The following is a 72,089-nucleotide window of genomic DNA, read 5'->3' as shown; positions in this document are numbered from 1 at the left end:
TCAGTAAGACCAGGCCGAATTACTAAGATTTCAGAAGTACCAGGTTGATATACAGGTCTTTTCAGAATAAATAGATCTTGCAGTTACCTTGCTGCCTTCTTGTCTCCCTGCCACAGTCTGCACATAGGCATACTTCCCGAGTGAATCTGGCACCACCAGCGCCTAACAGCCGCACAACAGCTGATGGGCTTTTCCCCGCCGGGCTTAACGCCGCGAGGGTGACTCACGGCTGAATAAAAGGTCCGGATAAGTCACGTGATCCGTCACGTGATGCAGCGTGGCTCCGCCTCCTCCAGGAAGCAGAAGGAGCCACAGCAAGAGCTATCTGCAGCTTGCAATGCTGTGAATAGCAGGGTAGAGTTCAAACTGCAAAACGAAGCTCCAAGGTAATGCAAACACACCGCTCAGCTGACTCACGGCTGAATAAAAGGTCCGGATAAGTCACGTGATCCGTCACGTGATGCAGCGTGGCTCTGCCTCCTCCAGGAAGCAGAAGGGGCCACAGCAAGAGCTATCTGCAGCTCGCAATGCTGTGAATAGCAGGGTAGAGTTCAAACTGCAAAACGAAGCTCCAAGGTAATGCAAATACACCGCTCAGCTGACTCACGGCTGAATAAAAGGTCCGGATAAGTCACGTGATCCGTCACGTGATCCAGCGTGGCTCCGCCTCCTCCAGGAAGCAGAAGGGGCCACAGCAAGAGCTTTCTGCAGCTCGCAATGCTGTGAATAGCAGGGTAGAGTTCAAACTGCAAAACGAAGCTCCAAGGTAATGCAAACACACCGCTCAGCTGACTCACGGCTGAATAAAAGGTCTGGATAAGTCACGTGATCCGTCACGTGATGCAGCGTGGCTCCGCCTCCTCCAGGAAGCAGAAGGGGCCACAGCAAGAGCTATCTGCAGCTCGCAATGCTGTGAATAGCAGGGTAGAGTTCAAACTGTAAAACAAAGCTCCAAGGTAATGCAAACACACTGCTCAGCTGACTCACGGCTGAATAAAAGGTCCGGATAAGTCACGTGATCCGTCACGTGATGCAGCGTGGCTCCGCCTCCTCCAGGAAGCAGAAGGGGCCACAGCAAGAGCTATCTGCAGCTCGCAATGCTGTGAATAGCAGGGTAGAGTTCAAACTGCAAAACGAAGCTCCAAGGTAATGCAAACACACCGCTCAGCTGACTCACGGCTGAATAAAAGGTCCGGATAAGTCACGTGATCCGTCACGTGATGCAGCGTGGCTCCGCCTCCTCCAGGAAGCAGAAGGGGCCACAGCAAGAGCTATCTGCAGCTCGCAATGCTGTGAATAGCAGGGTAGAGTTCAAACTGCAAAACGAAGCTCCAAGGTAATGCAAACACACCGCTCAGCTGACTCACGGCTGAATAAAAGGTCCGGATAAGTCATGTGATCCGTCACGTGATGCAGCATGGCTCCGCCTCCTCCAGGAAGCAGAAGGGGCCACAGCAAGAGCTATCTGCAGCTCGCAATGCTGTGAATAGCAGGGTAGAGTTCAAACTGCAAAACGAAGCTCCAAGGTAATGCAAACACACCGCTCAGCTGACTCACGGCTGAATAAAAGGTCCCGATAAGTCACGTGATCCGTCACGTGATGCAGCGTGGCTCCGCCTCCTCCAGGAAGCTCCAAGGTAATGCAAAAACACCCTTCTTTATATCTCCCCATGAACGTGACCATGCGGTCATCGTTGTCGGGGGTCTCCGCGATCCCTTCTGGCAGGTGTGGGTGTGGGCATTCGGCCCTCAATTTGTTCCTGGCTTCTCTTGCGAGCGGTGTTCTTAACCTCTTCTTTATATAAGCCACAATCTTCGATGGCGGTTCCCATTCTGAGGACCTTGGCTGAATGAGAGCGTCTGGATCAAATTCGTCTCTGTCCCCCCTCTTTGACCTCTGTTCTCTTTTTCTTAGGAGCTTTCTTTTTATCTTCTTCCGAAAATATCACTTCCACCTCCTCTGATGATGGATTATCCCAATGATCTTCGTCATATCCTGTAACGCTCACCTGATTCTCGCAGAGGCGCCGGTCTTGACTGGGCGACTACCGTATCTCCAAAGGTGATGTGTAGCACCCGGTTGGCTCTTGGGCTGGACCTCTGTGCACTGTATGCCTGACGTGTAGAGTAAGATGTCTGCAGATAGAAAATATGGGGTTAATGAACTGGGGTTATTGGGGTGTCCCTATCTCTTTCCTCTTCTCCTCTCCTGTAGACCCCCAAAGGTTAACGCTCTCACCTTAGGTAAGTGAATGCCGAGCTCTCCATCTGCCTCGGGGCAGGGTGCTGTAACCAGTTTCTTCACTGGATAGGTAGCGCAGGCCTCTTGACTTCAGAGGACTGCTGTCCACCGTTTACTGCACGAACGGTAAGTTTCGAGTCATTCAAATGTCTTTAAAGTCTTTAGTAATGATGTCTCTTGTTTTGCAGGGTTCCGGCGATGGCGGATGACGGGCTGAAGTGAGTTGAAGATGGAGCCCGTGTGATGAATAGAAGCGCCTGGAAGCACGTAAGTAAGCGCTTGTTGCCTGCTTCACGATGCGCTCTAACTGTCTTTTTATTTTGCAGGTACGAGTTTGGAGCGGCTGCAGGGTGCCGGAATACCCACTGGATTAGATGTGGAAAGGAGTAATGGCACGTGAGTATTAAAGTTCCCCAATGTCTTTAAACGCACCTTGTTTTGTCTTTCAGATGCGGGATGCAGCGCCGAAGGCCTCCGGAGCGTGCGAAGAGTTGGTAAGCTTTTGTCTTTCAGATGCCGGAATGCAGTGTGAAGACCTCCGGAGCGCACGAAGAGTAGGTAAGCCTTTGCCTTTCAGATGCCGGAATGCTAACCTGTTCTTTCTTGTCTTTATAGGTGTTGCTGAAGACTGGATTCAGGATGGTAAGCCTTTGCCTTTCAGATGCCGGAATGCTAACCTGTTCTTTCTTGTCTTTATAGGTGTTGCTGAAGACTGGATTCAGGATGGTAAGCCTTTTTCCTTAGGCCCAGGACCGGATGCAGAAGACACGATGAGCGTTCTGCTGCAGAGGTTGCAGAATAACGCAAAGCAAGATTCATCCACCGGGTGTGGTTTAAATAGCCTCCTGTAGTGCTTCGGTGTCTCCTTCCACAGCCACGCCTAGGTAAGAAAAGAGTTCCTGCTTTCCAGAAGAGTTCCAGTGTTCTGAATCTAGGGAGTGGCTCCAGCCCCACCCAACAGGAAAAGTAGTTCCAAACAGAAGGGGATCAGAGGCTCAACTGGCAGGCAAGTAAGCAGCATGGTCTGCTGCAGGTAAGTCCACCCAAGCATTATGAGCCCGGCGCTTCCAGCGCTGGGACTGGGCATATTTATGAGCCTGGTGCCACTGGCGCCAGGACTGGGTCCAAAAGGTCCCAATTGGAACTGGTTGGCACTCTGAACCCGGGTTATGGATCTGCTTCCAAGGGAGTTGGGAAAACCCTGACCTTTTGGAAGCAGAGATCATGACAGTACCCCCCCTCAAGGCCCCTCCCAAACCGGGCTTCTCCGGGGGTTTTGGCTTGTCAGGAAATGTTCGGTGAAATCTTTTGATTAGGCGAGGAGCGTGGACATATTCAGCAGGTTCCCAGGATCTCTCTTGGGGGCCGTAGCCTTTCCAGTCAATTAGGTAGAATAGTTTAGATTTGGAGATCTTGGAGTCCAGAATGCTTTTAACTTCAAACTCGAGTTCTCCATCAACTAGGATAGGTTTTGGAGATTTGGTTAGTCGGGTTTGAGGTTGCACGGGTTTTAATAGAGAGACGTGGAAGACCGGATGTATCTTCATGTGCGGGGGCAAGTCCAACTTGACCGCTACTGGGTTTACTATGGTAGTGATGGAATAGGGACCAAGGTATCTTGGGTTGAATGTGCGTGGCCCTTTTAGAGATAGATATTTGGTGGATAACCAGACTTGATCCCCTACTTGATAGTGAGGGGCTTCCTTCCGATGTTGATCTGCTCCTTTCTTGTATTGTTCTTTAGCCCTTTGAAGGTGAGAAACAGCTTCCTTAAAGGCTTGGGTGATTGTAGAATGCAGGTAGTCTACTGCTGGTGTTTCAAGATCTTGGAGGGGATCCAACTCCGAGGTTCGAGGGTGACTGCCGTACAAAAGAAAAAACGGGGTTTTCCCAGTTCCCGAATGGACAGAGTTATTGTAGGCATATTCGGCTATCCAAAGGATATCTTTCCAAGTTTTTTCAGTTTGTTGCAGCATGCAGCGTAAATACTGTTCCAGAGTTTGATTGGTCCTCTCGGTTTGTCCGTCGGTCTGAGGGTGGTGACTGGTCAATAGTCTCACATCAATTTGAGCCGACCGACAGCAACTTCGCCAAAAATGAGAAATAAATTGACTACCTCGATCCGAAATTAGAACCGAAGGAAAACCGTGCAGTCGGACGATGTTTTCGAGAAATTCTCGGGCCAGAGTTGCTGCTGTTGGCAAGCCTTTGAGCGGAATAAAATGCGCCATCTTGGAGAATAAGTCCACGATTACTAGAATCGTATTGTATCCGGAGCATGGAGGTAGATCGGTGATGAAGTCCATAGAAAGCGTATGCCAAGGGCGAGGTGGGATGTCAATAGGGCGTAAGAGGCCTGCTGGTCTTTCCTTTTGACTCTTGTTTTGGGCGCATACTCCACAGGACATTATAAAGTCTCTGATATCTTTCTTCCAAGACGGCCACCAGAAGTAGCGCTTGATCTTTTCTGAGGTCTTGGCCATACCGGGATGACCTTCCATTAAAGAGTCGTGATAACAAGAGATTACTTTTTTCTGTAAATCTGTGCTGGGTAGGTATAATCGTTCTTGGAAATACAATAAGTTGTCCTTTACTGCAAAGTCCTTTCCCTGCAGATGCCAATTCTGTATGTCTGCTGGAGTTACAAGTTGCCTGGCTTTATCCTTAACTTCCTCTATGGATTTGGTGGCGATTACACCCAGAATCCTTTGTTCGAGAATGATTGGTACAGGTTTGGGGTTGATCAAGTGTTCTTCCACTCCCATCCGAGAAAGGGCATCAGCTTTACCGTTCTTTGTACCAGGTCGATAGGTAATTATGAAGTCAAACTCGGCAAAGAATAATGCCCAACGGAGTTGTCTAGAGGATTGGGCTTTTGCGGTTTTCAAATATTGCAGGTTTCGGTGATCCGTAATCACAGTAACAGTGTGTCGGGCCCCCAGCAGGTAATGCCGCCAAGCCTTAAAGGCAGACTTGATAGCCAGAAGTTCCTTGTCAGTAATCGTGTAATTGATTTCAGAAGGCGAGAATTTGCGGGACCAAAATGCCACGGGATGCAACTGATTGGTTACCGGGTCCTTTTGTGATAGAACTGCCCCCATGGCAAGGCTTGAAGCATCAGTTTCCACGATGTAGGGGAGTTCGGGGCGAGGGTGTTTTAAGATTGGTGCAGAGATAAATTTAGTCTTCAAATCCTGGAAAGCTTGTTCCGCCTCGGTAGACCATTCAAAACGTTTGTTTTTCTTTAACAAGGCAGTGATGGGCTGGACTATTCGAGAGAATTCGGGGATAAACCTGCGGTAAAAGTTAGCGAAGCCTAACATGCTTTGCACACCTTTTACGGAGGATGGTGATGGCCATTTGAGAACTGCATCGACCTTCTTCGAATCCATACGCACTCCGCCAGGTGATCACGTTGAAAACACATTTTTCCAACTTAGCGAAAAGTTTGTGTTGACGCAATCTTTCGAGGACCATTTTCACGTGTTTCCGATGTTCAGATTCCGATGAAGAATAAACGAGGATGTCGTCAATGTAAACAACAACACATACATCTATGAGCTCTCTGAGGACATCGTTCATAAAATATTGAAAGGCGGCCGGGGCATTGCAAAGTCCGAAGGGCATGACCTGATATTCAAATAGCCCATACTTGGTGCGGAAGGCCGTCTTCCATTCATCACCCTCTTTTACTCGTACCAAGTGGTAAGCTCCTCTAAGATCCAGCTTTGTATATATGCATGCTTTTCTGACTTGGTCCAGGAGTTCAGGGATCAAAGGTAACGGATATCTGTTCTTAACGGTGATCTGGTTCAGGGAGCGATAATCGATACAAGTTCTAAGGTCTCCTTCCTTTTTTGGAACGAAGAACAAAGCTGAAGAAGCAGGGGACTTGGAAGGACGAATAAACCCATTTGCCAGGTATTGATCCAGGTATTGTCGAAGGTGAAGGTTCTCAGGCTCGGTGAGGGCATAAATTCTACTACAAGGAGGAGTAGATCCAGGTATCAGGTCTATCTGGCAGTCATAAGACCTATGAGGAGGTAGAGAGTTAGCCTGATCCTTCCGGAAAACATCTTGGTATTCTAGGTATTCGGGAGGTAACTGGGGAGTCTCTGAAGAAATTGCGGCCATTGCAACACCAGGTGGAGGGTGACAAGTAGAGACACATTCTGGAAACTGGACCGTTCTTGCTCGCCAATCGATCAGAGGATTGTGTTTCTCTAACCAAGGTATTCCTAGAATAATCTGAAACTGATGGGCCTTGATCACATCGAACACGATCTTCTCATGGTGTCCATCTTGACTTACTAGCGTCACCTCTTGAGTGGTATGCGTTACTGGCCCATAGGCTATCTCCGTACCATCCACCGTAGTAATGACGTCCTTTACAGCCTTGGGACAAAGAGTTAGATTCATCCTCAAAACCATTTCATGATCCACATAATTGCCGATGGCACCGCTGTCGACGTAAGCTTCAATGCATGTAATCGATCCGGATTATCAGGGCTAATGAGGACCATAGGTATCACGAAATGCGAGGTCACGGAACTGGTTTTCACGCTCGGCAAGAGGACCTCTATTCTTGTCGGGCGAGGTCGTTTCCCTGCTCAGAGTTTGTAACTTTGGTAACTGCAGCTCCTACTGCCTTCTTGGCAGGTTTCACCGGACAGTCTCGAAGAAAGTGCCCTGAGTTTCCGCAATATAGGCATAATTGCAACTGTTTCCTCCTTTCCCGCTCCCTTTGTGTTAGAGGACCTTTCAGACCCCCTATTTGCATGGGTTCCCCGGAGTCTACTCCTTTGGAAGGAGTTGGCGGTTTGGAAAATACTCGAGCATCAAACTTGGAACGATCGGCCTTCCTGTTCTGCAGCCTGTGATCTATTTGAACGACCAAGTCTATATAATCCGAACAGTCTTGTGGGGGATTCACTACTTGGGCTAAAACGTCTTTGAGCTCTCCACGTAGACCTCTATAAAACAGCGTAATCCTTTTGTCCTCAGGCCATTGAGTTTCCACTATTAGTCTATTGAAAGATGCAATATAAGCCAAAAGGTCTTGATTACCCTGTCGCAACGAAAGAAGCTCATTGTCCAAGGCCTGCCCCTGTGAATGTCTTGCGAACAGTTTTTCCATACTAAGCTGAAAGGCTTGAAAATCATGGAGAACCGGATCATCTTGATTAACTAGAGGGATCGACCAGTCTGCCGCATTGCCACTAAGGTACGAAAGTACAAAAGCTACTTTTGCTTGATCAGTTGGAAAGGCTGCTGGCCGGCATAAGAAGTGCAACCGGCACTGATTGATAAATACTGCAAACCTCTTTGGGTCACCAGAAAATCGTTCGGGCGGAGCCAGAGGTACATTCCCAGGTAGGTTGATCTGCACTGGATTCATAGAGGATGTTGAAGGAAGATTTGCCCCTGATGCGGGTAACGGGGTCTGTCCGGCTTGTGACTGTAGCACTTGTCTAGCAAGATTGTCTGTTCTCTCCTTGGAAATAATTAGTTCCCTTCTTAGAGCATTCGTTTCCTGACGAGCTGCATGCACTTCTGCCCTTAGTTCCCCAAGTAACCGGGCTAGGGGGTCAGTATCCGAGGTTTCCATAGCGCCTGGGCGAGAGTTTTGCGGTAGGCTTTGCGTTCTGTAACGCTCACCTGATTCTCGCAGAGGCGCCGGTCTTGACTGGGCGACTACCGTATCTCCAAAGGTGATGTGTAGCACCCGGTTGGCTCTTGGGCTGGACCTCTGTGCACTGTATGCCTGACGTGTAGAGTAAGATGTCTGCAGATAGAAAATATGGGGTTAATGAACTGGGGTTATTGGGGTGTCCCTATCTCTTTCCTCTTCTCCTCTCCTGTAGACCCCCAAAGGTTAACGCTCTCACCTTAGGTAAGTGAATGCCGAGCTCTCCATCTGCCTCGGGGCAGGGTGCTGTAACCAGTTTCTTCACTGGATAGGTAGCGCAGGCCTCTTGACTTCAGAGGACTGCTGTCCGTCGTTTACTGCACGAACGGTAAGTTTCGAGTCATTCAAATGTCTTTAAAGTCTTTAGTAATGATGTCTCTTGTTTTGCAGGGTTCCGGCGATGGCGGATGAAGGGTTGAAGTGAGTTGAAGATGGAGCCCGTGTGATGAATAGAAGCGCCTGGAAGCACGTAAGTAAGCGCTTGTTGCCTGCTTCACGATGCGCTCTAACTGTCTTTTTATTTTGCAGGTACGAGTTCGGAGCGGCTGCAGGGTGCCGGAATACCCACTGGATTAGATGTGGAAAGGAGTAATGGCACGTGAGTATTAAAGTTCCCCAATGTCTTTAAACGCACCTTGTTTTGTCTTTCAGATGCGGGATGCAGCGCCGAAGGCCTCCGGAGCGTGCGAAGAGTTGGTAAGCTTTTGTCTTTCAGATGCCGGAATGCAGTGTGAAGACCTCCGGAGCGCACAAAGAGTAGGTAAGCCTTTGCCTTTCAGATGCCGGAATGCTAACCTGTTCTTTCTTGTCTTTATAGGTGTTGCTGAAGACTGGATTCAGGATGGTAAGCCTTTGCCTTTCAGATGCCGGAATGCTAACCTGTTCTTTCTTGTCTTTATAGGTGTTGCTGAAGACTGGATTCAGGATGGTAAGCCTTTTTCCTTAGGCCCAGGACCGGATGCAGAAGACACGATGAGCGTTCTGCTGCAGAGGTTGCAGAATAACGCAAAGCAAGATTCATCCACCGGGTGTGGTTTAAATAGCCTCCTGTAGTGCTTCGGTGTCTCCTTCCACAGCCACGCCTAGGTAAGAAAAGAGTTCCTGCTTTCCAGAAGAGTTCCAGTGTTCTGAATCTAGGGAGTGGCTCCAGCCCCACCCAACAGGAAAAGTAGTTCCAAACAGAAGGGGATCAGAGGCTCAACTGGCAGGCAAGTAAGCAGCATGGTCTGCTGCAGGTAAGTCCACCCAAGCATTATGAGCCCGGCGCTTCCAGCGCTGGGACTGGGCATATTTATGAGCCTGGTGCCACTGGCGCCAGGACTGGGTCCAAAAGGTCCCAATTGGAACTGGTTGGCACTCTGAACCTGGGTTATGGATCTGCTTCCAAGGGAGTTGGGAAAACCCTGACCTTTTGGAAGCAGAGATCATGACATATCCCGAGTTATCGGAAGTATCTTCATGCCATCTGTGTTGTTTTCTTTTTCGGCTTGTAGCCTTGCTCTTGCCCTTACTCTTTCGTGGCGAGCCCGGTGGGGTCTTGCCTTTCTCGGCCTTGCAGGATTTTTTCCTTCCCCCTTTATCTTTTCCTGTACCCCTTATCCCCTCCAGCTCCTCCATCCCTTTGGTGAACTTAAGCCAGTCCTCCATTATTGCCAGATGTTGGGAACTATGCCCGATGGAATGACTCAGTGCTTGCTGCAGTATCTCACCCATGCCAGGCTGTAGTGTTTTCTGGCTCACTTGAGCCCTGCCTTCCTCGCTTGAGCTGGACATGATGGGTATAGGGGACAGTAATGGCACAGTATGCAATTCCAGGTGTCTTGGGCCTGTACCTGTCTTAATATGCTCTTAGGGCAGATATCAGCTCTTATTTGCGTGATGTGAGCTCCTTTGTTCCTTCAAAGGCAGTTGTGCCTTATTTGGCAACAAGGCGGAGCTAGCGTATCGTCAATATGCTTTTTCCACAGGTCTGCCCGACCTACTTATCTCCCTGCTCTCTCCGTGTTTGTTTTGACAGAGACTTCCTTTGATCAATTTCGCTCTGTGGAATGTATTCGCTTTCCACCTCTCTCTGGGACTCTACTACGAAGGGCTAACTGTCACTCTCTACAGGAAGTAACTGACGAGGAGCACCGGAACCCTTATATAATCAACCTCGTGCTCCTCGAACATCCGTGACAGCACTGCCCTCTATCCTTAATGCATTCGCCGGAACATTCGTCCCGTCGCGTTTGCTCGATTCCCTATCTATTCCTACACTCGCGGATATGCTCCGCCAAACCTTATGAACACGCTGCGCACACGCTGCGTTTACACTGTTATAACCACGTTATAATCACTTATACAAATAAACCACTGTATATCACAATGTAAAGAGCATAGCATTAGGTACTTAAGTGGCTGCTCGAGCAGCAACGAAAGAGGAAGGACTTGAGAGTGTTAAAGAGGATAAAGAACATGGTGTGTGATGATCGGTGGAAGGAATCACGTGATTTGTTATTTCATGGCCATCAAAAGAATGAAACTTTCACACAAAAGACATTGTGGGAAATGTAGTTGTCATGATGCCTACCCTAAGGCATCCGGACCAAGCCCATCAGCCCCGGGAGCAGGCATCTAGACATTTAGTAAAACCTCAGCAGCCCCGGCTAGGGGCTATCTGGGTTCAGTCCTGGCACCTTAGGCGCCAGGCTCATAGTAGAAATCAGTCCTGGCGCCTAGGGCGCCAGGCTCATAGTCATTACTTACCTCAGGCAGACCATGCTGCAAATGACTCCAATCCAACATGAATCCTGAAAGGGACTATTTTTCTACAGGGACTATTTTTTACTCGGGTGTGATTCTAGGGACTTCTTACCTGGGACTACTTTTGAGGCTATTTAAACCACGCCCGACTAGCAACACACGCTTCGCGTTATTCTGCATCCAGCAGCGTAACGCTCACCGTGCCTGCAGCTGCATCCAGTATTCTGCCACGCCCACCTCGAATCCGTAGCTCCTAAAACAAAAAGGAAAGAAAGGGACAAGGTTAGAAAACAAACTTATTTCTATTCCACACCTGATTCTGGATCCATCTCGTCTCTGGACCTGTAAAGAAAATCTTTTCTGCACGCGCTGCACCTCCAGCTGCAGCGCCGCGCCATACTCACCAGTCTTCACAGCATCCTTCGGGTCGGCGCTACCTCCATAATTTCTTCGTCAAACTTCAGCACCTAGGAGACAAATGAAAACCACAAGGTGAGCCGAGGGAACCAACAAATATAATTCTTACCACCATAGACTTACCTGATTTACCACCGGAGGCATCCTTTTTTGACTCTCCATATTTTCACGTACCGCATCTGTAAAGAGAGACAAAACAACACGTTTTCCACGTGCAACATTTACCGGACAGCACCGGGTAATACAGACTCTTACCTGAGCGCCACCAGCTGCCACAAGAGCATCTTTTCACGAGCCAGCTGCAAGACAAGAAAGGAAGGGGGGGGAACAAGAGTGAACATCGGACATATTGAACTCTATGAACTTAATACTTACTGATCCTCACCAGGAACCTCAGAGTCAATACTCGCCGGAACTCTCCCGAGCCTTCAAACCAGTGAAGTAACTGGAATCGACGAGCCCCTGCAAATCCACGCAGGATGGAGACCTCATCTTTCAAGAATATAAGGTGAGATTGCTGTGAGGGCATTTCGGAGGTTATTAGTTGGGGAGGACTGTGGGGGTGCCATCACTTGAATCAACAAATGGCTAAATCCATCTCTCCACTTGCAGGAGAATATTTCTACGGGTTGAGCAGACAAGATTAGGAGGGCAGATCCAGTCAGTCATCGCTGCACTACGCATCACGTGGGTGGAGACCGCAGCTGTCCAGGTCTGACCGACGCCCCTGTGGGAGCCAGGTGAGTGTAACAGTAGTTGTGGATGTGCTTATTTTTTGATGATGTAAAGTTTGGTTTGATTTATGCTGGTCGAGTTTGAGTAAAGATTGAGAAGAATATGTCTGTGTCTTGACATAGAAATGTTCTATTTAGTCTCCTTTACAATCAAACAGTAACTTAACACGACTGACTGGTTCATTACACGTACATCCAGTGTATATGTTTGGTGCCAATCCGTGATCCTCCACGATGGCGCTGTGCATTTCCTGAGGGAAGCAGCCTTTCTACATGAGCGTCGCTCATTGGTGCTCGCTGCCTTATCCCTCTCACCAGCTGACCGGTAGGCGGAAGCCGGCTCATTTCATTAAGGCTCTGCGTATAAGGCTCCTGTCGTGAGCCTGTCCAGAGTCGCCAGGCGCCCAAGCCAGTCACTTTGTCCGATTTGCATGCCACCCTGCTCCTAATTGAACCACCTACTACATTCTGCTGAAGCATGCACGTATGCCACCCGCGGCATCCCAACCTTTAGAGCTGCTGGTGAGTGCTGCCTGCTCCGAGTATTCTAACTACATATCGTGATACACCTTTCTCAAACTCAACCTCTACAACGTAGTTTGCTCTATGCGTGGCCACCGCAAGGATTTGCCCTTTTAACGTGCTTAGCTCTTTACTATATTGTACTCGTCCCTACTATGACAAACCTTTCAAAGCTCCCTACCTGCATCTCGCCTAATGAGGCTGTGACACAAGTTGAACGCCCCACGAACTGTGGCTCCTAAGCCTACACCATATTGTACTTCACTGTTCCATGCGGGTATCCGGCCTATGACCTAACCACCGTTGTTACTAACTATCACAAACAATCTGCCTTAGCAACTCCATCACTGAGCTATTGCTGTATGCACTAGTGCCTCCACGTTACTTAACGGTCAGCCCTTGCCTCTAGAATGACTCTAGTATCACTTTGCGAGATGGGCCCTACACTTTTCAAAACTTGCATGTTACAGTATGGTATCAGACATGTTGTGTGCCTTTTACCTATTACCGCCTCCACTTTGATAGCTTGTGATTTACTACATTGCCTGTCATTCCTTAGGCTTGTGCACTTATTCGCCTACAGTTCATATTTCATGATCTATTATATTGCCTTGATCGCTTGTGATTTACTACACTGCCTGTGATTCCTTAGGCTTGTGCGCAGTATCCTCCTACAGCTGATATTTTATGATCTGGCATATTGCCTTGATTGCTTGTGATTTACTACACAGCCTGTGATTCCTTAGGCCTGTGCACAGTATTCGCCACAGTTGATATTTCATGATCTATTATATTGCCTTGATCGCTTGTGATTTACTACACTGCCTGTGATTCCTTAGGCTTGTGCGCAGTATCCGCCTACAGCTGATATTTTATGACCTAGTATATTGCCTTGATTGCTTGTGATTTACTACACCGCCTGTGATTCCTAGGCCTCTGCACATTACTCGCCCACATTTGATATCTTATGATCTATCATATTACCTGCGATACCCAGGCCGCCTGTAAATTATCAGTTCTATTGATGGTTTGTGATTCATTACATTGTTTGCAATACCGATTGATTGATTGCTATCTACATAGGTTTTCCCATAGATTACGATTGTTACCTCCCGTCTGAACTATGTATCCTATGATAGACTTGCTGATATTATTACTGCATACCACGCTAGCTGTAATCCAACAGACCATAGTCACAGGCACCAACATCGTAGGCCAGCAAGCCTTGACCTTGACTAACAAAACGCTCCCTACACAGGAGCTTAAACTAATGCCTCGTCTGCCTCCACTTACAATTGGCCTACAATCATCAGCTATTAATCCTACAAAAATGTTACCTACGTTACGTCTTGATATTAAACCAGACCAATTTTACCATAGTTATGATATGAATATCTCCTCACCACCTGTCCCAACGACAAACGCCTCTATAAGCATATCTAAGAGACCTTGCCCTTTATCCTTGAGAAATAATAGGCTCCATGCCAGACTACCATGACTTTATGAGCCCCGGACCAGCATTTTAACCAATCCATGCCCTACTACCAAAAAGAATACCTTGCAGGCCAAATCTCATTACAGATTAAATAATGCTGCTACGTCTAACATCCAGAATCCCAAATCTAACAATCACTTGAAGAAAAAAGTAAGTCAGACTAAACCTACGGACCATCAGGAAACAAATAATACCACCAATATGAAAGGTGTCCTAATCAATGCTACATCCTTAGTGGCCCATGCCACTGAAATAGCCGACCTGATCTTCATGGACAACCTCAACTTGTTAGCTATTACAGATTCATGGTTGCATGCAGCTGCAGGTCTGGCCCTCTCTTTAGCAGTTCCTGACAACTACCATATTCTAAAATTAGACAGAGCCGACTCCAGAGGAGGAGGCATTGCCCTCATCGCCAAATCTAATCTGGCCATAAGAATAGTCCCGTTACCAACAGTTAAATCCTGCAAAATTCTCACAGCCAAAGTACCTATTTCTAACTTGCGCATGTTAACAATCCACCTAGTGTACAGACCTCCGGGACCCATTGGTACCTTTGAGGAGGATATCTCCATAATAATACTAAAGATTCCTCACACATTTTACTGTTGGGCGATTTCAATCTTGGCTTTAATGATCCCAATGACCAACATGCTCACGCAATGTCTAACACACTCATGGAACATGGATTTACCCAAAGAGTGACCCAGCCTACCCAAGTCAAAGGTAGAACATTAGACTGGGTGGCTGACCTGAACTGTGAAAACTCTATCACCTCCATAACTCCTCAACCTTGGACAGATCACCTCCTGATAGCATTCACCTTAGCAGTAAACAGTCGAGTGTCCAAGGTCAAGCCAATAGCACCGCCAGTCCCTACGAGGAATAAAAGAAATATTGCGGCGGATAAGATTCTACCTCACATTATCCCCTCCCTCGGGTTGAGCGCTCGCTGCTGCGATCTGAGCGTGATCTGCAGGTCGCAGGTTTGAATCCCGGCAAGGCCAACTCAGCCTTTCATCCTTCCGAGGTCGATAAATGAGTACCCATTTCGGTTGGGTGATATTGTATGTAAATATGGGCTCTGTAAAGCGCTTTGGAGTAAGGCGCTATATAAATAACACATCATTATCATTATCAAGCACCTCTGATCCAGATACCTTAGTTGATGCTTACAACATCACTATGTCTAAAGCTCTAGACCTCATTGCCCCACTTAAAATGCGCAAAAGTAAACCTAGGGCTCACCTGAACTCCTGGTTCACGCCACAACTCAAAGCCCTTATATTAGAAAAAAGAAAATTGAAAGCCACTTGGCGACACCATCCATCTGAGGGAAACAAGACTACCCTGTTTAATTTCACTGCCTATTATAAAAAATAAATAATCTGCACTAAAAAAGACACATACAACGAGAGGATTGATAAAGCAAGCTCTAGTACCACTGAATTATTTGTGATTCTAAGAGAAAAGGAAGCTCCAATCCCTCCCACAGACAACGTTGTGAAGGACAAACTCTGGTGTTCTAACATTCAGAACGCCCTAATGAACAAAATTGACTTAATTCAAAATAAGATTGCTGATAAAAAAGCTAACCTGCCAAGCCTTGACACGCATTTTAGAATGTCAAATCACTCTACCAATATACCGGAACAATTTAGATTTTCCAAAGTCTCTATTCTTGAGGTCGAAAATATCATCTCTTCCCTGAAACCATCTAGATGTCAGGAAGACAGCTGTCCGGCCCAGATAATCTAAGATGCAGCCAGAGATCTGACGCCATTCATATCTAAACTAATCAATGCTTCCTTCTCTTCAGGCATTGTTCCAAGTAACCTAAAAGAGTCATGGGTCTTACCCTTGCTAAAAAAACAAACTCTGGACTCTTCAATCCCAACTAATTACAGGCCGATCACAACAGTACCTTTTTTAATTAACATTCTAGATAAAGTAGCCTATCTGCAGATACTGTCATGACCCATAGAACTTGCCCTTTCTGGACCTCCTGGTCCTTATCGCGCCTTGTTACTCCCAACATGGCCGCAACAAGCGACCAGCCTCACACCAGCTTTCACAACGCACACGGCACGTCCTATAAATTGGCCACGCCCCCACGGCCCCGCGCGTCTCAACGCTATCATTAGGTAGTGACTCGACGTGTGTGTGCTGTTCGGCGAATCTCCTATCCAAGATCCTGGTTCCCTTCCTCCTTCCTTCTTCCTTTCCCTCTACTCGACTCCTGGAATCCCCATTCTTAGCGACCGCTACCTACTTCCCTGGACATCCTGGAACAATGGCCTTCCCGGAACTCTGCAGCCGGACGAGACTCGAGCGAGTCTATACAAGACCCGATCCGTCCACAAGAGGAATCCTCCCGCGGAACAGAGCAAGAAGCGATCCCAGGTGAGACGGGGGGAGATTTATGACAGTTTGAGACATCAAACGACCGACACTGATACTGATATGGAGAAAGCAGTCCAGGACCTTATGCGTGGCATGCAAGAGCTCACAACTGAAGTACAGAACTTAAAGCCTGAGAATGCTGCGCTAAAGCAGCTAGTGTTGTCTCGCGACCCCGCTAACAAGGACAGTGTGTTACTTGGTGGAGTGGTGGACAAATATGATGGATCAGCAAAATCCTTACGTGGATTCCTGGATTCGTGCTTGGTGCATTTTACCTTTAAGCCCTATTATTTTTCAACTTCTAGGGCGAAGGTGGGCTTCATTATCTCGCACCTCACAGGGAACGCGTTAACCTGGGCTACGCCCTTAGTCAACTCAGGGGATGCCCTCCTGGATGATTATGATGGATTCATTCAGGCACTCAAGACTATGTTCGACCGCCCAGAACAGGTTTTTAGTGCTCAGGAACGCTTACTTGATTTTCGACAGGGTACCCAGGATATGTTAACATACATTACTAGATTCAAACAACTGGTCAAGGAATCGGATTGGTCCTCTGAAGCAAGTTTCACTCTATTTCGCAGGGGTCTAAACGAGGACATTAAGGATGAATTAGCCCGGATAGCTCGTCCTAGTTCCTTCCAGGCTCTTATGGATCTAGCCCTGCAGATAGACTTTCGAATCCAGGAAAGAAAGGCTGAAAGAAGAAAGACCAAGACACCTTTTCAAAATAATTCCCTTGAGACCTCTGTTAAAACCGATTCAGACCCAACCCCTGACACAGATCCGGAACCCATGCAAATCGGAGCTTTCCGTGGGCCTATTTCCCCTCAAGAAAGGATGAGAAGGATCCACACAGGCCTGTGCATGTATTGTGCCTCGGATAAACATCTTGTTAGAGAATGCCCTCTAGCCCCTCCATGGCGTTCGGGAAACGCCAGCTCCCGATCCTAGATGGAGTGAGGTGTGGGGAGAGAGATGTTTGCTCCACATCAATTACATCCTTGAACTCTCCTGGACAAAATAGTTTGGTGATTCTACAGGCCTTCCTCTCGCCCTCCAAAGACAAGACCTATCCCATTCTAGCCTTGGTGGACTGCGGAGCTATGGGAATTTTCATTGATCAAGACTCGGTAGTTAGTCATCAAATTCCGTATGAGACACGAAACACCATGCAGCCGGTGGAAGCAATTGACGGAAGACCCCTCTCTTCAGGACCCATAAGTCTGCAGACTAAAGAGATCCAACTTTCCATAAATCATCATCAAGAGCGGATTACATTCGACATCATTAAGTCAGCCCATTACCCCATGGTTTTGGGTATGCCCTGGCTACAAAAACACAATCCGTATATCAATTGGACAGCAGGATCATTATTCCTGGGCTCAGAGTTCTGTATGTCCCATTGTCTATCCCTGAACCCTTCCTCGATAACTCCTAAAGAACCTCCAAGAGACCAAGAAACACCACTCATGGTTTCCAATATCATACAAGTTCCAGAGTCCTATCAGGAGTATGCTGATGTATTTTCTACCGCCATAGTCCAAGCATTACCCTCTCACAGGCCTGAAGACTGTGCCATAGATACAGATCCCTCCACTGTAATTCCCTTCGGCTGAATGTTCATCCTTTCTGAACCTGAGAAAAATGCCCTTCGGGAATACCTCGACACCAATCTTGAAAACGGCACCATAAGACCCTCGAAATCTCCAGCGGGTGCTTTGTTGTTCTTCGTTCCCAAGAAGGACACCAAGGAACTCAGACCTTGCCTCGACAATCAAGGCTTAAACCAATGCACCCTCAAAGATCGATACCCACTGCCCCTGATTTCGGATATCCTGGAAGCTGTGACAGGAGCTGTAATTTTCACGAAGCTGGATCTCCGGGGTGCCTACCATTTAATTCGAATCCGGGAAGGGGACGAATGGAAGACAGCCTTTAGAACACCCTTTGGTCACTTTGAACACCTAGTCATGCCTTTTGGACTAGCAAATGCTCCTGCAGTCTTTCAGCGTTTTATGGACAGGGTGTTCTCTGATATGTTGTTCCTCTTCGTCATTGTCTATCTGGATGACATATTGATTTTTTCCAAAGATCCTCTAAAACATGAAGAACACGTAAAGGTAGTACTACAACGTCTTTGTGAAAACAAACTGTTAGCCAAACCCGAAAAATGCTTGTTCCACGTTACTTCTGTTCACTACCTAGGATTCATCCTTAGCCCAGAAGGAATTGGCATGGACCCTTCGAAGGTAAAGGCCATACTGGCTTGACCCGCTCCCACTTCTGTGAAACAGGTGCAATCCTTCCTGGGGCTCGCCAACTTCTACCGGAAGTTTATTTCTACCTTTTCAGAGATTGTTCAGCCAATCGTAGCTCTATTGAAGAAGGACACCCCCTTTATCTGGTCTACATCGCAAGATCAGGCATTCCAACGATTGAAGACGCAGTTCACGCAAGCCCCCATCCTGACCCAACCCGACACAAATCGCCCATTTCTAGTGGAAACGGATGCCTCTAACTACACCATAGGGGCGGTCTTGAAAGAGGAACTTGAGGATGGACTGGAACACCCCATTGCTTACCTTTCACGAACCCTGACCCCCAGTGAGACTCACTATTCCGTCCTGGAAAAGGAACTCTTGGCCATCCGCCAAGCCTTCACTGAATGGCGACACCTACTTCTGGGTGCTAGATATCCAGTTCAGGTCCGCACAGATCATCGGAATCTCCAAATCCTACAGTCTTTGGAGTGCAGGAACAGTCGTTAGGCCCGTTGGGCCTACTTCTTTGCCCAATACCAGTTTCAAATCACTCACGTTCCCGGATCACAAAACATGATTGCTGACGCCTTATCTCGACGTCCAGACTACGCAACCACTGAGGATAAGGCCTATCCTAAGAAGTTTCCCCAAACTATCTTTGTAGCTCAGGCAATCAACCTGTAACGCTCACCTGATTCCCGTAGAGGCGCCGGTCTTGACTGGGCGTATACCGTATCTTCAAAGGTGATGTGTAACACACGGCTGGCTCTTTGGGCTGGACCTCTGTGCACTGTATGTCTGACTCGAAGGGTAAGATGTCTGCAGATAGAAAATATGGGATTAAGGAACTGGGTTATTGAACGTCTCTCTCTTCTTCCCTTTCTCTTCTCCTGTAGAACCCCAAAGGTTAACGCTCTCACCTTAGGTAAGTGAACGCCGTGCTCTCCATCTGCCTCGGGGCAGGGTGCTGTAACCAGTTTCTTCACTGGATAAGGGGAGCAGGCCTCTTGACTTCAGAGGACTGCTGTCCGTCGTTTACTGCACGAACGGTAAGTTTCGAGTAATTCTAATGTCTTTAAAGTCTTTAGTAATGATGTTTCTTGTTTTGCAGGGTTCCGGCGATGGCGGATGACGGGCTGAAGTGAGTTGAAGATGGAGCCCGTGTGATGAATAGAAGCGCCTGGAAGCACGTAAGTAAGCGCTTGTTGCCTGCTTCACGATGCGCTCTAACTGTCTTTTTATTTTGCAGGTACAAGTTCGGAGCGGCTGCAGGGTGCCGGAATACCCACTGGGTTAGATGTGGAAAGGAGTAATGGCACGTGAGTATTAAAGTTCCCCAATGTCTTTAAACGCACCTTGTTTTGTCTTTCAGATGCGGGATGCAGCGCCGAAGGCCTCCGGAGCGTGCGAAGAGTTGGTAAGCTTTTGTCTTTCAGATGCCGGAATGCAGTGTGAAGACCTCCGGAGCGCACGAAGAGTAGGTAAGCCTTTGTCTTTCAGATGCCGGAATGCAGCGCGAGGCGTTGGTGACAGCCGATGGACCAGGTAAGTGAAGAGCTGTCACTGAAGACCGTAATGCTAACCTGTTCTTTCTTGTCTTTATAGGTGTTGCTGAAGACTGGATTCAGGATGGTAAGCCTTTTTCCTTAGGCCCAGGATCAGATGCAGAAGACACGATGAGCGTTCTGCTGCAGAGGATGCAGAATAACGCAAAGCAAGATTCATCCATCGGGTGTGGTTTAAATAGCCTCCTGTAGTGCTTAGGTGTCTCCTTCCACAGCCACGCCTAGGTAAGAAAAGAGTTCCTGGTTTCCAGAAGAGTTCCAGTGTTCTGAATCTAGGGAGTGGCTCCTGCCCCACCCAACAGGAAAAGTAGTTCCAAACAGAAGAGGATCAGAGGCTCAACTGGCAGGCAAGTAAGCAGCATGGTCTGCTGCAGGTAAGTCCACCCAAGCATTATGAGCCCGGCGCTTCTAGCGCTGGGACTGGGCATATTTATGAGCCTGGGGCCACTGGTGCCAGGACTTGGTCCAAAAGGTCCCAATTGGGACTGGTTGGCACTCGGAACCTGGGTTATGGATCTGCTTCCAAGGGAGTTGGGAAAACCCTGACCTTTTGGAAGCAGAGATCATGACAGTACCCCCCCTCAAGGCCCCTCCCAAACCGGGCTTCTCCGGGGGTTTTGGCTTGTCAGGAAATGATCGGTGAAATCTTTTGATTAGGCGAGGAGCGTGGACATATTCAGCAGGTTCCCAGGATCTCTCTTGGGGGCCGTAGCCTTTCCAGTCAATTAGGTAAAATAGTTTAGATTTGGAGATCTTGGAGTCCAGAATGCTTTTGACTTCAAACTCGAGTTCTCCATCAACTAGGATAGGTTTTGGAGATTTAGTTAGTCGGGTTTGAGGTTGCACGGGTTTTAATAGAGAGACGTGGAAGACCGGATGTATCTTCATGTGCGGGGGCAAGTCCAACTTGACCGCTACTGGGTTTACTATGGTAGTGATGGAATAGGGACCAAGGTATCTTGGGTTGAATGTGCGTGGCCCTTTTAGAGGTAGATATTTGGTGGATAACCAGACTTGATCCCCTACTTGATATTGAGGGGCTTCCTTCCGATGTTGATCTGCTCCTTTCTTGTATTGTTCTTTAGCTTTTGAAGGTGAGAAACAGCTTCCTTAAAGGCTTGGGTGATTGTAGAATGCAGGTAGTCTACTGCTGGTGTTTCAAGATCTTGGAGGGGATCCAACTCCGAGGTTCGAGGGTGACTGCCGTACAAAAGAAAAAACGGGGTTTTCCCAGTTCCCGAATGGACAGAGTTATTGTAGGCATATTCGGCTATCCAAAGGATGTCTTTCCAAGTTTTTTCAGTTTGTTGCAGCATGCAGCGTAAATACTGTTCCAGAGTTTGATTGGTCCTCTCGGTTTGTCCGTCGGTCTGAGGGTGGTGACTGGTCGATAGTCTCACATCAATTTGAGCCGACCGACAGCAACTTCGCCAAAAATGAGAAATAAATTGACTACCTCGATCCGAAATTAGAACTGAAGGAAAACCGTGCAGTCGGACGATGTTTTCGAGAAATTCTCGGGCCAGAGTTGCTGCTGTTGGCAAGCCTTTGAGCGGAATGAAATGCGCCATCTTGGAGAATAAGTCCACGATTACTAGAATCGTATTGTATCCGGAGCATTGAGGTAGATCGGTGATGAAGTCCATAGAAAGCGTATGCCAAGGGCGAGGTGGGATGTCAATAGGGCGTAAGAGGCCTGCTGGTCTTTCCTTTTGACTCTTGTTTTGGGCGCATACTCCACAGGACATTATAAAGTCTCTGATATCTTTTTTCCAAGACAGCCACCAGAAGTAGCGCTTGATCTTTTCTGAGGTCTTGGCCATACCGGGATGTCCTTCCATTAAAGAATCGTGATAACAAGAGATTACTTTTTTCTGTAAATCTGTGCTGGGTAAGTATAATCGTTCTTGGAAATACAATAAGTTGTCCTTTACTGCAAAGTCCTTTCCCTGCAGATGCCAATTCTGTATGTCTGCTGGAGTTACAAGTTGCCTGGCTTTATCCTTAACTTCCTCTATGGATTCTGTGGCGATTACACCCAGAATTCTTTGTTCGGGAATGATTGGTACAGGTTTAGGGTTGATCAAGTGTTCTTCCACTCCCATCCGAGAAAGGGCATCAGCTTTACCGTTCTTTGTACCAGGTCGATAGGTAATTATGAAGTCAAACTCGGCAAAGAATAATGCCCAACGGAGTTGTCTAGAGGATTGGGCTTTTGCGGTTTTCAAATATTGCAGGTTTCGGTGATCCGTAATCACAGTAACGGTGTGTCGGGCCCCCAGCAGATAATGCCGCCAATCCTTAAAGGCAGACTTGATAGCCAGAAGTTCCTTGTCAGTAATCGTGTAATTGATTTCAGGAGGCGAGAATTTGCGGGACCAAAATGCCACGGGATGCAACTGATTGGTTACCGGGTCCTTTTGTGATAGAACTGCCCCCATGGCAAGGCTTGAAGCATCAGTTTCCACGATGTAGGGGAGTTCGGGGCGAGGGTGTTTTAAGATTGGTGCAGAGATAAATTTAGTCTTCAAATCCTGGAAAGCTTGTTCCGTCTCGGTAGACCATTCAAAACGTTTGTTTTTCTTTAACAAGGCAGTGATGGGCTGGACTATTCGAGAGAATTCGGGGATAAACCTGCGGTAAAAGTTAGCGAAGCCTAACATGCTTTGCACACCTTTTACGGAGGATGGTGATGGCCATTTGAGAACTGCATCGACCTTCTTTGAATCCATACGCACTCCGCCAGGTGATAATATGAATCCCAAGAATTCAACTTCAGTCACGTTGAAAACACATTTTTCCAATTTAGCGAAACGTTTGTGTTGACGCAATCTTTCGAGGACCATTTTCACGTGTTTCCGATGTTCAGATTCCGATGAAGAATAAACGAGGATGTCTTCAATGTAAACAACAACACACACATCTATGAGCTCTCTGAGGACATCGTTCATAAAATATTGAAAGGCGGCCGGGGCATTGCAAAGTCCGAAGGGCATGACCTGATATTCAAATAGCCCATACTTGGTGCGGAAGGCCGTCTTCCATTCATCGCCCTCTTTTACTCGTACCAAGTGGTAAGCTCCTCTAAGATCCAGCTTTGTATATATGCATGCTTTTCTGACTTGGTCCAGGAGTTCAGGGATCAAAGGTAACGGATATCTATTCTTAACGGTGATCTGGTTCAGGGAGCGATAATCTATACAAGTTCTAAGGTCTCCTTCCTTTTTTGGAATGAAGAACAAAGCTGAAGAAGCAGGGGACTTGGAAGGACGAATAAACCCATTTGCCAGGTATTGATCCAGGTATTGTCGAAGGTGAAGGTTCTCAGGCTCGGTGAGGGCATAAATTCTACTACAAGGAGGAGTAGATCCAGGTATCAGGTCTACCTGGCAGTCATAAGACCTATGAGGAGGTAGAGAGTTAGCCTGATCCTTCCGGAAAACATCTTGGTATTCTAGGTATTCGGGAGGTAACTGGGGAGTCTCTGAAGAAATTGCTGCCAGTGCAACACCAGGTGGAGGGTGACAAGTAGAGACACATTCTGGAAACTGGACCGTTCTTGCTCGCCAATCGATCAGAGGATTGTGTTTCTCTAACCAAGGTATTCCTAGAATAATCTGAAACTGAGGGGCCTTGATCACATCGAACACGATCTTCTCATGGTGTCCATCTTGACTTACTAGCGTCACCTCTTGAGTGGTATGCGTTACTGGCCCGGAGGCTATCTCCGTACCATCCACCGTAGTAATGACGTCCTTTAAAGCCTTGGGACAAAGAGTTAGATTCATCCTCAAAACCATTTCATGATCCACATAATTGCCGATGGCACCGCTGTCGACGTAAGCTTCAATTGCATGTAATCGATCCGGATTATCAGGGCTAATGAGGACCATAGGTATCACGAAATGCGAGGTCACGGAACTGGTTTTCACGCTCGGCAAGAGGACCTCTATTCTTGTCGGGCGAGGTCGTTTCCCTGCTCAGAGTTTGTAACTTTGGTAACTGCAGCTCCTACTGCCTTCTTGGCAGGTTTCACCGGACAGTCTCGAAGAAAGTGCCCTGAGTTTCCGCAATAGAGGCATAATTGCAACTGTTTTCTCCTTTCCCGCTCCTTTTGTGTTAGAGGACCTTTCAGACCCCCTATTTGCATGGATTCCCCGGAGTCTACTCCTTTGGACGGAGTTGGCGGTTTGGAAAATACTCGAGCATCAAACTTGGAACGATCGGCCTTCCTGTTCTGCAGTCTGTGATCTATTTGAACGACTAAGTCTATATAGTCCGAACAATCTTGTGGGGGATTCACTACTTGGGCTAACACATCTTTGAGCTCTCCACGTAGACCTCTATAAAACAGCGTAATCCTTTTGTCCTCAGGCCATTGAGTTTCCACTATCAGTCTGTTGAAAGACGCAATATAAGCCAAAAGGTCTTGATTACCTTGTCGCAACGAAAGAAGCTCATTGTCCAAGGCCTGCCCCTGTGAATGTCTTGCGAACAGTTTTTCCATACTGAGCTGAAAAGCTTGAAAATCATGGAGGACCGGATCATCTTGATTTACTAGAGGGATCGACCAGTCTGCCGCATTGCCACTAAGGTACGAAAGCACGAAAGCTACTTTAGCTTGATCAGTTGGAAAGGCTGCTGGCCGGCATAAGAAATGCAACCGGCACTGATTGATAAATACTGCAAACCTCTTTGGGTCACCAGAAAATCGTTCGGGCGGAGCCAGAGGTACATTCCCAGGTAGGTTGATCTGCACTGGATTCATAGAGGATGTAGAAGGAAGATTTCCCCCAGATGCGGGTAACGGGGTCTGTCCGGCTTGTGACTGTAGCAATTGTCTAGCGAGATCATCTGTTCGCTCCTTGGAAATAATCAGTTCCCTTCTTAGAGCGTTCGTTTCCTGACGGGCTGCATGCACTTCTGCCCTTAGTTCCCCAAGTAACTGGGCTAGCTGGTCGGTATCCGAGGTTTCCATAGCGCCCGGACGGGAGTTTTGTGGTAGGCTTTGCGTTCTGTAACGCTCACCTGATTCCCGTAGAGGCGCCGGTCTTGACTGGGCGTATACCGTATCTTCAAAGGTGATGTGTAACACACGGCTGGCTCTTTGGGCTGGACCTCTGTGCACTGTATGTCTGACTCGAAGGGTAAGATGTCTGCAGATAGAAAATATGGGATTAAGGAACTGGGTTATTGAATGTCTCTCTCTTCTTCCCGTTCTCTTCTCCTGTAGAACCCCAAAGGTTAACGCTCTCACCTTAGGTAAGTGAACGCCGTGCTCTCCATCTGCCTCGGGGCAGGGTGCTGTAACCAGTTTCTTCACTGGATAAGGGGAGCAGGCCTCTTGACTTCAGAGGACTGCTGTCCGTCGTTTACTGCACGAACGGTAAGTTTCGAGTAATTCTAATGTCTTTAAAGTCTTTAGTAATGATGTTTCTTGTTTTGCAGGGTTCCGTCGATGGCGCATGACGGGCTGAAGTGAGTTGAAGATGGAGCCCGTGTGATGAATAGAAGCGCCTGGAAGCACATAAGTAAGCGCTTGTTGCCTGCTTCACGATGCGCTCTAACTGTCTTTTTATTTTGCAGGTACATGTTCGGAGCGGCTGCAGGGTGCCGGAATACCCACTGGGTTAGATGTGGAAAGGAGTAATGGCACGTGAGTATTAAAGTTCCCCAATGTCTTTAAACGCACCTTGTTTTGTCTTTCAGATGCGGGATGCAGCGCCAAAGGCCTCCGGAGCGTGCGAAGAGTTGGTAAGCTTTTGTCTTTCAGATGCCGGAATGCAGTGTGAAGACCTCCGGAGCGCACGAAGAGTAGGTAAGCCTTTGTCTTTCAGATGCCGGAATGCAGCGCGAGGCGTTGGTGACAGCCGATGGACCAGGTAAGTGAAGAGCTGTCACTGAAGACTGTAATGCTAACCTGTTCTTTCTTGTCTTTATAGGTGTTGCTGAAGACTGGATTCAGGATGGTAAGCCTTTTTCCTTAGGCCCAGGATCAGATGCAGAAGACACGATGAGCGTTCTGCTGCAGAGGATGCAGAATAACGCAAAGCAAGATTCATCCATCGGGTGTGGTTTAAATAGCCTCCTGTAATGCTTAGGTGTCTCCTTCCACAGCCACGCCTAGGTAAGAAAAGAGTTCCTGGTTTCCAGAAGAGTTCCAGTGTTCTGAATCTAGGGAGTGGGTCCTGCCCCACCCAACAGGAAAAGTAGTTCCAAACAGAAGAGTATCAGAGGCTCAACTGGCAGGCAAGTAAGCAGCATGGTCTGCTGCAGGTAAGTCCAGCCAAGCATTATGAGCCCGGCGCTTCCAGCGCTGGGACTGGGCATATTTATGAGCCAGGTGCCACTGGCGCCAGGACTGGGTCCAAAAGGTCCCAATTGGGACTGGTTGGCACTCGGAACCTGGGTTATGGATCTGCTTCCAAGGGAGTTGGGAAAACCCTGACCTTTTGGAAGCAGAGATCATGACACAACCTCCTGGAAGAAATCCGAGCGCAAACCCAGTCCTCTGACCTCTGGAAGGAGATTTCAAGGAAGAATCCATGGAATCTAAGAGTCAAAGAAGAATATCTATTCAAGGACAATGCACTGGTCATTCCTACGCAGAAATTACAACACAAGATAATAAACCTCTGCCATGATACCCCTCACTCCGGTCATCATGGTATAACTAACACCCTCCATCTTATACAAAGACAGTTTTGGTGGCCTCAAATGAAGACCGACGTACAACAGTACGTCAAGGCTTGTACTGTCTGCAGTCAAAACAAACATGGTAACAAGAGACCGGCGGGTCTTCTACTGCAACCATTGCCAACAAGACCATGGGAGTTTATTGCTACAGACTACTTCATTGTGGAGTTAATACCTTCCCGAGGGTACACGACCATCATGGTAACCATAGACTTGTTCACCCATATGGTTCATTTCACACCTCTGTATAAGCTACCATCCTCCTCAGAACTTGCTGGAATCTTCCTGGAACATATTTTCCGTCTCCATGGACTTCCTTCCAAGATCATATCGGACCGAGGACCTCAATATGTCTCACAATTCTGGAAACATCTCTGTCGCATTCTAGGGATCCAACGCGCTCTCTCATCAGGTTATCACCCACAAACCAACGGAGCCACGGAACATGTAAATCAAACTCTGGAGCAATATCTTTGTTGTTTTGCCACCAAGGTTCAGGATGACTGGTCTCTCCTCATACCCCTGGCTGAGTTTGCCTACAACAATTCTGATCACTCTGCACTCAAGGTCAGCCCTTTCTATTGCAGTCAAGGTTTTCACCCGTCCGTTTTACCTTCTGTTCTTCCACATCCCACTCCAGTACCTACTCTCAACTCTTGGATACAGACTCTCATCAACATTCACAAGGAAGCCAAGGAACATTTGAAAGAGGCCCAAACACGCACTAAGCTCTATGCGGATTCCAAGAGAAGACCAGCGCCCTCCTATTCTGTTGGTGATCAAGTCTGGTTGTTCTCGAAACTATTGCCCCGACATCTACGCCCAAACAAATTGGCTCCTCGGTACTATGGACCATTTTCCATAAAGGAGGTTCCTGGAAGAAAATACACCCAGTTTTTCACACCTCCCTATTGAAACCTTACATCCAATCCTCCCGAAAATCGTGCAGGCCCAGTCCTGTTGTTGTGAATGATCAGCTAGAATATGAAGTGTCCCGAATATGCGATTTCAGGTATAAACGGGGTCGACTTCAATACCTGGTTGAATGGATAGGATACCCTCCTAGCGAGAGAACCTGGGAACCAGTTTCTAACTTAAATACCCCTCGAGTGCTTAGAAGATTCCATCGCATACACCCGGGCAAGCCTGGTGGAACAGGTCTTCGGAGGAGGCATGCTGTCATGACCCATAGAACTTGCCCTTTCTGGACCTCCTGGTCCTTATCGCCCCGGGGCTTGTATTCCTTGTTACTCCCAACATGGCCGCAACAAGCGACTAGCCTCACACCAGCTTTCACGACGCACACGGTTCGTCCTATAAATTGGCCGCGGCCCCGCGCGTCTCAACGCTATCATTAGGTAGTGACTCGACGTGTGTGTGCTGTTCGGCGAATCTTCTATCCAAGATCCTGGTTCCCTTCCTTCTTCCTTTCCCTCTACTCGACTCCTGGAAACCCCATTCTTAGCGACCGCTACCTACTTCCCTGGACATCCTGGAACAACGGCCTTCCCGGAACTCTGAACGCGCTCTGCAGCCGGACGAGACTCGAGCGAGTCTATACAAGACCCGATCCATCCACAAGAGGAATCCTCCCGCGGAACAGAGCAAGAAGCGATCCCAGGTGAGACGGGGGAGATTTATGACAGATACAGAAGTATCTAGAAACCAACCATCTCTTATGTGTCTGCTAGTCGGGCTTTAGGCCACCACATGGCACGGAAATGGCACTAATCGACTTAAAAGCTCAAATTGATGAGTTTAAGGACAAACTGAAAACTGCCTTGCTACTTCTCCTTGGCTTGTCCGCCACCTTTGACTTGGTGGACCATAAGGTTTATGTAAACTCCTTGCCTCAGCGGCTCACTTTTCCAAGGACGCGATAGCCAGGGTCCAATCTTCTTCGAATAATAGGACCATGAGAGTCTTCTCTCCGTCAGCTGCCGCAGATCCTATCCCAATAACTTGCGGCGTACCGCAAGGCTCCTGCATCTCTCCAACAATGTACAATATATTGACAAAGCGCTTGTTTGACAAATTGGACAGTCTGGGTGGCACCTACACCTATTATGCAGATGACACGCGGCTACTCATACCCCTTTCGGGCGACTACGATAAGGACACGGCTATTGTGAATAAAATATACCTAATCATTCACGCATGGATGGCAGCCCATGGCCTATGCCTGAATGATGACAAAACTGAGCTCCTGATTCTTGGAACTGTCGCCAACCTGAAAAAACTTTGTACCAACTACGCCGCCTTCAATATTGACAGGAACACTATTAAGGTTGTAAAGGAAGTAAAAGCCTTAGGTTTTTACCTTGATTCTGCTTTAACCTTGAGTAAACAAGTCAATACTATGGCATCGGCAACAGCGTATACTTGCAAGTTAATCAGGACCTGCAGGCCGTTCCTATCTAAAGCGAGCTGCATTATCCTAGCCAACGTCTTTATACTCTCAAAACTGGACTACTGCAATGCCTTACTGTGTGAGTAAGTACATTGTGAATAAAATTCAAATCTTACAGAATAATGGACTTAGAATGGCACTAAGCATTCCAAACAGAGAGCAATTCTCAGAGTTGAGGAGACAAAACAACTGGCTGTCCATCAATGACAGAATCTTGCTTAAAACAGTCTCCCTTAGATACAAATGCCTCAACAATGACGCACCACTTCACCTGGCGGAGAGAATAGTTATGAAATCTACATCTCGCCCCACTAGAATAGCTAACTCCTTCTGCCTGGTCATACCCAGATTCAAACTAAAAAATCTGGAGGAAGTAGCTTCCCTGTCATGGCAGCACAGACCTGAAACGCACGCCCACATTCCTTGGAACCAATCCTTCCACAATTTTTGGCGCAATACTTTAAACTGGATGAGAACTAACGACAAGTGATTTCCATTGCATCCCTTGTACTCAATACTGTCTTATGTAATATAGTTATCACCCCTGCTCATCACCAACTTGCTGCCTTTCTCTATTTACCATTGATGTATGTAACATAGTGTCCTTACCTCTATTCTGTCATGTATTTCCTATACATTCCAATTTGTATCAAGTGTATATCCTATTCTGCATGTCTGTAAACACGAAGATTAAGGTAAACTTGTGACCTTTTGCGCCCAGATACCTGTGGGTTCGCGCCATACAAATAAAATAAACAAACAAAAATATGATACGCTTTGTTTAATTTGTTTATCTTTCATGGGTGGGACTATTTTACATTCCTGTTGGGTCTCAATCAAATTTCGTTTATTTTAAGTTTAATACATTTTTATTGAAATTTAAATAAATACAAAGGTAAATTCAATTGTCCATACATTAAATAAAGTAAAACAGGACTCAATCACGGGATTCTGCTGAAAGAGTAGACAAAAGAAAACGTTTATCAATCACAGTTCATTTCTGTATATGCCTTAGCATCACTCACATTTGGTTAGTTTTAAAACATTTATTAAAAAAAATATTTGAACACATAAAAAGAATTCTAGTGCCAGAGACTCGTCCTGGCTATTACCGCCGGTAGGGGCGGCACTGATTTCCTTGTCTAGCTTTACAACAGCCTTCCGTCTCGTTGGTCGCGGAAGTAGGCTTGCTCTCGCAGTAAGGGGCGGTGCGCTTCCCTTTGCTAGCTGACCGACCCTGAGACAGTCTGTCTTGCTCTCGCTGGTTGTAAGGCGCTCTTTCCGTTCTCCGACTCACCTGCTCGCTCACGGTCACCTCTCATACCCCTCAGCCATGGCCCAGGCAGCGCAAAGACTCCTCAAGACAGTGACTACCCGGGGCCCGCAGCTCGTGGGCGGTGAGAACCGGGTGGATAGGCAAAGTCCGTAGGGTGGGGTGGGGGGGAGGGAGGGAAGTGGTAGGGTGGGGTGTATGGGCTGCGTCAATTGAAAAGGGTGACTGACGGATGGTTGGATAACTGGAATTGTGTCTGCATGATGGGTGTATTAGTTGCTTCTTGAGACAGGGGGTTTGGGGGGTGGATAGTGGTTGTCTTGGGGCTGTCACTCTTGTTTGGTAGAGGTGGATAACCTCGTGGGCAGAGGTGAGTGCTGACATTGGTTGGGGGTGTGTATGATGAAGGAAATGCACGATTCACTGGGTGCTCTGAGAATCTAGTCAGTTTAAACTTTCATTTGAAATGCGTTCCTGTCTTTGGCACCCTTCGAAGGTCGCTCTAGCGTCATTGTCGGCTTGCTATACGTATTTTCTGACCTTGAGATTTGCGTTGAAATCCATTCGACTGGATTAACGTCTGGGGAATCTAGTCAATTATTTAGGCATTTTTGTTAAATGTGACATATAGGTCTGTCCCTCTAAACGAAGGCAACCCAGCAATTAGGGGGTAATTGGTAAAAGTCCACAATGCTGGAGAGGGGCTGAGGTTGAAACTCTCCTCGGTTCAAAAGAGGATGGTTCCGAGGGACTGTTTGTACTGGAGTGAGGTCAGGGGTGGAAGGACGGTGAGGGCTGGAGGACAGTTTTGAAAAATTGGTTGCGTTGAGTAAAAAGATAGTTGCCGCGCCCACAAACTACATATTGCTCCTGTTTTTTGTTACAAGCAGTCTTCCTACTCATTTTTGAAAGCCCCCTCCCCGGGTATCTTTTAGGCGCCCCTTAGAGATATAAAGACCACTGCACAAATACCAGGAGGATGTATATCATACCTTTTTATTGGATTCCATATGTCACCCCAATTGAGAAGATATTTAGTTTCACAAAAGAATACTTATCCGAAGGTGTGAGCCATCTAAGGGTTGAGTGAGTAGAGCAATGAATACGTCTTTGGTGTCATAGCAGATATATTACTATGAGCAGGACAGGCTTATTCCCCCTGGCACTGTATATTTGTTGCTGCTGCTTGTTCAGGAATGCATGTACTATAACACACGGCTCTCACAGGTGATTAATTTGACTCTTTATTTAGCACCCATTTCCCATCGTCACCCCTGGCTGAGTGCCATGGAAGAGGGTTGACTTCCACTTCCTTAATTTTGGAGGCGCTTTTGAGCCTTGCCCAACTAGTGGCTGGCTCTGCCATTGGGTGAGGTCATTGGACAAGAGTATGACTTGCTGGTTGGGGTAGTGTGCTCAGAGTGGAGAGTTTCATTTGTTGGATTCATGGCCTGGAGGAGGTTGGTGTGATTATTAGTTGGTTGCTCATCTGGAAGGACGGTTTTGGGCTCCTTGGATGCGTCTGTGGATTTCTGGGTGGGTTCTTTGGCTGGGTCCATAGGACAGGGTTAAGGTAATTGCCAGGAATAAGCTGGTTTTCAAAAATTGATTAGAATTGTACTAATTTAAAATGTTTTCGATTAGCAATCAAACTTATTTAATTAGTCGTCTTGTACTCCTTTTTTTTAAATGTCGCCTTAAGTTATTTGTGTCAAGACACAAAATTGGCAACAATACATCATTTTTGTGTACTGCTGAAGTAAGACGGTGAAAGGAGAGTAAAAGATTAGTTGTATGAATGGACAAACAAGTGGATCTGAAAACGTTTTCTGTGCAGCTGGGTGCAGTCAGTGTTGCACAGGCCAGTGTCCTTCATATTGTATGCTTTGCCCATCATTTGCTGTATAAGGAGAAGTTCAGAAGTTTCATAAAGCCGAAAGGTTCACAATGTTAAAGGAAAGCCATAGCCTGAGATTAAGGGCATAATTCAGAGAGCATTTTCCAATGGGTTTTTGCCATTATAAAGCACTTCTGTGAATTGGATCTTAAGTATGCAGTATTGTCTTGTGATGGGCAGGGTGGGTAATCGTCAACTTCAGGGGAAAGATGGCTTGTTCCTTGTCATTTATGTAAACTGTTCTCAATACAGCGTTAATTACCACTTTCTGCAGGCATGATAGGGTTAACAGTGCTCAAGCCCGAGTCGGATAAGCTCAAGTTCAGAATTCCTGCCCTGCGCATACATGAAAGCAATATTTATCGCCATTGGCACGTATATTTATTTTTAATCTACTTTTCTACACACCTGTCAGGTTCCAGCAAGTGATGGTATTCGACTGAGAGATGTAGGCAATTGGTAGATTAGACAGAGCTGTTATGTCTTTTCCTTAATTTAATATAGGTTACGACAGTGGTTCTGTCCTTACCCAGTTTTGGTTTTGGGGTCTGCTCGTTCATTAGGCACATGTGTATTCTTCAGTATTGTCTTCACTCTTCATTGTGGTCTGCAAGATACTACCAGAAACAAGACCCTTCTGCCATCCTGATTTTGGCTTGTAAACATCCACTCCACAAGTGATTGTGCACTTAGAATCTGCCTGCCCCTCTCACTGTTTTGGTATTGTTGGCCGCCTGCCCCTTGAAATGGCTTGTGCTTTGCACTGGCTTGCAGCAGCTGGAGCTTCATTGTATTTTATTTGAGCGTTTATACAGTGCACCAAGCTTAAAGGGCATCTGGGCACTAGTTACATCTATAGGTACAGTTGCATGGGTAGGTGTAGTTCAAGCCAGTGGAAGATGCTGATTAGTTAAACATGAGTCTTTAGTTTTTTTTTTCCTGAAGAGATGGTAGGACGACTCAGAGCTGGTGAAAAGGGATCCAGAGGGGAGAGTTTTTGGTATTTCGTTGCTGAAGTGATTTTTAATATATATATATATATATATATATATATAAGCTGAAATAGTGGGCTCTGGCTGTCCGCCTTTCTTGAAAACCCGTCATCTATGGTTACAAGATTGGTCAGAAGGAGAACAGATCATTGGACTTTTGTCTGGAGCAATGCTGTCCAATCGGATTTGTGGCAGGGATCCGTTTAGGGGATAAGTAGCAAAAATAAACTATATGAATGAGCAATAATACTTGTCAGGTGGGTCATGAATAAACTTTCCATGGTTACGATCAAAGCATCACTCCAACTTCAATAAATTGAGAAGTAAACTACTTTTCTTTTTGTGAGATTAAGTGGACGGTTTTAACTGAAGCTACTGTCAAAGCTGCTGTTCTATTTGAAGGCTTTGGGATGGTAACTGCTGTGATGTCGCACAACACTCTTTATAGCCCCTAGACAAGTGTTTCAGTTCCTAGGGTAGGCGGTTGAATTTGACCAGCAACGTTGCATGGGATTAGCTAAGAGAACTGACATGTCTGTCGTCGGACCACAGTGGGTATCCATGGTGGCACTAGCTACGTTAATGAAGCGGTCTGCAGTGCAGATAACCAGGGTTATACATTTCAAGGTGCAAGCTATTAGCCAGTTACATTCAAAAGTAACTCCTCATAATTCAGGGATCCAAGATGGCTGCCGACACAAGGTAGACTTGTCGACTGCTGCTCCCGGTCTCTGGCAGTACTGAATCGGCGGCCCCCCTGACGGCTGAGTGCACGGTATGGCACAGGGGAATCTCCCAGGAGTGAGGAGATGCCACCCGTAACACAAAAAATTGGGATGCAGTACTTCAAACATGTTGAGCTTTGAGCACGTTGAGAAGCAAGCTGGGAAGACCACGGCATGCGGAAGAGGGAGCTGCCTGCCAGTTTCCAGAGAGATTCCGGAGCGGAGACCTGGTGAGCGACTGGGAGGAAGGCTGCCCCCCACAGTAGGACCGGGGCAAAGGTGTCGAGGGAGCGACACACAATAGCTCCCGGGGTGGCTGTGGGGGAGGTCTGATAACCGATTGCCAGAGACACGAGAGTGGAGGATTTGGCACCCCACAGACCTCCAGTCACACGGGGAGGCAGTGGGGGAGAACCAGAAGAAACAAAACGGGCACAGCGATATTGGAGAGCACCTCAGCCCCTTGCACGGAGGAAGCCAAGGTGGGAGTGCGTGCAACCTAGGGAGGTCTGCTGATAACTGACAGAGGGTGAGGGCGGAGGCTGGTGGCCCATGCGGACACCGCCGCAGGCTCCAGAACGAGGAATCAGCCGAAGTACACCTGGAGTGGAGGACATCGCCCGAGGTTAATAGTCATATGAGGAGGAGCCACAGCCGGAACGTTCTGAGTGGAGCAGCAGAGGCAGGCGAACGGCTGCAGTGAGAAGGGATGTTCTAAGCAACTTTGAAGGAGGTAACTGAAGTGTCTACAACACAAAAGGAGAAGCTGACTCTCCAGGAGTCAGCAACCCCCATCTAGGGCCCCTGCCAACAAGGTACGTTGATCGGGGCAAAGCGAGGGCCAAAAAGGAACAAGGAGAGGGGGAGGCACCCCCACCCCCATTGTAAGTGTCAGGACCAGGGAGGTTCCAGAGGGACTCCAGCACAGCCACGAGGAAGGCAGGCCCTCATACCTACCATTGGAAACGCAGGAGCAAGGAGGGGGTATAGCCCCCTCAACCCCCCAAACTGGTCACATAACACCCAAGTCAACGGAGCACAACATAAGTCAACAGAGCGGGGAACCAAAGAGTGAGGGTGCCACAGCCTCCCCGAGAGTTCCGCCTGGCCCACTTCAGTGGGAATTACGAACGCTTGAGGTGTGCCTCCAACGCTACCCACAGTGGTACAGGAACCCTGCTGGGAAAGAAGCGGGAAAGGATAGGAAGGTTAGAGGAAGCACCTGGTGACCCCAGGGTGATCAGGGGGGACCCCACCATGAGGTGGCACCTCAAGGCACGCAAAGAAGGGCGAACCCTGCTGCAGAAAGGGCAAACCACCCACAATTGGAAACCATCAGCGGATTGACTTTAGGGTGCGGTATCAAGCCATCGAAGCCCTCTGGAGCACATTCTGGGGAGACGGGAGTTGAGCTGGAGATGGATGACTTCCAAGGCGGTGTCCGGACATTTCGTCGAAAGTCATTTGGTCGACGGAATTTGGTCAAAAACCAAATGGTCGAATTTTTTATTTTATTTATGTATATATTTTTTAGGCTTTAGTTTAGGGGACAAAAAAGGTTTTTTTAGAAAAAAAAAGGGGGGGGAGTGAGAAAAAAAAGTGACCATTTGGTTTTCGACAAATTGTCTGGTAACCTTCCAAGACAAGGTCCAGAACTGCAAAGGCGGGCCCACCTACAGGGGACTCTCTGGAAACCCACCCCACACTGTGGCCCTGCCTGGAGTCTAGAGAACTGACCAAGGGCAGCAACTACCGCCAGGAAAAACGTAAGGACCACGAAGCGGAAGACAACATGGCACAGATGACGAGACAGAACTTCGGGGGAAGATGGAAACCCTCAAACTTTCCAAGATCAATTTCAGTTGATGAGGTCTGTCCTCAGCATGCCCCTGGGGGTAATAAGACAAGAGATGTGGCAACTAGGCAAAATAACAGACCTCCTTGAAAGAGGCTTCCAAGAGGTGAATAACGAAACTTCAGTAAACGGTGACGCCATAGACCGGCTGAGTGTAGCCATGCAGAACTTGGAAGTACTGCTGGAGGATCTCATGCAGGGTCAGCGACAGGATTAAAATGTTGCCGGAAACGGACTCCACGTTAGACCCCGTGATGTCCTAGCAGCATTTGCAAGCTAAGGCCAGAAGGATCTGGCGAACAGTACACTTCTCAAAAGGAGGAACATGAGCCTGATAGTTGAGGAACTGCCCAAGAAAGGAATCGGGTACAAATGGAATTTGGCCTGCTGTTTGAATGGGAAGGAGTCCAAAAATGGATAACCACCCCACAGGAAGAGGCGGTTATAATGCACCTGGATCTAGGCGACGAACAGGGGGGGCGAGTGCCACACCTTTGGGAAGCAAGACCGAGGCCAGACCATGGGAGTGGTCAACTGCAGGAGAGGTGCAGGAGGAGATCTGGTGAGAAAGACCGGCTCCCGATTGAGAAGGATTGGGCTGCAGAGGGGGGTGTGACAAAGGTTGACGCTGTCACAGGTGAAACAAACACTATAGTGCAATCATAGAGGGTGTGGTGGCCTAGGGGCAGGGGAGTAGAAACCATGTTGGAACTAGTAAGAGTGGGATCACTCGGAGGGAGGGAAGGGGATGGAGGGGGTAAACGGGCACATTCCAAGTTGGGTCAAGGGATTGACACAGGGAGGGTGGGGAGAAGGGGCATGGGAACGAAACAGAGCAAGTGGAAAAGGGAAGGTGGGGGCACAGAGTAAGAGGGAGGGTTCGAACCAGAGAAGGGTCATCATGAAAGAAGGACAAAAGGCCAGGAGTAAGGAACAGGGGCACAAGCCGAAGGGGCACCAGCACAAGGGTTAAGGTTCAAGTGGATGACCCATAATGTGAGGGAGCTTAACACCCCCCTCAAAAGGACAAAACTTGAAGGATTTACTAAAGCTTGGGCCCTGATGTCCTAGCCATACAGGAAACCCACCTTCTGAATAAAGACCAGGGGCGCCTCCGAATCAGGGCTTCTCCCAGATAGTTTTTGTGTCAGGCTCCACGAAAACAGGAGTAGCAGCACTGGCCATTAGTAACCGCTTGGACTTTAGAGTCTTGGACGTCCTCAGAGACAAGGGAGGAAGATACGTGGTAGTGAGGGGAGAATACATGGGCACACCCTACACTATTGCATCAGTATACGCGCCGAATGCAGGCTAGGAACAATTCTTATGGGACCTTCTGTGTATGATGGAGGGCTTCGCGAGGGGGCATGTCATTCTGTTGGGGGGGACCTCAACCTGGCATGGAACAAACTCACAGAATGGACAACACGAGGTGACATGAGGTGGAGGGGCCGTTGCATGGCCTCAGACTCGGTTTTAAAATGGCATTTGTGTTCGCCTCTAACTCCAACCCTTTGTTCCACTTTTTGGCAGGCTTCTCCACAGAAGCCTCCAAAAGTGGTGCCACTCTGTCTGAGTCTACAGGATGTGTGGGAGGGGGCTTTATGCACCCTGGACTGAGTTGCCTCTGCAACTCAAGTCGCACTCTTGTGTGATTTGGCCCAGTGGTGAGCCGCCCGGCTCACCACTTGGCATGTTTGAGTGACAGCTAGGACTGATGAATGGGTTTTTTCTGCATAAAAGCAGGGCTTTGGGGACTGGGACTTCAGACGTCGCCACAGGACCAAAGAATCCGAGCCGACCTGCAACGACGACACCACCGGTGGAGCCCTGCTGAACCGACTCACCACTTCTTCCAACGACAGAGGAGATCTTCATCCCGAAGAGTCTTCTTCCTTTGACTGGTGGGGATAACCAGTTTGCCTGCATTTTCGCCTTCCCGGATCATCTCGTGGCCGCCTTGCCTGTGCCAAGCACCCCGGCAACCGGGATGCCACGTTTTTCCACTACCGCGAATAAAAGGGTAGTACCTTTTTAACCGGAGAACTCCGCGGCTGGTTTCTTCCCTGGCAGTGCAATTACCTTCAGCTTTCCTCCACGTCAATCTTTTCTTCCTCTGGACGACGCCGTGACTTGCATCCACTGCCAGGAACAACTGCCCCCGCTGGAGGATTCTCCCCACTTTCAAGGTACTGTCCCCGCCTGGCCTCCCTCACAACGGTCTGTGTTGGGTGTCTCGTAAATCCTCATCTTACCACTTGGGTTGGCCCTAGGCTGGCTAACTGAACTTTTCTGAGCTGACCCGATTGCTTTTTAAACTCCCTGCAAGACTTTCCAAGCCTTTTTAAACTGTGTGATCTTGGGCGCATTGGTGTTCTACTCTCTCCAAGAGGGAGCCTGGCCTCTGAACTTTTTGCTCACAAGTATACTTTGACTTTCCTGCCTTGCTGGGTGCTTCTAAAGTATTGTGTTGTGTGCTGTTTCTAATTTCTGCCTTTTCCCTCCCTTTTTCTTAACTTATTGGAGTGTCATCTTTAGTTAAGCGCTCACCTCTGTCTGGAAATAAGTGGTGTTAACTAAGACTTGTCTAATAAGGAATAAGGGATGTATATATATTAATAGTGACTGTGTTTTTGAACTTGCTTACAATAATAGTGCTAGAGTATTTCTAAGTGTGTCTTTAAATAATGATATACTTGATACCAAAGCTCTGGTCAGTGTTTGCTTGTGCTACTGTATTTTGGTACCTATCTTGTATACTCTATATGCTGTCTAACTCTTCTTGAAAGAAGTCTGGCTGCTGAGCCACAGCTACCAGGTAAATCTGGGTGGTACAGACTGCTACCAATTGGGTTTACTGCCAACACCTGTAGTCTTAAGCCTTTTGCAGTGGTCCCTAAGGGAACTGCACTGGTTTCTGCCTAACAGCGGTGCTCCGGAGGGTGGGGGAGACCCCCCACGAGGCAAATCACTGAGGGAGTACAGGGGGTCAGTGGGGCAACTGAGGGTGCTAAGGACCACAAAGCTGAAGGGGCAATGCTCTTTCTGAGGCAGAAGTTCTTCGCTAAAGCCAACAAGGCGGATGCACATCAGGCATGCCTACTGAGGGGGGCTGGGGAGCAGAACATAATTCATAATTATGGCCATTACAGATGAAGGGGTGGGGGGGGGGGTCTGATAACCCGAACAGCAGGGATTCAAGAACGCTTGGCTAGATACTACAAGACGCTATACCCGAGCCAAAACCCATCACCGCCATTGCAAATCGACTTTCTAGAAAACAACGCAAATCCCCAAGCTAGACCGGGGGGGCTCAGGAACAGTTGGGGCGGGATATAACTGAGGAGGAAGTGAGGGGTACCATAGCAAAGTTGCCCGAAATAAGGCCCTGGACGGCTCCTCTGCCGCGGTCTATAAAGCCTATGCCCACATTTGACACAACTATTCAACACATTTAGGGAAATGGGTTGCATCACACCAACAATGGAGGAGGCTAAAATCACACTGATACCCAAAGCAGGGAAGGACCCAGAGGACTGCACGTCCTACAGGCCCATCGGCCATCAATATGGACACAAACATTTACACCAAGATCCTGGCGAAGCGTCTGGAGGAATACCGGGGTTTGTCCTGGGTAGGCAGACAGCGGACAACATTAGACGAGTGGCACACCTGGTGGAAATAATGCAGAAACGGTCACTCCGGCGGTCCTGTTGGCCCTGAACGCAGGAAAGGCATTTGACCGGGTAGAGTGGCCGTTCCTGTTCAAGGTCATGGAGAGAAAGGGTCTAGGGGAGACCGAATACAAGAACCCCCTCAACACGCCGGAGCGTTAAAGGCTCAATGTGACGCCCTTTAACTCGGGAACAGGGGGCCAAGCAGGGATGCCCACTCCCCCCTTATACGTGATCTAGCTGGAACCCCTACTTCAGGCAATATGCGAGGTTGAGATAGAACTGTATAATAGGCAAAAGTGAAAATTCACAATATTTTGCCATAATTATACGCATTTGAGATATCAATGGTTTGGTTCTAGTGTGTATTTTTTCTCGCCACCAGGATTTGGAAAAATCATCAGTCAAAGGATAACCCAGATATTTGATCTCAGATGCTATTTCGATATATCTTCCATCAATCGACCAATTATAAGAGCACTGTTTTTTTTTCCCATCACATAATACAATAATCGATGATTTAGAATGATTTACTCTTAAATTATGAGAGACAGCAAAGTTATTAAACGCATTAATCTTATTTTGTAGACCAAAGGGGGTTTTGTCTAAGATTAAGATATCATCCGCAAAGCCAATATAATTGATTTTAAGACATCCTAGCTTAATCGGGTAGATAATTTCATTAGCCCAACAATCCTCTACATCACATATATATAGGTTAAATAAGACAGCCGCCAGTGTGCAGCCCTGTTTCAACCCAATTTTAGATGGAATAGGTTCAGTAAGAGCACCCTCCTTATTTAATCGTACTCTATAACTGGTATTCGAATGCAGTAGGATAATGAGCGCTACCAAATGACGTGGAAAACCCATCGCTAGCATCTTAACCCATAGTAAATCACGCAATACTGTGTCAAATGCAGAGCTTAAATCTAACGCTGCAATATAGACAGCTCCTAAATGGTGTTTTGAGTTCAGTTGAATATGGGATAATAGGGTGGCATTTAATGAGCAACCCATACGACATCTGAACCCAGTTTGATATTTTGACAATATGGAATTCTTAATCATGAATTCCTGGAGTTCTTCAAGAATTAGCAAACAGAAGACCTTAGAAGAGGAGTCTGATAAGGCAATAGGTCTGAAATTAAGAGGGTCATCTATAGGACCTTTTTTATGAATAGGAATGATAATGGCCGAACACCATGATTTTGGTATTTTTTGTAAGAGGAAAATGGCATCGAATCTATACTTTAGTATTGTTGCCCATAGGTCATTATCAGATCTATAAAGACATGCAGGAATGCCATCAGGGCCAGTAGCCTGTGAAGGATTTAGTTTCATGATAGCCCTGGATATGTCATCGTGTCTCCATGGTGAAGTTATGAGTATGTCCTTAACCATGTCCAGTGTGGGATAGGGTAGGAATTGATTTGGCATATCATATTTAGTTCGAATGAAGTGAATCCATGCATCTGCTGATATTCCATTTTCCATTGGGCCATCATTGCAGGCATTCAATGTCCTCAATATTGACCATATTTTCCGTGTGTCACTCTTGAGCAGATTATGCATCATATTCCGGTTGTCTTCTAGATATAATTTTATTTTTAAATTTTTCACCGCAATTTTATATTTATAAAGGATATTATTTTTTAGATAATAATAATCGTGCGGTTCAAGTACCAATTTCGCGAGTTGTCGAATCTTGTAATTCTTATCCTTCTTTAAACGAAACATTTCAATATTGAAGACATGTAAATGATGTTTTTGATGCACGATCACATTTTTTTTCCGTGACATGGAAGAAAGATGATATTCAATCCTTTCAGCCAATAATGTATCAACACTGCTTGGTTCAAGACATAAGTCATTCACAACCCTGTTCATCACCGGGTCAGTTTTCATTCTCATTGTCAACTGATGACAGATAGATGGATTCCATCTTACAGAAAGGCCCACACGATCATTTTCAACTAACGTCAATATCTTACTGGCTTCATAGAACCAGCTGTCTATGTTCACTTTCAAAGAAATTGCATAGTGATCACTAAAACCCAATTTTTTTATATTAACTCGGTCATGGGAATTCTGTAGAGACGAGGATTGGAAAAAATGATCAATGTGTGAACCCAAACCTCCTCGTGACCATGTGTGTACAGGACCTTTTTCATCAATGGGGACTACCTGAATGTCCCAGTTTTGGAAAAAGTCAACCCATTGTTTACCATTCTTTATAGTTTGATCGGTATTTAATAGATTCTGCCCCTTATACTTATCATCATATAGACAGGAAGAATTAAAGTCACCGCCAACCACAACTCCCAAATGTGTATGGCGAGAAAATGCATCTACTAGAATTGCATTAAGTATCTCGCAAGCTGCAATAAACGTTGTCTTGCTCCTATTCCAGTATAGACACAAAATTAGAAAAGAATTTTTGCTTAGTGTGTCTAGAGTTAATTCAACAGCTAATACAGAGTCATCCCTGTATGTACATTTCGTAATAAATCTACAAGCATTGTGGACAAGGATTGCCAGCCCTCCTGATGGTCGGCCCTTCTCCCCTCTTATCGCAGGGTGAGTATAGCAATCATATCCTTGCAAATTAAAATGGTTCACGTGCATAGTTTCCTGGAGTAGTATAACAGCAGGATAAGCTTTAGCATCCACTGTACCCCACCATCTATTAAAGTTGGCTAATCCACAACTATTCCAGGAAAAGCATACAAATGGTTGGTCATGCTGCGTAGAACTAGGAAGGTGCAGCCAGAGCGGGTGCAGTCATCATTGTACTCTGGTTATTGTACCCCGACAGGGTTGCAGCCATAGCCAATATCTGTTTTACCAACTCTTCATTAATGTACGCTGATTGTTTCTGCTCCATGTTTTGATTTATTGTAATGATAGCGACCGGTTTTTCCAGAAAGCTTTTTGCCTCTGATTCAGAATGTAGAAGGAAGGGAGTTAAACCTACATATGCAAAATTTTCTCTTTGCTCCCAGACCAGCTTCATAATCAGCCTAGAGTAAAAACCGCAGGTCATTCTATCATTCTGGATAGTAGGCAATCTAACCCAGTCAATATCCCCTGAACAAATTGTTCTCAGACAAGGGATAGTGTGGAAGGCTTTCAAAAGAAAAGAGCGATTCAAGTTAGGTCTGATATTTATTTTTGAATCGTTTTCCCAACCCAATATAAAGGGTGGATCTTTAATGAAATCAAAGTTATGACTGATGTCATTTTGTTTGTCATTTAAGTCAGTTGTTACATCATCTATTGGCGGGACCTGTATATTTGTAGGTGATCCGGAGACATGAACATTATGTTTCACAATATTAATAGATGATACCTCATTGATGATGGGTAGTGCATTCATGTTATGCATTAGCCGTTTTGATTTTGCTGGATCATTTCCCAACACACCCATCATCCATGGCTCATCATCTAGAGATGTAGTGATTGTATCTGCTTCCACTGTCTTCAATTCAGTTTCACTTGTTTGTTGTGTAGACTTTTTACTTTTATTGTAGGAAGTTTGTTTATGAGAAATAGGGTAAAACTGAGAAAGGGACAGCTGCGACCCCCTAGCCAGAGTATCGGGTTGGATCGTATTATTAGATGTTAAATTTATGCAGGCCTTTTTCCCTCCTTTTCCATTGATAGTCTTACTATCATTCTTTTTGGGCCCTATTTCATTGGTTATCTTATTCAATTCCTGGTTAGTGTTAGGACGGTTTAGATCCAATAGAGTCTTTGATTCGTCATCCAACTGAGAGAGGTCAATAATCACCTCGTTCTCTAGTAGATCAGGCGAAATTGACGCTGCCCTTGCATGTTTTTTTGTCAGTGCCAGTGCTTTGGCCCTCCTTTTCATTGCCCTCCCAGCTGATCGCTTTTCTTTGCGGGTTAAAACGATCTTATGCTTAGGTAGGGCATCATTTTCTTTTATAATGGTTTGAATAGACAAGTTATTGTCTAAACACTCTTCGGAAAGATCAATCAGATCAGTCAAAGGAGAAGGACTAATCAGGTCAGTCAGAGGGGAGGGACTATTTAGTTCGATAACATTGTCACTCTCCTCCTCTGCACAGATAGAGATCTGTCTTGATGAAGATATAAGGTTAGAATTAACCTTCAATTGCTCCAGATGACATTCAATCCTTTGAACAGAATTTAGTACTTTAGATATCTCCATCATTCCCATCAGTCTGTGTGTGAGTGGAGTGTTGTGTAGTTGGAGTCACCACACTGGCAAAGGATCGTATTTGTTTTTGTGGAATACCATAGATCCAGTCAAATTGGTTAGCACTATCAATCATGATCTTCCTAGTATTATGTCTTTCTGATAGGTTGGCTATAGCATCACATGCAAACAGGAGACCCTCAATTCTGTTAATTTTGTTAGTGAGTTCTTCGATTGCTGTTCTCATGATGCCTATCTCATAATGCGAGCGCTCATGCCCTTTGTCAAGTAGATCTAAAATTCTCGCCAATACCGGGAAATCAGGACTTAGTGATGGAACATTTAGGGTAATATTCTCTGGGCGAGCCTCGTTGTCAGAGATTTCCTTATCTCTATCATTCATGCTTGATTGGAATTCTTGAATGTCTATGATCATACGTTCATTGAGTGCAATTTGAGCACTCATTGTATTTGGAGAACTTACCATGGGTTTGATGAGTGATGCATCTGAGATATAATCAGTTTCCCATACCAATTTGGACTTTTCAACATCCAAAACTTCACAATTATAATTTGGTAGACTATTATTAATATTTTTTTTTTTTTCTTTTTTTTTGGCAGAAGTGGTCAACATAAATACGTCCTCCCGTCCAACCAATCGTTGGTTGGCTGGCGTGGAAGGGCCAAGTGAGAGTCGTATACGTTTACCTAGTTCTGCCTCAATTATTGGGCCCATCAATGAGCAATCAACTATATCTTCATTAATAATTGCATTAGCATGACTATGCATATTATTTTCGCAAGTTTGTGGCAGAGTAGATTGTGAGGTGCCCATTTGGTCACTATTATTTAGGTCCTTTAGCTTGAATTTCTTGTTTGTTGAGGTACTGACTTGATTGGGACAGTGTGTCGGGATGGGCATGTGACATTTAGAATTAATACCCATTTCTTCCAGGATCCCCGATCTTATATCTAAAGATGGAATAGCAGAGGTAACATCTATCTGTTCTTCAACATCCTGTCTCGTAACCATTGAAGGCGTGGTGGGGGTCTCAAGTAATGGTACAACAGATAGTGCAAACTTGGTCTCAGTATTGCTGGACATTGCTCTGGTTTGAAGGTCGTTCAATTTCCTACCACTTCTTAAACCATTCACCATTTCTAAGCAAGCATAAAAATACTGATGTATTACTTATATGCAAACAGGACATGTATACGATGACCATAAAATTGAAAGGCAATACTTTTAGCAACCTCACAAATTAGTCATGTGCTTTAATATGAAGATGTTGGTGAGCCCGTAGCGAAATGCACACGGGTTTTGTTTATTAAATGGGAAAGAAAGGGGGCTCCTTACTTCCGCCGCTCCGCCGAACAGCCCAACAGCCACACTTCCGGAGCACTTCGGATGCGCGCGCGAGATGCGCGTGCACCAGTGCTTTTGAGGAAGAGGCTGTGGGAGGAGGGCTGACAGGAGGCGGGGCAATCTAGGAGGGGCTAAGAAAATGGAGAGAGAATAGGGAATTGATTACACCCTCGTAGTTCAGCGGGACACAGCAAAACTCGCAGCAAAACCAACGGTTTTGCAAGTTAGCAGCAGTCACCTAAGTGAGTTCCAGTCACTCGTTTCGCGGCAGTGCAAGCTTCCTCTTGCCGACGCCGTGAAGTTTCCGGAGTCCAACCGCTAGAATCACCAGTTCCAAAAGTTCGAGGGCTCCCAGCCCAACAGCCACACTTCCGGAGCACTTCGGATGCGCGCGCGAGATGCGCGTGCACCAGTGCTTTTGAGGAAGAGGCTGTGGGAGGAGGGCTGACAGGAGGCGGGGCAATCTAGGAGGGGCTAAGAAAATGGAGAGAGAATAGGGAATTGATTACACCCTCGTAGTTCAGCGGGACACAGCAAAACTCGCAGCAAAACCAACGGTTTTGCAAGTTAGCAGCAGTCACCTAAGTGAGTTCCAGTCACTCGTTTCGCGGCAGTGCAAGCTTCCTCTTGCCGACGCCGTGAAGTTTCCGGAGTCCAACCGCTAGAATCACCAGTTCCAAAAGTTCGAGGGCTCCCAGCCCAACAGCCACACTTCCGGAGCACTTCGGATGCGCGCGCGAGATGCGCGTGCACCAGTGCTTTTGAGGAAGAGGCTGTGGGAGGAGGGCTGACAGGAGGCGGGGCAATCTAGGAGGGGCTAAGAAAATGGAGAGAGAATAGGGAATTGATTACACCCTCGTAGTTCAGCGGGACACAGCAAAACTCGCAGCAAAACCAACGGTTTTGCAAGTTAGCAGCAGTCACCTAAGTGAGTTCCAGTCACTCGTTTCGCGGCAGTGCAAGCTTCCTCTTGCCGACGCCGTGAAGTTTCCGGAGTCCAACCGCTAGAATCACCAGTTCCAAAAGTTCGAGGGCTCCCAGCCCAACAGCCACACTTCCGGAGCACTTCGGATGCGCGCGCGAGATGCGCGTGCACCAGTGCTTTTGAGGAAGAGGCTGTGGGAGGAGGGCTGACAGGAGGCGGGGCAATCTAGGAGGGGCTAAGTGAGTTCCAGTCACTCGTTTCGCGGCAGTGCAAGCTTCCTCTTGCCGACGCCGTGAAGTTTCCGGAGTCCAACCGCTAGAATCACCAGTTCCAAAAGTTCGAGGGCTCCCAGCCCAACAGCCACACTTCCGGAGCACTTCGGATGCGCGCGCGAGATGCGCGTGCACCAGTGCTTTTGAGGAAGAGGCTGTGGGAGGAGGGCTGACAGGAGGCGGGGCAATCTAGGAGGGGCTAAGTGAGTTCCAGTCACTCGTTTCGCGGCAGTGCAAGCTTCCTCTTGCCGACGCCGTGAAGTTTCCGGAGTCCAACCGCTAGAATCACCAGTTCCAAAAGTTCGAGGGCTCCCAGCCCAACAGCCACACTTCCGGAGCACTTCGGATGCGCGGTTGAGGAAATCTGCAGTATCCCATTTGGGGGCAGGCAACATAAGGTGGCAGCATTTTCCGACGATCTGCTCCTGTCATTAACCAGCCAAAGGAAGTCAATGGAGGCCTGCATGGAACTATTGACGAGATTCGGTGAGTTGACTCGAGCTTGCGAGTCAACTCGATCAGGACTACTAAACTTAATGCTGAGCAAAGAAGCTGCGGCAGGATTAAAAATGAGGTCCCCATTCAAGTGGAGCCCAGGGGGATCAAGTACCTTGGGGTCAAAATAACCCCAACTTTGGCAGCAACAACAACAAAAGTTTGTCTGGGAAGGGAAGATGCTGTGTTTGGCCCGCCGCCTATTAACACCCCCAAAGAGGGAGCTGGGGGCTCACCGTACCTAACTTCCAAGCATATTTTGAGGCGGCACAGCTAAGGGTGATTTCGAGACTGGTTCATGGGCACGGAAGAGAAACAATGGGTGCAAATGGACAGGGCAGTGGCCCAACAAGACCTAGGGGAGGTTCTCTGGCTCCCACGCCACCATAGACCTGCATAACAAATGGGTTTGCAGACACTTGGGACAGGGCAGTGAAAAAGCTGAGGATCGCGACCTTCCCCTCCCCGTTCATTCCGTTATTTAATAATAAAGGCTTCGCCCCCGGGAAGGAAAAAGGGGTGTTTGACCAATGGAAGAGGGGGAGGCAGGAAAATCAGGGACCTTTTTAGGGATCAAAGAGTGAGAACATTCCAGTAGTGCAAGCAAGATTTCGGGGTGGAGGAAGGGGAAAGACACAGATACTTCCAGATTAGGCATCAACCCACCCAGTTACACTGTTTGAAAGGTTCTTACTGACAAAGGATGGGACAAAAGGGTTGATATCAGACTTGTACAAGCTGCAGGAGAGTGCCACCCCAAAGCAAAACCTGGCATACATGGCCCTTTGGGACCAAATTCTGGGTAAAGGTATGGAGAAGAATTCCGAAAATGGCAATGGCGGTACAACTCAAAGAAGCCTGGTATAAATATCTATATGGGTGGCACTACATTCCTGCACGCCTACACACTATCTACCCGGAGGTGTCCAAGGAATGTTGCAAGAGGGTGCTGGGAAGGAGGGGATGGCTGAACATATCTGGTGGGAATGCCCTAGGATGAAGCCCTTCTGCAGGAGGGTTAATCATGCACAGGAGCAAGCAATTGGAGAGGGAGCGAGTAAAGATCCCAGATGGTTCCTGACAGGAATGTGAGATATTCGCACAGAGGGGATGAGAAAAGGCAAAAGTGATCTTGACATTAGCAGCTCTGGCCCTCATTGCACTACGATGGAAGGTCCCAACGATCCCAACAGAACAAGCTTTCATAGGAAAGATATGGGAGCTACTAGCATTGGAATGGGCCACTTACGCCATGAACCACAACCTGGTGACATTTGCTGCAAAATGGGGCGGGACGTTAACAGGGACATTTTGGGATCCAATGGTGCCCTCAAAAAAAGAAACCTCTAGATCAATTGGATGACCCACCGAAGGAATGAGTAAAACAATAAAAATGTTTTTTAAAAAAAAGTAACACTTCCCACCCTCATGCACACAGCACAACATTTAATATTCACCAAGAGTCAATTGTTCACCAGTTGCTATTTTTGAGTGCACATTGAGGCCTGCCGTTAACAAAATGAGAAGGAACTGTCGGGAGTAGTGAGCGAGTATATGTAGATGAGGAAAGGTAGCGGAGAGAAAGGACCCAAGCTGGACCTGGGAGGGTCGATCAGAGAGGAAAGAGGTCAGCTTAGCCAGGGCCTGACCGGTGATACCCAAGTTATCATGGAGACATTTGAGCAGGATACCGTGGTTGACCGTGTCAAAGGCAGAGGAGAGATCAAGCAAGATGAGGACACAGGGAGTGTTAGAATCGAGGTACCCTGCAGCACTCCACATAGGGTGGTGTGTTCTGATCTCTCCAAGTAAAGCTAAGAAGGATCATAACCATCCCTCTAACCTTGAACAGTAGTTCTTAAGGAGAAGTAAAATAATATAAAAAGAGCGAACCCAAAGGGCTCATGAACACTGCACACAGGGCTGTGTGCTGCAAAAGTTAAACACGGATGCCTTTTTAAAAAGGTATGGAGGTACGCATGCCTCCATAAGTAAAAACGCAATGAACAGGGTTCCTATGGTCTCGGCAAAAACAATGAATGAGGGTAAATTGACTCCTTATTCAGAACAAGAAAAAGGTCCAGTAGTCCAGCAAAAAGTGCTGGTGGTCTCGCAAGAGGCGATTAAGCATAAAAGGGATACATCTATATAACAAACACTGACATTTTTGCGGTCTGGCATACCAGCCTACCGTTAAGTTTTCACATTGTTAAGAAGTAGCACAGTCTAGTCTTGTGCTCAATGTAGAACAGAACACGGGCAGCACTACAGTATGGTGTTATACGCAACAAGAAGCAGTTTAATTTCCTTGCAATTTGTTCAACTGTGCAGCCTCTAAATATAAGTACTAGAGCACCTTTTATTTCCAAATTATAGATCGATTAAGAAGTTATGGTGAGTTTTAGGACTTTGGAATGCATACCTTTTCATGAACAAGCAATTCAAAGTCCAAAATATTGATGGGTCTTGCACTTCATTTTCTCAGATGCCACTTCTAAATCCAGGTGCCTCAATTTCCTTCCTTTGAACATGGGCTAAGGTTAAACCGGGTTTTACCTTGATTTGTTTTTGTCCTAAACCATTGGTAACATTTAAATTAAACTGATTTGACGTAAGATGACAACTTTTCGAACATCGCTTTTCTTTTGAAATTCAGCAAGCTTGTTGTAGGCTACGATTTTTATTTCTTTGCGTATTACTGTATTTTCGCTAGTTTGCATAATTTATATAGTTTGGTTAACTGTTGACGGCAACATTTTAATCTGTGGTTTTGAATATATGAAATTATTTATAATCATCAGCTCCGAAGACTAGGCTTTTTTCAGGTCCGGCTGTTCGTTTAAACTTCTGTTCACTACTGTGTTTACCAGGCAACCAGTGTTTGGTAGCTCTTACTACATAAGAACATTGCCAGGCAACACTTACCACAGAAGAATAGTCGCTAATTTAAGGGACAAGAGATTTATGATTTGAAAAAGTATGGTTGTTATGTTGTAAACCAAAAAGTCCCTGACAGTGTTTTCATCAATACTTTTTTTTAAATGTTGCATTACGAAAGAATTATTTACAGAATGGGAATGGTTATCAAGTGGTCTATTGCAATTGAAATATCACTTGTATTTAAAAATGTACGAATACCTGTGGTTAAAATTTATTTACCCCTTTTTTTTTATTTTAACAATATGGACAATGTTTTGAGAACTAATTCATAAGAGTAAATCAAATTTTTAAATGGTCTATGCACACGTGTGTATGTGAATTTATCCCATGAAGTCTCCTCTATTGGACCTAGTATTCTTCCCAACTGCTTCGTGGGTCATAGGGACCTTTTTGGTGTATTTTTATTAAAAAAAAATTCTACCGGGCCTGACACGATTTCTTGTACAGTCCACATACTTTTGATCTCTCGTGAGCTGACACTTGGGTTTTGCTGTGCCATGTTCACACCTATGTGCTTTTGGGTTTTGCCCTCTTTTCTCGTGGTATCCCGTGCTATTGCCATACCTGTGTATTCTCTGGTTGCTTTTGGTTCACTATTTCTGTACCTGTGAACTCCAGGGGTCGGACTATCATAGAACGGCTCCTTATCCACATTATGGAACTCGCAGGTCTGAGCTGTCTCGGTGTATTTTTTTTTTTTTAATGTTTGTTTTTGGGTAACCTGTTGCATTAACGTACAGATGGGGAGAGATGGCATGTGAGGAGGGCGGGCAGTAATCCTGTAGGAGGTGTTTAGTTATTTGCCCACCCTGTGACTGACCAAGGCCATGATAATCCCTATGGTTAATCCCATCCAGTTCCTGTCCTTCCCAAAACACCACTTCATGGACACTCTTTTTAAGCTCGCTTTAATCAAGATATTGAAAAAAACCCACTGGCAGCGACATCAAGTGCAAAGTTTTATGCAAAGCGGTCTTCTGAGAGTTCATTACTAATTACACGTGAATTCCTAAACCAATAAACCCTCCTCCATTAGATCATTTATTACTGGTGTTTAGTTTTTTAAATGCTGCCTGATATAGACCAATGAGCAACTAAAACAAGTTAAGTGGTCATATCTTGAACAACATTTTTGGTCGTGAATGGAAGTCGGGTCTTCTGGCTCCATAGTATAAAGCAGACTTTGTTAATTTGCCCGACAAAGGTCCCTGGTGCGCGCATCATAGATTGGGGGCTGCGTCCCTGATTGTCTGCCAGAGGGCAGACGCACAGCAGGGCCCATGGTGCACACTGAACTCATTCATAAATGCATGAATTGCCTGGGCTATGCACCTGCTGCTCGAGTGATCAGTGCTTGCTAACATGTGCCCTTTTCTCTTCTAGCTGCCGTGACCTACTCCCGGCCCCGATTGGCCACCTTCTGGTACTATGCCAAGGTCGAGCTGACACCACCCACTCCAGCGGAGATCCCCAAGGCGATCGACAGCATTAAAGCACTGGTGAAGTCCTTCCAAACCGGTCGCCTCTCGCAGATCACAGTGAAGGTAACTATAGGCCAGCGGACTGGAAATGAATGATTAGCAGACTGAGCCCCTCTCCACGGCAATTGGTCCATGTATATTAAAGGAAGGGGCTTAGACAATTACTTGACACGCCCTTTGTTGATAGGCTAATGTCCCAACTGTTATCCTTCTGTCCCTTTTTGGTGATGTCATATCAAAATTCTAACTTGTAACCAGACTTTATCATTTGTATAGATCATGTGTTGGGAGATTTACGTAAATGGTAATGTTGAGTTTATGGAGTTTAATTTCTTTTTTTGTATCTGTAAGGCTTACTTTTTTAAAACAAGATCACAAATAATTTGTAACCAGCTTTTTTTGTCATTACTGATTCTTAGGCCATAAGTTTGTCCTTTTTTTTACAATTGTTTACTTGAACAGCAGCCCCCCCCCCTAGCTCTTGCAATTAGGAGGTAGCTATGCCTCGGAAGCCCCTCTGGGGGAGAAGGCTGAGCTCCTTCTAACACATGTACTCCTCGCATATAAATGTTCACTTCACGCTTGTTCTTTTATATTCAGTTTTATTTTGATTTTAATGGACCATAAATTACAAAAACAATTGCTGGGCAGCAAGCTTGCCGAATATGCAGTTCATGCATTTGTAGTAGCTTTCAGCAGGGCCATTTTAAGAGCTTTTAGTGCCTGGGTTAAATGCGTGTTTCACCTTTCCCTTCTACAAACACAAAAAACGAAAGGATCCAAGAGTCTACCACTTCCCAGTCATGCCTTGCCAACGGACATTCCACTCACAGGAAATCTCTCTGATATCCTCATACAGGGAGTTCCTACAAGGTGTCAGGATAGCTCTATTATAAGCTTAAGTCTTTGCAATCAAATTGTGATTGAAGAACGTAAAGTCCCATTTTGTATCTAAGGCGGGTTAAGGTTAAGGACATGGGAAGACACAGCACTCTTTTCCACAACCGGCCTTCAAATAGGTCCTAATTAAGTTGACGAGCTCTGGGATTGAGTTCCAACCCATAAAAGATTGCTGGAATTACTTTACCCTTGTAAAATTTGAACACGGTATTAATAAAAATCGAAAAGGAAAAAGCAGTTTTTTTTTTATTAGGTTACAAATTGTGTAATCTTGCTCTCTAGTTATTTCTTTTAGCGCCTTGGATGGTCTCAAATTAAATCCATTATATTTTACTTTCACCCATATGTAGTTTGCTTGTTCATACTCCATGTGATTGTTTACGAGTTGCTTGTGATTCAAATATCCTAATTTGATTTACTAGGATTTATCCCCATTTGTCAGCATATTGTTGCATTGCCTTTAATAGATGTTGCAGGCTGATAGGGGTGTGATATGTCGGCGTAGGCTAAAGTGTACAGGACTTATTCCTATTTTGGGACAAGCAAGTGTATGTGACAACAAGAAATTTGCAAGGTAGGAGTTAAAAAGCAAAGCAGCTAGGAGGCTATCCCTGCCTCACTCATTTAGCGGTAGGTATAACTGGAGAAAGATCTGTGTAAGTCAACCCTTACCTGGATTGCTGTGTGTTGGAGGGCTACGAGAATAGCGAGCAAGCCGTCCGGGATGCCCCATGACTTCAGTTTACCCCAGAATTTGGTTCTATTGATTAGGTCAAAGGCTTGTGTTAAGTCAATGAGTGCTGTGTAAGCAGGTTTCGATTTAATGACTGAACTTTTTAATGATGTTGAGGATTAGGCCATTAAGTATGGTCAAGAGGCCCTAATGGAAAGAAGTTTGTTTGGTAAGAATACATTTGCTGTCAGCCCATAATAAGAGATGTTTTAACACTAGACCTGCAAAGATGTTGCTATCTCTAAGAGCTATAGGGAATAGTTTATGACCCCATAAACTATTCCCTATCACCTTTTTTGTATATGGGAATGATTAGCGCAGTTCCACGAATCTGGCAAGGATGCAGTATGCAGAATGTTTTCAAATGGACCATACACTATCTTAGACCAAGTGATTGGATCTGATTTTAAGATTGTATTTGTGAACCCATTATACCCCGAGACTCAAGATCTAAAGGATTTTATGATGAGGCGCTCTTCAATCGAGCATGTTAGGGACCACTTAGTTTGTTTCATGCAATCTATAAAGCTTGGATTTATCTTAATGGGGGTTTCTCTGAGAAACTCTAACCATACATTGGCAGATATATTGCAGTTTGTAGGTTATTTTGGGTTGTAGTTTGGCCATTAACTATCAACTAAAAATTCCTAGCTTGGGTTGGGAATAAAGCTTGGAGCATGGCTTGCCAGTCTTTAATGTTATGAGTCATCCTGTGTGTTCGGGACCAATGACAGTACCTATTGGGTAGCGCTTTCCTTTCCTTCGATGTTTTTTCCAAGGTGTTTTTTTCTGAATCAAAGCTATGATTAGACATACCTTTTGTTTTTTGACTTGGGGCGGATCTAGGTCCCATAGGAATTCAACATGGCACTTGAGTGCAAAGATTTGTTTTATTTCTGCAGTCCGCCTGTTTCTTATTTAGCTTGCTTTGCGAAGCTTACTACACAATTAGCTTGTGTAGATACCTGAAGGTTGTTGGGCTATCAATTTTTGGTATGAGCAATTAAGAAGCTAGCCTGCAGGGGGAGATGGTCACTGTTTTTCAACTGTCACTCTAAACTGTGTACAGTAATCGAACAACTCCTTAGACACCATTATATAATCAGTTGTCGAACAAGTCTTTCCATTTTTTCATGTCTAAGCATGTTTCAAATCATTACAATGTTGCCATTGAGAATTGTTTCCAGTCAATTAATAGATTTTCCAACAGTTCACCATTATCGCTGTTGGGACCAGGCTTTGATGTTTGTCTAATTTTTAGGCAGAAGGCGTTGAAGTCTCCACCGATGATGATAAGGTCTTAACTGAATGCAATGTTTATCTCAGTAAGAATGGTAGATCTTCAATGAAAATCAAGATGTCTTTGGATATTGGATTTCTGTAAACGTTAAAATCAAACCCCTAGATGTTTTACGCTTGAGGATGCATTTGATGACAAGGATTCCTTGGATATCGGGCAGCTGATGTTGTGAGAGATGGTATTTCTGATGGCTATCGGGCCGTCTGAGGATCTGCCGCCTTTGGGACAAGTGGCAAGTTGTTTTACAATTGTCAATCCATCCACATGTATTTTTTGCCTCGGCCATGTTGCTTGAAAGATTAGATCATAGTTGTTGAAAATTAAGTTGTGTATCTTAGTCTTTGTCTAGTGCTGGACCTCTTGAATTCCAGCTAAGTATCTGCAGATCTCTCCTCTCCTAGAGTAAGTTCAGTGACATTCAATCTATTCAGCACTTCAGACAAATTTTCAGGAAGCAGGATCATGAGTTTGGATTTTACTTTGGGCGAAGTTTCTCTGCTGATATTCTTTGAGATGGTGTGTGAAGTATTTACAGGTTCAATTCGAGTAGAAGCTGTTATGATTATTTGTCAATGTTATGTCCTGGTTATTTACCATGTCGGACTTTACCGAGCGTAGGCTGTTAAATACTTCAATTCCCATATGCTCTAATTCTTCAGTGCATGTTAATAGAGCGCTCATCCCTTTGTTTAAGTTAATTTCGACCACCGATGTACATTTATCGTGGGGAAATGATATACGCTCTATCATTGCTTGAGAATAGATATAGATCTGGGACTTGTTTGGTATATGACCAAAGACCAAAGATTACTGCGATTCAATGCTTCCCTTTTTTTTTAACATTTCTTTTTTTTTTTTTTTGGTTCAATTTTCTTAACCACAATTTCGGGGCCGAAATGGCTAGTTTATTACTGTTACTCATGCAAGTTTGACTTCCGTTTGAACTTTGTTTATTTGTGGTTGGTCAATCGATACCAATGGGACTTGTGTAGATTGCAGTGGAGCATTATTACTTTCGGTGGAGCATTAATACTTTCAACCAATTCCTTTGCCTCTATATGGTTTTTCTTGCAAAAAATTGGGGCCAGGCGTAGAGGTTTTGTCAACTTTAGATTCAATCGTGAGCTCTTCGGTCTGGCAACCAGTACTGACTGGTTTTTATTTTGATCTTCAAGTTGAACAGGTGGCTTGCTCACTGGAAATGTATGAGTCGCCATGTATTAGTTTTCATTTTTTTGCGGATTTTGAAAGTAAGGTCTCAGTTAAATTTTTACTTCTTTGCTTTTGATTTCTCAGACTCAGTGCACTTATTCAAAGCTTTAACCCTTTAAGTGCCAAGGATGAGTATACTCGTCCTTTTTACATAGACTTCAATAATAGCCTGGCACTTAAAGACATTTTTCTTACTGGCCTTCCTTCCATTTCTCTCATTTTTTTTCTAGAGAATCTAGGGTGGTCTTGGTGTTCTGTGATGTGGGTATTTTTCTTACTTTGCGCTTTTTTTTTTTTTTTTTTTGGTAGTTGAGAAGCATTCAATGGCCTCGTAAATTTGCCGGTCCGGGAGCTACGTTAACGGTAAGCATGGCCGGTACCATAGTTCCCAGACCGGGAAACTTTGGGATGTGCTTGCGGGTGCCTTTCTGCCCGCCAGGTCGGACCTGGCAGGCAGAAAAGCACCCGCAAGCACAGCATGTCGGATGCAGTGTTATACTGTGCCGGTGCATACGACCTCCACCCTCCCCATTCAGCCCTATGGGGCCGAATGGGGAGCATCTTTTTTCTGGCGCCCGCAAATGTGCATTACCGGGTCCAACAGGGACCCGTTAATTGCACATTCGCAGGTGTCGTGGGGGGGGGGGGTGACACAGGTGGCAGCCCTGCCTGTACTACCGCCGATGTCATAATGAGGCCAATGTATCCTTCATCTTTATTGTTATCCAGTAGCTTCTTCTTTTTTCTCAATTGGTTAGATTTTGTAATTTCGTAAACAGTTATTGGGGGCAGGATCTTGCCTTATCGGAGTATGTACATTGATTACTTTTTCTTTTGGCACATCTGTTTGTTCTAGTTCTTGGTAGTCCACCAATTGAGCTAGCCTCATGAACTCCACGCTGATGTAGATAACTGAGTGCCATCTCCGTAGAACAGTTTGCCACTGTTCGGGACTACAGTTTTCTCGTTGAATGGATTTTTTTAGTTCAATCGATGATCTTTCCACATATGTTCACTATAGTCTCTGAGAATCTGTTTTTAGATCTTTCAAAATTGATGTGTTCTTTGCCCATAGATTGGTGTCAATACGATTTTTTTTAATTGTGCGTTTCTTGCCGTACTTAAACCTACAAGAGGCTTCACAAAAACCCACTTTGCTTGACCGTTCCATAAGAACACCAGAGTATGTGTGGACTTATTTTTTTTCAGGGAGTCAAACACATTTACAAGAGAATTGAGTACAAAAGTCAATGTTGACAGTGTAGATTGTTACAATCTTTCGTTTTCTGTAATGCATTTTTGATGAGGGCCATTACAATGTTAGATTTTTGGGCTTCCTCTGAAGTTTGTATAAATATTGGGGGTACAGGGGTCTTCGGTGTGGATGAGGTGGGATTACTTTCTACAGTGTAATGTCAAGTGCTCACAAGGATCTGCCTATTTCTATAAAGATCTCCTCATCAGCAACAGTTTGAATAAGCGAAATAGTTGTTGGTCCTTCATTGTCAAAGCATTGGGCTGTGGGTCCAGACACACCCATTGAATTGTCTATGGTGTCTAAGCTCTTGGTGGTTCCTGCAAGATTAGATATTGTCTTTTTTTTATTGTAGTCGAGATGGTATATTGTAAGTTCTGGACAGCAATTTCTTAAATCTGTTATCTAGGAGCAGGAGAAATTTCCAATTGCAGAGTCACTGTTGGCCCCATTTGCAATATTTTCAGATGAGGAAAAAGTAGAATGGTTTGACACTTATTTATTGGGGCCGAAGAGGAGGGAATTTTAGATGCATTGTTTTGTACAATATGCAAATCATAGGGCATTTCCATTTTAGGAGCTCTTAGGTCGTCTTTCGTGAGTACTTCTCAATTTATACATGATAGGATTGAAAGTTGAGAAGGATCAGGAGGATGGATGGTAAGTTATAGGTGGGGGTGTTGTGCTCCTTGTCAGTTAGAAGTTTCCCAATAGAAAAGATGGTCCTGTATGAACGTTTGCTTCTACGATTGGAGAGGATGAGGTGGAGTCTTACTGGGCTTCTGAGTTGCTCCGATCGGATTTCGGTTCCATTAGACTGTTATAACTTTGTTATTTCGACGGAGTACTGCGCAATACACTGGGCAGCGCACAGGCTAGAACTCACTAAACGCTGGGGACACAGTCAAGATCAGCCCTCCGGCAGGTCCATGAACGTAGCTATCTCTTGCAGAAAAAAGAATAAACTTCACACAAAGATCAGTACCATACTTCTCAGTAGTGTTTACACATTAAAATAAAGGCAAAGTTCAACACTGATGAGATCAGTATTGGGAGGATAGGTCTGGGGCAACGTGCTCGCCTTGGAAGCAAGACGACACGGAGCACCACAGGTTCGTTTCCCCGGGTCCATGCTTAGAAACCTCAGGTTATTTATATAACGCGCGCTTAATACCCAATCGTATCATACCATATCAAAATGATCATGGTTGTTCAAGATGGAGTGCATGGTTCCATCTTTGAACGCATGCGATGAATATACAGTGCTGATTCTTTATATGAACGGTGGAACCAGCAGTCTTTGTTGCTGTTGTGTCGCGATCAAAGGCTTGCTTCTGGTGTTCTGGGCAGAGTGGATATCGGTACTGACGGTTGAACAGAGCTTGTCATGCATGGCTGTCAATGTAAATAGAACATCGGGGGTGGCATCATTTGAAAGTAGAATGGGGCCCACAGTTTCATCTGAGTATTTGAGATCTATGGGAAGACTTCCATCCATACATAGCCTCAAATGGAGTGCACTTGGTTGAGGCATGCACACGTGTCGCAAACCGAACATTGGGGATAAACTGGTCCCAGTTGTTTCCTTGGTCACTGACCACCTTACTAAGAGATTCTTTGAGTGTTCGATTGCCACGATCCCGTTGGCCATTCGTTTGTGGGAGGATGGCAGATGAAATGCAGTGATCCGTTTTGAAAATGCTCCATCAGGTTGTCGCTTTAGAGTTCAGAAACTCGCGTCCTTGGTCGCTAATCGTTGCCAATACAGCCAAGGCGGCAAATGACGAGTACAAAAACTTTGCTACTGACTTGGCACTCTTGTCTGGAACAGATGTTGCTTCTGTCCACTGGGAGAAGTGATCAGTGGCAGCAACTATATATTTATTGCTGTTTGTTTCCTGACTAGGCTCCGTACTTTTCCAGGCACTGATATACCTGTTGAGTGGTGGAGCCTCTTTGCTGATTTTGGGATTTGACAAAACATTTTTCAGTCTTTGACATGTTGGTGAATGTGGTTATTCATTCCGTTCCAGTAATAACGGTCAGATTTTGGCCAACGCCTTATCTCTGCCAAAATGACCACCTGAAATTAAGTTATTACATGCCCTCAAGATAGTTGGCAGTCTGCTTTTTGTGAGAACTTCCTTCTCTCAATGTTAAATCCCTCCCTCTGCTTCATACGGCTTAGCTGTTTGTCTGAGCTGAGACTTGGCAGTCGCATGTTTCTTTGCAGGTAGATAGTAAATGCACTGGGGGTACTTTTGTTGTGTTGCAGTGTGGAATTTGACATGCAGGTCATAGTTGTCTTCCATGGTTGAACTTAACTTTAAATAATTAAGAAAAATAATGAATTTAATTTACAAGTGGGTGTAATGAGACCCTCTTAACATCTTTGTAATGCATAAATTGTTATACTGTATACATATGGTGTTCACATACTCGTAGCTAAGTTAACCTCCAATAAAGGAAAGGGGAAACGTCTGTAAACTCTTAAATTACCTTTTATAAAACTCCATTTACGATTCTGTGACTACCGATAACACTTCAATTTAACTGCACGTGTATTCGACTTCACTGAAACTTAACTTCTTTGTCGGATATCGGCAGAAGTTTGTTGTCTGCCTGGAGGGGTATGGTCTGGCACGGCCCAGTCTATTTTAATCCCCCGGGTATACTTTGGAGTAGAACACTTTACCCGGGTACATTATGGCATAGGTTGCATTCTACCTGGTTATATTATGGTCTAGGCTATATTATACCAAGTATATTGTGGCCTAGGCTACATTATACCCGGGTAAATTATGGCAGGGGTTCAGATGGGACATATTCTGGCCTGGAGGGGTATGGTCTGGCCCAATCTATTTTAAACGGCTGGGTGTAGTTTGGACTAGGACACTGTATCCCCTTGTGTATACTCTGGCCTGTGCCGAAGTATTCCCGGGTTTAATCTGGCCAGGGGTTATTTTGGCCTGTTACACCGGGACTGCACCAAGTTTTCCACTTACTGTACAGCAAGGTGTGATTATGTGTGAATGTTTAAGTTTCAAGAATTAAAGTTCCGTTTTGTACACCAGAATTGGAAAGTACACATCACATGATGAAGCAAAGTGATAAGTTATTGCAACATTTTGTGCAAAGGGTGCATGATTGTGGCTGTATTTTCTCTATATAAATGGATGTGTTCTAGTACCAGAATCCTAAATTATGATAGTCTAAGCAAACCACCTGGGTTTTACTATAGTAAATGAACAACAACCAAAGAAACGTAGTTAGTTCTTGCTTGACAAGAGTTGCAGATTGCTATTCATGATGTGAATAACCTAATCTCTAGAAAAACACACTCTTTTGTGTCCAAGCACACCAGATTATAGCAATTCTTGGTTGTCTTTCCTGTCTATGGCCTCTTATGCAATTAAATTAATGTCCATGAAAACAGAGCAAGCAATGGACTAATAAAAGAGCAGGAAGTGACTACCAACTCCTTCTGTTCTTTATTCGGGTATACATGCATTTCCGTGCTGGATGGTTCTGGTCGTGTTTAATTTATTTTGTCAACCTTTGTTTGGAGGGACAGAGCCAGTCTCTTGTGACTCAACTGTCGGCCTTTTGTGTATCAGTTGTTGCAACAGAATTTCACCCAACCCCATTTAATTCCAGCCCGAAAATCCCCTTTGTTTTCTCAAGGAAGGCTTGTCACCTTCCCGGGAGGATGGGATATAACCTAGGGCGTTGGCAGGCAACCAGTATTTCAAAGGGATTGGAGAAGCCCAGGTAGAGTAGTTGCATCCAAGAGGGATTCTGCGATCTTTGGTTTTCCTGTGCTCCCTTCCCACTTCTGCAGAAAAAGCACTCTGGACTGACCTGGGCCAGTTTGCTTTGGAACATTGAGCATATAAAGGGGCGAGCCCACCCCCCCTAGTTGAATCATCTTTGGACATCAGGTTTCACTTGGAGGTATGGTCTACAGAAAGTCCTCTGCCATAGATGTAAAGATAGAGATTCCTAAGAGGCAGCCAAGTCCCTCCCTTGCTCAGCGCAGATGACCATTTGAGGTGACGTGCTGCTGGAACAAGGCCTGCCTGCTGACACCGGTACCCAGGACTCGGAAGCCCTGCAAATGCTCGCTAGCGACCTTCCTGGCTGGGACAAGCAGAATAAGAACTAATACTCCTTATCCTTTGAGACTCTGGACCTTTCAGCAACCTAGGGACAAACATCGCTGGGGTCTGGTTCCTGCCTCAGACTGCTTGTGAGCTGTGCTGACCCAGTCATCACCTGCGTGTCTCAAGCCTTTCTATGCCAAGTGCTGTTACTGCTCGTTTAACAGCACCAGGTGTTGGACCAAGTTGACCTGCTCACCAACCTGGTGCGGAATTGCTGCATCAGAAAGCTCATACTGCCAGTTGTGGTTGAGACCAAAAAACACCACATAATTTTATCTGTAGTGGTTCTGTCCTCCTGGTCTGGTTTTAAGGATCCTAGTGACATTTAAGACCACCCTCTTTGTATTTTTGTAAAATACATGTACTTTGATCTTGAACATTGCTGCAGACACTATTGGCTGTATTCAGACCCAGGTACCCCTCTTTATTCCAAAGTCTGCAGTCGGTTTTGTTCTTTTTATAGGTGTGGGTTATTTTTTTGTAGTATTTATATTTTCAGCTTAATTACATTCTTTTTTTTTAAATCAAATTAAAAATGTCCTTTTTATTTTGGTATCGTAGTACTTTTGTTTGGATGCTTCTTGCTAGGTTGCATTATCCAGAGGCATATAACCTGCCTGCGGCCCACGTTGCACAAGAGGCGACAGTGGTACAGGATCACTGCTGGTTTAGGAGTGTTGCCCACTATTCATCCCGGTTTTCCTCCAGACTAGTACTTTCTTCACAAGCACAATGATGGGTGCCAATGAATATTCATAACACCCCATGCCCAATCCCACCACTCCCCTAATTTTCTTCAAATGCGACTTCTAAACTGAAGTAGAATTGCAAATCCGAGATAACCGGTCCGATAGCACAGAGTAGAGCGCTCGCTTTGACATCTGTGCAGAGCCTGCTGACGCAGGTTCAAATCCCGACTGGGCCAAACTCAGCCTTTCATCCTTCCGAGATCGATAAATGAGCACCACACACCGTCGGTAATAATAATAAGCAGCGCTCAGATACCCGAGGGGTCGTTGTGCTATATAAATGCCAAATTATTTATTTATTTATTATTATAAACTGACAGACAAAACGAACACTTGCCTACCTGCCAATCTACCCACAGCCCCTAACCAGGGTCTGGCTTTTCTGTTGGTGTTTAGGCCATCTGCAGCAACCTGATTCACTGTTGGATGCTCCATCAATGCTTTCTCCATTTTAACCACTGGTCCTTTCTCTTGCAGGAAGCCATGAGGAACGGTTTGGTCGCCACAGAGGTGCTGATGTGGTTTTACATTGGGGAGATCATTGGCAAAGGAAGTCTAATTGGATACAACGTTTGATAACCATCCTCGTACCCTTAAATCTCACCTTTGTTATTCATAGAAGCTGCAGTATGAAGCAATCTCTAATGTAACATGCCAGTTCCTGTAACACAATAAAAAACATTCTTAAAACCCTTGGAGAAGCAGCTGTTTTATGTTTAGTCAAAAACGGTGGAGGTTAACTGTTGCTCACTTATACCTCCACATGTTCGCTTGCTCGCAATCCTGCAGCACGGTCTACCTGATCTTCTCCTGGGGTATTCTTGCACTCAAGCCCACATCTTTACTGAGATGAGAGTTGCGTTTGTCCGCTTTTGTTGCTTGCTTTAAAGGGAAACTTTAGGCAGATGCACCAATTGCTGCCACTGAAGAGGTTCATTTGACCCAAATGTAACTTGCACAACTCTATGATCTGTCCAGTATTTAATAATAAACCTCACCCTGGGGTCGGTAATATCAAACCGTTATTGAAACGGGTCAAGAGTTGCTGCCCCTATAGCAGTCCTGGCCAGCTGCTTTGTGGATCTCCATTTCCATCGTCTTCTGGCTGAAGAGCTCTTCCACACACGTCCCTGCCTCCCACTAAACTCCCCATGCCCTCCAGTGTCTCAGATTATGCAAATGTGTATAATTTATAGAGTACTCCTTGATAGTTTGCACTGCTAGGCTTTTTTTGTTTTTTGGTTCCTGGTCCGTGTTCCATTCTATGTACACATCCCTAAACTAGCTCTTCACTAGTTCTCATCTTTGTACTATTGTGTAGTCGCCCTTCTCAGGAATGCTGCTGCCATATAAGTGTTGCATGTAATTTGTGATAGAAATAAAAATGCAAAATACAAGTACCCTTATGGTCCAGTGGTTAAGCAGGAAACAAAGGTGTTTTAAGCCCTAACGTGTATTGTTTGACAAACGAGGTAAAGCTACGGAGAAAGCTTTCTGGGAAGAGTTGGATTTTAATACTTTGGGTATATTTAAGAGAAAAACATGTGAATCTAAAACCTCCAAAAATAACCAATGTATCAGCTAAATGAGGTAGTTGATGCAAAACCATAGCTTTGTAGTAACTACAGAATGAACATAACACTGTTCTCGTTAAAGCGGAAACCAGTGAAACAAGATGGTAGAAATACAATAAAAGTTTGTTTCCAGACACCAGACTGCCAGCCGATTGAAGGACTGACTTGAGGCTGAAGAGAACCTTGGGATGTGCCCGTCCAAGTAGCGTTGCCACCAATCCTGTGCTAAAGAACCAAAGCTAGCACAACCTTTTCTAAAATGCTCCCCCCTCTCCCTTTGCCCCCCGTATGTAAGCTTTGGATCTTGCGGTTGATAGTTAGCAGTCCAAACTTAATCAATCTGATATTTGAAACCTACTTTATTGTCCCGACAGAAACAAAGTGATTTGACAACCTGTGCAATAGTAAGGCGGATACTGTCCTTTGCAAGGGGAACTAGCCAAGCTTGAATATTCTCTTCATGGCCAGGTGAAGAAAAAAATAATTTGGTCTTTTCAAAATGTTAAATCTAAGATTGGCTAGTTTCTGTCAGAATAGCCTTCAAATAAGATAGTCGGCTCATGACACTTGTCATTGGCATATTGATGGATAGTGATTAACTTTGTGACAATGTCTCCTAAAGGTTAGACATGTTTAAAAGAAAAGACTGAGTGGAACCCTGAGGAATGTCCCACCTGCCAAACTGATAATTGAATCACCTAATTTAACAGGGAGGAGAACCTGGAAAATGGAAAAGAATCTCAAACATTCAAAGATACGTCCTGCGGGAGCATGCCATTGAAGAACAGAGCATGAGCATTCCGGAACTAAAAGAAAAACAAAATTCCTGCCTAACCTACAGGGCGACAATGCCATTGACATTTTTCAAAAAGCAGTCACACGTGACCTACACAAACTAGAGCAGATGTCTCCATAATCTCAGCATTGGAGAACGACTGGCTCTAAACCAACTGAAGAAAAACCCCAATGTAGTCATCAAAGAGGTTGACAAAGGTGGCAATATCGTGATTATGGCTAGGTTGGACTACCTACAAATGGCATTGACCCATTTGGAAACACTGGGCTGTTAGAAATTGACCGGCAACACCACCACTGCAATTGTAACAAGTCAAGGACCTATTCAACAAATGGCATAAAGTCAATGTTTTGACTGATGAGCAGATTTCTAAAAACTGATCACCCACGGGTGCGACTGCCCATGGTACACCAAGATTTCACACTAAACCCAGAGGGCATACCTATCCCAAGCGGCATGGGTGTCCGAACCGATCTCCAAATAAATCCATGTAATTGAAACCGAGGTACCTCAGATCCCAACCTACCTCAGGGACACAATGCACAACTTACTAATCTTGCAAAGAATGGAATGGGAAACAGGGTACCTACTTGTGACCTTTGATGTCAAATACATAGACACCTCTACTGAGCATACTTCCTTGAAAGCTATAGTCTATACGTACCCCAAAGCCTCAGCTTCTTTCTGTTCCCACCTGGAGCTGACCAAAGAACATTTGGAATTCGCACTAACCAACATCTTCCTGTTCAACAGTACATACTATAGACAAAAGGCATTAGTATGCACCTGTCTTGGCCAATATTTTCATGAACCACTATGAACAAATCTGTGCCCTTGCAAACCGTGCCTTCAACTGCCACATCCACAAATGGTATTGGTACATTGATGTACTGATGATCTGGTCTGCCACACCTGGCAAATTTAGCCTTAAAGAATACATGAACACCAACTACCAATTGACTGGTAACCAAAGTTATGACCGCATTGATTTCTTGGACATGATCACAATTGATGCCACTTAAACCTACAGAAAACCGACCATGGTAAAGTCAGTACTATTCACAAAAAGCTGCCATAGAAAGACTGTTATGGAAAACATACCCATGGCCGAATACATTTGCGCCAGAGGAAATGGCTGAAATGATGGACCATATCAAACTGAATGCAAACTTGTCAACAAATTGACTAACGGAGGTTACAAAGACATTGCCACTGCAATGAATGCTGCCTCATCCCTCAATAGGGACACACTCCCCCCCCCCCCCCCCCCCCAAGAGTAGACGCAAGGAGGAAACCCTAAGATATTTATTTTAATTTTTGTAACGCGCCAACATATGTGACCAGTACAGTCAAAACAGTTACAAATTGCAAAAAATACTAAGCAAACACTCATCTTCTATCAATTGATGAAAGACATTCTCAAATGGGGCACAGCCAAACCACAATTTCCATTCACCAAGAAACCAACCTTAAAACAATACTTGGCTCATCCTACATGGCACCAAAGCAGCGGGCTTTTACTGATGTGGCACCTGTTCTATGTGCCCACACACTTAATATCAAATCCACTAACTTTAATGACACCCACTGTCGCCAGATTGAACAATCAACTGCAAAACCAAAAAGTGTTTGTAAACTGATGTACATTAGGAGTACCATTAGAGAACGAGAATCCATGAACCCCTGCGCCTGGTTAGCTCCCAAGATGCAAGATACCGCCTGGCGGCACACTGCTAAAAGAGGCACCAGCTGGACAACAAAAGTGACATTCAATTATCAGACTGGAATCGGTCAGATGTGATCAGATTAGGGGATCAGGAGATCAGATGACAACGGAAAGCAAGACTAATCTGCAAATCTAGATGTTAGTAAAGGGTCTCAACACTGAACTTGAACTAAATGTTTTTCTGTGAACTGATTTGTATTTTCCTTCCTCTTGCACATTCCCGCACCTTTTATAACCCCCCCACAGGGATAGGCCCAACTAAGCCACACCCTTATCTACTCTTGACATGCCCCACAGACCTCTCCATGCCAACGTACCCTGTACTCTTCACACACCAGTTATTTCCCACCATTAACTCTACTAAGTCTCTTGGCTTGACACCATTCATTTTAAGCTCCTGTAATCGGCCAGATTCTTCCATTTAACTACCATGCAAATCATTTTGGATCCGGCACCTGCAATTAGGCACTCTAAGACGTCACCTAATTTAACTGGGTGTGAGAGCTTCACACTTTGCAACAAGCACATTAAATCAGGCAGGCTGCACCGGTAAGTTGTATGCAATATATTGGGATCTGGCCCTGTCTATACTACCACACTACTTGTTACCTAGAATCTTATTACATTTGGCTATAGACACCTTCTGGTCATTTTAATATAAGATTTCTGTCCTTCCTCCTGGACAAATTGACATATTGCAATCCTATTTGGTTACGCGCTCCCCACTGGGCACCTTAAACCCATGGACTTTGCGCATAACGATGCATGTAGCACTGCATATTCATGGGCTACCCCAGAACCAATTGTGAGCATGCTACCATCTGACCAATCAATCTCACTGTTACCCAGTAATTATCCTGCATTCCTAGAGGAGTCGGCATTGTAAGATCGTAGTCACTGTTCATCTGTATGCAGATGCCCTAGTAAGACTCACCATGAGAACTTCAACAATCCCATTATATGTTGAGTAACTCGATGCTTACATTTTTAAACTGCATGGCCTTGCAATCTTTGTCACGCATGTTTCTTCCTGCAGCAACTGCAATAGACAACGCCCGCACACATGCCACGCCACCCACCCTCTCAGGGATGGCACCCTCCACGCTCGGGCTCCTCCGCATTGATATTTTAACAAGATACGTGTTTGTTTTCTCCATTTGGAATTTGGGCATAACGTCTATCAACCGATGGCTCTGCCCAGGGACTTGCCACCACTTCCCTTTTTCGCTTATCAACATAATGCGCCTACTTTCCCATGATTGGCCCACTGCCCCTACCTCAGGTTCACCCACCTAACGGGTCGGCTTCGCAACACGGTGACAAACTGCCCTCACATTTTCTCTTCTCTCAACACCGGAGCCTTCCTACATTCCATTTTCTATTCCCACCACACCATGCACGCTCCCCCCTCGCCTGAGGGACCGCAATATACTTGGTCGAAGCAGTTGCAGATAATCGAAACAGATACAGATGTATATGCAATGTAGACTGCTCTGGCGCCTTCCCATTCATTAACACTATTTACTAAGTGTCCATTTAATTCCACCAAGCAACACTGTGCAATACACCTTTGTCATACCAGAACGATCAATTATTGTGCACTTAACTTGACAGCAGAACCCCTGTTTTGAAAACTGTAACAATCTCCTCTTAACATATAGTTACTCAACAAGAGCCCAGTTCCTGAGCTCACCGTCCATTAACCTATCGCACGCACTATACATGGTAAGTACACAACCTCACAATAGTAATTTCATGGGCTGCTAACTTCACCTTAACTAAACCACAATTCTTTTCTTCATTCCTATTTCTTTGGCCGTCCTTGGTGCTACTCCTCAATTCTCATGAATTAATTCACTAACTTATATTTCTGTTGCTTGTGTAATCTGCTTAGTTCACCTGTTTTTGAGGGTTTTAGGGAGGAGTAGCTTACAAGCCCAACAATGAACCTCATCGTGGTCTCTATTCAAGCAAAGGTTACAGAACCTATGCTTGTCGACTTGCGTGCCCTTCCTATTGCAGGAAGGGCAGAACTTAAAGGGAGTACGCTCCATAATATTGGTAGGCAGTGGAGGACTATGGGAAAAGGTGGGAATATACATGTTTATGACCTCCACCACTCTCCGTAGTGTAAGGCCAGGGCCGAAAGGGCCTTCCAAGGCCGTGTGGCGCCGATGAAGTCTCCGTCCAACGGTCAGCTTTGTAGTCTTCAGTCTTCACTGCATTGAGTCGCGGCGTCGGTAAAAGGGCAGGAAGAAATACTAATTTAAGGTTCAACGGCATACGCCGAAAATGGACTCCGCTTATTTTTGCAACCGCTCACGATGGCGGAACAAACATTCTGAGGGACCTACACACGTGAGGATCATGGGAACAGGGGACATCACAATAGGGATAGTATTACTGGCACGCCGTATTTCGATGCCCATTTTTGAGTTTAGGCAAACTGTAATACTCCGCAGCTTCCACTAGATGTCGGCCTATGCACAGCATGTGACTAAGCAGATACAAGCACCAGAAATACGATTACGGTGAGTAATGTATTCCATATGTATTCATGCTAATAACTACCAAACTGTAACCTGTTTCTACCATTCTTTATTCACGGTACATAGCACACACAACCATGTACATTTGTTTCACACACCACTGTCACCTAACACATTTTTGCAATTATGTAATCCCGCATAATGTGCCTGCATATTTTGATGTGGTAATATCGTAACAGCACTTTACTCTCAAGATCACCAATTTACCACAACCCACACCAGCTTAAACGAACTCATTCCGTTTCACACCACAGGTGCTTGCTTTTTCTTTTTTAAATCTTTTTATTTTAAACCAAGGCAGGACAATTTACAAATAGCATTGCACGGCAACTTTACTCGTTTTAAACGGTACCCTTTAGCACATTCTGACTCCACCCCCCCCCCCCCCCCCCCAAAAGACCACTGTTCCGCCGATCTGCCCGCTGCCCATCCCATTCAGGTGGTCTCTTGGTCCTTCAGGGCCCATCGGGTGTTTATTGGTTTACATGTAAAGGCGGGGCATCGTTGGTGAGCCATACAGGGGCCTTCCGGGGATTTCCAGAAGCGGGCCAGCACCGTTTTGCCTACCAGGAGGCATTGAGTTAATAGTTTTTCTCTATTGCCAGAACGGGGGTAGACCCCTGGGGTCGGGGACCCCCAGTAGGACTGTTTCGGGTTCTGTTTGATAGTTGACAGGTGCCGTTCCCAGAATTGTCGATCTTTGGGCAGGCCCACCACATATGAAAGGAGGAGCCAGGTTGGGCGCATCCCCTCCAGCAGGAAGGGTCCACTCGTGGGTTCATGTGGTGTAGCCTAAGAGGGGGGTAGTACCATCGCAGCATGAGCTTGTATGCACATTCCTTGTTGGTGACACAGGTAGATGAGTGGGTACGCGTCCAAATATCCACCCAGGTCTGGTCATCAATCGGGAAGTCGGCCTCCCGTTGTGCCATGCATCGAGTTTTTGCTATTAGGAAGTCACTCGAGGCGTCTGTATAGGGTCGAGACCCTGCCCCGGATGATAGGTCCTTAAGCGTTAGTTCAAGGGAGGTGAGGGGGCGAGTGGCCGCCCGGAGGGTTTGGGGATGCGGGCACCAGTGACGGAGCTGGCAGTATGTAAATCTGTCTCTTTCTTGGAGTTGAAACGCCGCCTTGCATTGTTCAAAGGTGCGTGGTATGTTCCCGGCATATAGCTTTCCAGGGTCTTGAGGCCTTCGTCTATCCAGTTCTGGAACTTTACGGGGATTCGCCCGAGGCGAGAAGTCTGGGTTGTGAAAGACCGGTGAGAGGGGGATTGGTCCTCTTGGGATTCCCTTTTGTTTTAAGGCCCAGTCCCAGGAGCTTAGCGTGAGCTTGGTCGTCAGCAGGAGGCTCTTCCAGCGTTCTGAGGGAAGGCTGGATGTGTGGGAGGAATCGCAGGGGGAGCGGCAGTTGGGCTTGCTCGAGTTCCACCCATCTGGGGCAGTCTGTGCTTATCTGCCATGCGTGAATGTGTGCTAGCTGTGCTGCTGCCCTATATGCCTGAAGATCGGGGACCCTCAGCCCCCCCAGTCTATAGCTGCCAACCAGAGTTTTGTGGGGGATTCTGGCCTCTTGCCCCTCCATATGAACTTCAGCATTTTTCTCTGCAGGTCCTGAAGAGGAGGTGCAAGGATGGCTACTGCGAGGGAGGAGCAGGCATAAAGAAATCTCGGGAGCAAGTTCACTTTGGTGGCCGCGATTAGTCCCATTAATGAGATTTCCTGAGTGGACCAGAGCTTCAGATCCCCTTCCAGTTCTCGAAATAGTCTGGGGTAGTTTGCTTGATATGTGTCCTCTGGGTTTTCCACAGTGTGTACTCACAGGTAGGGGATGGACTGTCTCTTCCATGTGATCGGGCACAGCCCGGTTAGCGCCTCACGTTCCTCCCGGTGGAGGCCGATGCCCAAGGCTACTGATTTGGAGAAGTTGACGGCGAAGCCGGAGACCTTCCCAAAGCTAGCTATTTCCGCCAGCGTGTGCTTTGCTGAGGTGCTAGCATCTGAGTATGTCAGAAGGACGTCATCAGCGTATAGCTCTATTTTGTGTTGGGATGGACCAACCTGGGGACCCTTGATGAGCTTGTTCAGTCTAATTCTCTGAGCGAAAGGTTCCATTGTTAGCGCGAAAAGGAGGGACGACAGCGGACAGCCTTGTCTCGTCCCACAGGTCATGGGGATCGAGGTTGATGGGGAGCCGTTGATCTTCAAGAGGGTTTTTGGGGATTTGTAATTGGCCAGTACCATTGATTGAAACGCTGGACCAAAGCGAAGGCCTCTAGGGTAAGTTTCATAAATGCCCAGTCTACCCTGTCAAATGTTTTGATGGTGTCTAGGGCCATCAGTGCGAAGCCCTGGGAGTTTCGGTGGGCGATGTCTACCAGGTTCAGGCTTTTCCGGATATGGTCTCCTGCCGCTCTGTTTCGAATGAAGCCCGTTTGATCGGGGTGAATTATGTCCGGGAGTATGTGCGACAGCCGATTGGCCAGGATCTTGGAATAGAGTTTAGCGTCTATGTTCAACGGGGCAATTGGTCTGTATGACGCTGGGTCCCTCGGGTCTTTCCCTGGCTTGGGAAGGAGGATTGTAATAGATTCCTGCATTGAAGGGGTCACCGAACCTGTCTCCTTGAATGAATTGAAGAGTGTCACCAAACGGGGTGTGGGGGGAATCAGCTGGGGTTTGAATATTTCATAGAATCTCGAGGGCCCACGTTTTAAGTGATTTAATGGCTTTGTTAACCTCCTCGTCCGTGATTGGTGCCTCCAAGCTCTCTTGTTGGGTCGGGCAGGCGCGGCAAGGCTGCTCCCCCCCCCCCCCAGGAATTCCTCCTGTTTGGACCGGTCCCGGTGCAGTCATTACTTGGGTTAGGTGGTCCACTGCCAGTTGTTGTTTCTTTGGCTCAGTGCATTGAATTACACCCTGAAGATCGCAGAGCCCCGTGATGGTTTTGGTGCATCTTGTTTTGGCCAGCTTGGCTACCAGAAGCTTGTTAGCCTTGTTCTTAGCATAATAGAATTGCCTGGTCTTGGCCATTAGTTGCGCATTGTGCTCTGTATAGTGGGCCTATAGCTTCTTTCTTGCTGTGCGGCTGGCTCGTTGTGTCTTGGGGGACCACCCTTTCTTTTTTTGAGCTTCCTCTGCTGTGTGCAGTTCCTCCTCCAGGGTTTGTCGCTGGTTCCGGTGGAAAGCCACCCCTTGTGCTATCAGCGCTTCCCTAATCACTGCTTTCATTGTGTCCAGTTGTTTGCGGGGGAAGTGTCCCTAACTGGGTTCTCTTCGAGGAAGTTCTTGATAGTGGTTGCAATCTTGTCTCTAATTAACATGTCATTAAGGATCGGGTCGTAAAGCGACCATCTGCGCGGGGAGTTGGCTTTGGGGGCCTGGATTCGGAGTTCCAGGATTGTCGCATGGGCGGAAAGGATCCTTGGGCCGATGGTTACCTCGTTGGTGTAAGCGAGGGTTTGGGGCGAAGTTAGGAGGAGGTCAATACTTGAGAAAGTTAGATGAACGTAGGAGAAAAAGGAGTAATCTTTCTCGGTGGGGTGGAGCACCTGCCATGAGTCCACCACTCCCAGAGTTCTGCATAGGCGCAAGAGGCTAAGAGCTTGCGTGAAATCTCCAGGAGTGGGGGGGTGGGATTTGTCTCTGGTGGGGTCTGGCACTCCGTTGAAGACCCCCCCCCTATTGTCTGGCCTTCTATGAAGCTCGAGAGGGAGGCGCCCAGTGAATCATAGAAGCTTGCTTGCCCCGAATTGGGGGCGTACACTGAGAAGAAGGTATAGAGATGTCCCAGTAAGAGGCATTTAACCGCCACGAACCGGCCCTCTGGGCAGGTTGAGTCCAGGATCTGGGGATTTAGATCTTTCCTAA

General features: G+C 46.1%; 1 protein-coding gene across 1 annotated transcript; it reads left to right on the top strand.

Annotated features, from left to right (window-relative positions):
- The first annotated feature begins 30,402 nt into the window (after positions 1–30,402).
- Positions 30,403–62,265, top strand: ATP5MG (ATP synthase membrane subunit g). The gene is made up of 3 exons (XM_069614438.1): positions 30,403–30,579; positions 51,166–51,326; positions 62,053–62,265. Exons 1-3 carry the CDS (start codon positions 30,516–30,518, stop codon positions 62,149–62,151), a joined length of 324 nt encoding a protein of 107 aa, XP_069470539.1. The 5' UTR covers positions 30,403–30,515; the 3' UTR covers positions 62,152–62,265.
- Positions 62,266–72,089: the final 9,824 nt, after the last annotated feature.

The sequence above is a fragment of the Ambystoma mexicanum genome, chromosome 9 (genome assembly GCF_040938575.1).
Source record: "Ambystoma mexicanum isolate Mex_15411 chromosome 9, UKY_AmexF1_1, whole genome shotgun sequence".
Lineage (NCBI taxonomy): Eukaryota > Metazoa > Chordata > Amphibia > Caudata > Ambystomatidae > Ambystoma > Ambystoma mexicanum.
This window is presented reverse-complemented; position numbering and strand designations above follow the sequence as displayed.

Bases quoted from the DNA above. Each gene is read 5' to 3' on its own strand.
- ATP5MG (XM_069614438.1), top strand. From the start codon at position 30,516: ATGGCCCAGGCAGCGCAAAGACTCCTCAAGACAGTGACTACCCGGGGC. The intron at 30,580-51,165 runs GTGAGAACCGGG...TTTCTCTTCTAG, and splicing joins GGGCCCGCAGCTCGTGGGCG to CTGCCGTGACCTACTCCCGG. The intron at 51,327-62,052 runs GTAACTATAGGC...TTTCTCTTGCAG, and splicing joins TCTCGCAGATCACAGTGAAG to GAAGCCATGAGGAACGGTTT.